The following is a 68,691-nucleotide window of genomic DNA, read 5'->3' on the forward strand; positions in this document are numbered from 1 at the left end:
CTCTTTGTCATCAACCCCACAAGCTAATTAAACAAAAAGGCAATTAGCCAGTTTCCTAGGTAGGCCAGTATGTTAATCAGGCTCCTCAGTGTTTCCTTTCAGTCTGGCAAAAGCAAGAATCAGTGCTAAAAATTCAAACGATCGCTATGGAAACCCCAACAGCTGATAACTCATCCTGTCACACTGGGAGAGTGGGGAGCCAAAGGCATTCCGGGTGTAGCTCCACCACTGTCCTGCCGGTCCCTGCCTGGGACTGGTGCAGGGGACAAGGTAGGGATGTGCTGGGAATTTGGCAGCAACCATAGCAGCTGGGTGAGGTGGCGTGGAGATGGAGCAGATTGCAGGCAGCTTTCTCATGCTGCAGCTGATGAAGGTGAAGTGACAGCCTCCCACGACGCCGAAGAGAAGGAAAAAGCAGCAAAATATTTATGCTGTGGAGATGGGGAGTTACATCCCTCCTGTCTGCAGCCCCTCTTTCCCTACCTGTGCATGTAACCTCCCTTTAACCTGCTCCTAACCTGTATGGCAAGGCTGTGTCCCGGTGAGGGTAGGGCCGAAGCACACGGAGCCGCCTCGGTGCCGGGGCTCAGCCTCCCGCCCCGCACAGCTCGGGGCGAGGCCGGGGCAGGGTGCGGGGCCGCGTGGGGCCGTCCCCGGATGCCGCGCTCCTCCCCTCCCGCAGGGGGCGCTGCAGCGCCGGTGCCCTCCCGCCGGCGGCCGGGCCGGGCCGCGCATGCGCAGCGCCGGGAGCCTGCGGGGCTGGGCCGGGCGGGGGGCGCCGGGACGCGGCTGCGCTGGCGAGGACGGGCCGGGGCCGGGCCCTGCCCCACCGCCTCTTCCCGGGAGCGAGGCAGGGGGCTCGCCTGCCGCTCTGCCGGGGCCGGCGGAGGAGGCTCTCACCGCAAATTACCGCCCGTAGTGGCCGTAGCCACTGCGACCCCTCGGGCCGCTTCCCATCCCCGTTACCAGCACCACACAGGGAGGAGCTTCCAGCCCCTGCGGCCCGGGGCAGGAGTAGCCGGTCCCGGTTCCCCCGGAGGCCCCGGGGGGCGGCCACGTGGTCCCGCCCCGGCGGAACAGCGCGCCCCGGCTACGGAGCGCAGTGCGGGGCTGAGCGGGGCCGTGCAGGGCTGAGCGGGGCCGTGCGGCCGCCGGCGCATGCGCCTTGCGAGCCGCGTGCGCGGGACCCGCCCCCCGCCCGGCACCGTCGTATAAGAAGGGGGCGGTTGACGTCAGCGTTCTCTTCCGCCCGCTCTGCGCTCGCCAGCGAGACAGGGCTGTTGCCGCCGCCATTGCTGTAACCCCCCCGCCCCGGAGAATCCACCGCCATCCGCCACCATGGTGAGTCCCCGTGTCCTGCCGCCGCCCTCAGAGGCCGAGCGGCCGCCGCACTCACGGCGTCGGTGGGGATGGCTGCCTCGGGAGCGCCCGCGGGCCTGCGCTGGCACGCACGGGCCTGTGGTGCCGGGCTGGGCCGCTGCTGAGGGGAGGGGTGGGGCTGGAAAGCGTGAGGGAGGGGGAGGGGACTGTCCCCCGGGGACTCGGGGCCCTGGGCTGGCGGGAGGGGGTCGGCGGCCCTGGGGGTCCCTGCCGGCCTCCATAGGGCCGCCTTCCTCCGGTGCTGGGGAGGTCGTGCCGTTGGAGCCCGATGGTGCGCCGTGCGAGAGGCGGAGAGCGGTGATGTGGCACCGGGGCGGCGTTGACGGGCAGAGACGGGCCTTTGCGGTGGCCGCCGGTTGCCTTATGTAACGCTGCGGCCCGGGTGGGGACCATGGAACCGGTGCACTGGGCTGTCAGCTGTTTATTCTGGAGAAGTCACCGACCCAGGGTTCGGTTTTAGTGGGAGTTTACCTCATGGACCTACAGTTTGTCAGATACTGTGCTGGAGAAGGAGCAAACCAGGCGTTTGTGCTGCGGGACGAGTCCCTCTGCTTGCACTGCCGGTGTCTGCAGTGCCCTTGCTGCAAATTGTTCTGTACCATGGGCTGCACAGGCAGGATTGCTGTTGGTGTGACTGTGGCAGGTATTTGTGGTGTTGGCTGAGCTCTCTAGAATTGCTGAAGCTGTTTCTACAAACCCTATGTTTTTCTCTTCCCCCCTTTCTCTTTGTCCCTCAAGGTGAACTTCACAGTAGACCAGATACGGGCCATCATGGACAAAAAGGCCAACATCAGAAACATGTCTGTGATTGCCCACGTTGATCACGGCAAATCAACCTTGACTGATTCTCTGGTATGCAAAGCTGGTATCATCGCCTCTGCCCGCGCGGGGGAGACTCGTTTCACTGACACAAGGAAAGACGAGCAGGAGCGGTGCATCACCATCAAATCAACGTGAGTTCTCAACCTCCAGGCACCTCAGTGCTCCTGCTGAATGGTCTGAGCTATGTGGGGACTTTCAGCCTTCCACTGATATGATCATGAGGTGAAAGAAGACAGCGTCAGGCTTCCTCTAGTCTAGTTCAGGAACTCTTCTCTTTCTTGTGAAGATTATTGAAATGAAAGAACAAGTTTTGATTGTTTTATGGTGAATCATAGAGCGCTGCCTTGGTCACTGTGAAACTGATGTGCAGTGAGAGCTTCAGCCTTCCATTTACCATTGGGACTGTTGAATGTAGCTGATATCCACTGGAGTCCCACAGATGTGGTGCACAGACTGTCTTGGGAGCATCTGTGGTGACATACTTGGTGGCTCTGTCACCATGGGCAGTTTGAGGACTCTTGAGGGGCATGAGAAGGGATCAAAAAGGCAGTTGGGCCTAGTAGAAGAAGTACCCTCTTTCAGCACTTGAGATTGGACAGTGAGGAGGGGTTATGATTTCAGGAGGGCATAGGAAGAGCAGATTTTAGCCTGCCCTCCTGGTTAGCTCCCACACTGTCCCAGGAACATGCATCAGGAAATCTCTAAGCTCAGGTGCAGCAGCCTGTTCTGGATAAAAGGCTGTTTGTAAGAACTGGGGAGAGGTAATGTGTAGGTAATGATTTTAATTTTTATTTCAGAGCTATTTCCCTCTTTTATGAGCTCTCTGAAAACGATCTGGCCTTCATCAAGCAGAGCAAGGATGGTTCTGGTTTCTTGATCAACCTGATTGACTCTCCTGGGCACGTAGACTTCTCTTCAGAGGTCACTGCTGCTCTTCGTGTCACCGATGGTGCCCTGGTTGTTGTAGACTGTGTCTCTGGTAAGGTTTTCTGCAGCTGTGTGTGACTGGAGTGTATGCTGGGTGAGTCTGAAGATGAGGATAACTAACTCCCCTGTGTTTGGCAGGTGTGTGTGTGCAGACAGAGACTGTGCTGCGTCAGGCCATTGCCGAGAGGATCAAGCCTGTCCTGATGATGAACAAGATGGACCGAGCACTGCTGGAGCTGCAGCTGGAGCCAGAGGAGCTGTACCAGACCTTCCAGCGCATCGTGGAAAACGTGAACGTCATTATCTCCACGTATGGAGAGGGAGAAAGTGGCCCCATGGGAAATATCATGGTAAGTGGAAGACTGGAAGTGCTGTGAACTCTTTCCCCTTGCTAGAGGGGATGATCTCTTTAGTCATTCTGAAGTGAGAACAGAATAACCAAGGTGTCCCTACTAGCCAGGCTTGCACTGGTTTGGAGCTCTTGCTCTTTTTCTTTCAGCAACTGTTCAAGACTTGAGCAAATAGAAAGCTATAAATACCAGAAAGTATTTTCTCTCTTTACTGAGGGCACCCTTGTTTTGTAAGATACTTTCTCTCTCACATCACATCTGTGATGTGAGATCTTTGGCTGCCTTTTGACACGGAAGGCCAGTAGCTGTGGGTCAGTCCCTGTGCTCCTCATGCTACTCCCTGCTGGGTTCCAGGGGACCAAGCAGGGCTGTCACTTCTGAGAAAACCTTTGTACTCTGTTCCCACTGAGGACTATGCTGCAGGTTGTCATGTGTTGCTGAGCCTCCCTGTGAAGGAAAAGAATCTTCCCTGCATGGAAATCCATGCAGCTGCCGAGCTCTCTCAGTACATAGTTGGTCAAATTAAGGAAAAGCAGATCTAGTTCTGCATCACAAAGCCAAAATGTTGGATGTGTGGCCAGGCTGTTCCCAGATATGAGAGCTGGCTTCTGTCACGGAACTATTTGACGGTCCCATAGTCCTGAAGCTTCATCTTCAAACTTTTTGTACCTCAATGGTGTTTGGGATGGAGTAGGTAGGTGGCTGTAACACTGTGGCTGTAAGAGCTGTGGCTGCTCCTCTGTGACCCAGCTCTCCTGTTTCTTTTCAGATTGATCCAGTGCTTGGTACCGTTGGCTTTGGGTCTGGCCTGCACGGTTGGGCTTTCACTCTGAAACAGTTTGCTGAAATGTATGTTGCAAAGTTCGCTGCCAAGGGAGAAGCCCAGCTGAATCCATCTGAGCGTGCCAAGAAAGTAGAGGACATGATGAAGAAGCTTTGGGGAGACAGGTGAGGAATTGTGGCTATTGGTTTGAATTTCAGACCAGCTCACTGGGGCTGTAGCCTGATGCTATAGAATATAGATAAGGAGGAGGAGGATGTAGTCGTCTTGCCTGTTTACCACCTTGTCTCAGTGACTTGGTCCATGTCTTAGTACAAGGACCATTAGTCGGAAAGACCCAGATAAATGAGGAGGAGGTGGTGAGTTGTCACCATGAGTTAAATGTGTTTTGGTGAGCCTAGGAAGCCTGAGGGTGATAGAGGAAGGTAGAAGGATGGTTCTTCTCTCTTCTCAGCAGCTCTTTCCCCTCACCTGAGCAAGCAGAACAAGCCACACATCTGTAGCTGAGCTGAGCAACGATACATGTCTTTCTTGATTCTTTCTCCAGGTATTTTGATCCTGCTACTGGCAAGTTCAGCAAATCTGCTACCAGCCCTGATGGAAAGAAACTGCCCAGGACCTTCTGCCAGCTCATCCTTGACCCCATCTTCAAGGTGAGTTCCTCAGTGTTCAGCCCTTGCTGGTGCCTTGTGCTCTCCAGTTCAGTGATTGTGCGTGATGATGGAAAATTTCTTCACTTTGACCTGACTTTGTTTGATTGAAGAAATTTAACATATCTGACACAAACCTAGCTCGTTACTCAGTGTGGGCAGGGAAGCTGGTGGTAGATGTTGTGCAGGCAAGTATGTGTCTGAGCCCTCCAAATGGACTTGGGTGGGGGATGAGCAAGAAGAGAGATTCTCTTCAGAGACTGCTGCTGCTTCAAACTGGGTCACTGGCAGCATTTGTGATTGCTGCTGTTGTTCCAGGTTTTCACTGCAATCATGAACTTCAAGAAAGACGAGGCGGCAAAACTGATTGAGAAACTGGACATCAAGCTTGACAGTGAAGATAAGGACAAGGAGGGCAAACCACTGCTGAAGGTGAGATTGGCCTGAAGGTGTCTATGGGGAAGAGATGAGTAGTTGTGCTGCTCCAGCTATGTCAACTTATAAAGCAGCTACAAACCTTGCTTGGGAAAGTGAAGGGAGGTGAAACTGCCAGGCTACGAGTAAGCTACCTGGGTCTTACTTCTCTGATCTCTGCTCAGGCTGTGATGAGGCGGTGGCTGCCTGCTGGAGATGCCCTGCTGCAGATGATCACCATTCACCTGCCTTCTCCTGTCACAGCCCAGAAGTACCGCTGTGAGCTGCTCTACGAGGGACCCCCTGATGATGAGGCTGCCATAGGTATGACGAGCTGCAGCTCTGCTGCCAGGCATCTCTTCACATGAGTGCTTGGTGCTCCAGCATGCCCATAGCCATCTTGATTCTCCAAGCCCAGTAAGCCCAGTAGCTACTGTAGTTCTTTGAGTGTAGCTTTTCTAGTATGAGTCAAACAAGCTTACTAGCTTTCCTTTGGAGGACTCGGCTAGTAACTGAATAACTAAGTGACTAGAGAGTAGCCAGGGCGTGTGCCAAAGGCTCAGGCTGAGCCTGTTTGTTTAAAACATCTCTTGGTGATGTCATCTTTCTCTCTGGTTGAACTGGGCCAATGATGGGTACAGGTCTTGTGTTGAGGTTTAGGGGGGACAAGGTATGTATGCCAGATGCTAGAAGTAACACTGAGCTAAGTTGATCTCTCTTCTTTTTCTCAGGTATTAAGAACTGTGACCCCAAAGGCCCCCTGATGATGTACATCTCTAAAATGGTGCCAACCTCTGACAAGGGTCGTTTCTACGCTTTCGGACGTGTCTTCTCTGGTCTCGTGTCAACTGGCTTGAAAGTCAGAATCATGGGACCAAACTACACCCCTGGCAAGAAGGAGGATTTGTACCTGAAGCCAATTCAAAGGTCGGTCTTGGCTGGGGTGTGGTCTGTGCTTAAGGTTTTTTGCCGTAATGCTATCTGGGATCTCTTATCTCTGAGGCTGGGCAAGGTGCTTGGCTGTAGACTTGAGATCTGCTGCTGAACTCGGGGATACTGGTGGGACCTCATTAAACCAACTGTGCCTTTCACCAGGACCATTCTCATGATGGGCCGCTACGTTGAACCCATCGAGGACGTGCCTTGTGGAAACATTGTTGGTCTGGTTGGTGTCGACCAGTTCCTTGTCAAGACTGGAACCATCACCACCTTCGAGCACGCTCACAACATGAGAGTCATGAAGTTCAGCGTCAGCCCCGTCGTGCGTGTGGCTGTGGAAGCCAAGAACCCAGCTGACCTGCCCAAGCTGGTGGAGGGCCTGAAACGTCTTGCCAAGTCTGACCCTATGGTGCAGGTGAATGTCCCAAGCTCTTGTGGGAACAGGAGAAATCCTGGTCCAGCTGGCACAGGAGGCTCTGACCTTTAATTGGGGTTGTACTGGAGATGCTGGTAGAAAAATCTTAAGAATTGGTCCCAGCCCTGCTGCAGTGAGAAATACTGTGTTTCACCTTGGAGTTGGTGCTGAGTCATCCCCAGATCACTGGAAAGCGCAGCTAAAAGTAGCTCTGAGTCAAAGACAAGAATCAGAGACGGTTGCTGGTGTCTTAACGTGTGTGAGCTTTTGTTGCATTGCAGCTGAAGCCTCACCTGCTGTGTAAATGTGGGGTTTTTTTTTAGTGCATCATTGAGGAGTCTGGGGAGCACATCATTGCTGGTGCAGGGGAGCTGCACTTGGAGATCTGCCTGAAGGATCTGGAAGAGGACCACGCGTGCATTCCTATTAAGGTACAGAGCCTGCAGTGGCAGAACTGTTGCTGAGCTCTGAGGGGAATCTGGTGAGCTGTGGTTTGCTTGGTGGCTCATCCCTGATCTTTTACTGCAGAAATCAGATCCTGTGGTGTCCTACCGTGAGACAGTGGGCGAGGAATCCAGCGTGATGTGCCTTTCCAAGTCCCCCAACAAACACAACAGGCTGTACATGAAGGCCCGGCCCTTCCCAGATGGCTTGGCTGAGGACATCGACAAGGGGGAGGTCTCTGCTCGCCAGGAGCTGAAGCAGCGAGCTCGTTACCTGGCTGAGAAGTACGAGTGGGATGTCACTGAAGCCAGGAAAATCTGGTGCTTTGGTCCTGATGGCACTGGCCCCAACATCCTGACTGACATCACCAAGGGTGTGCAGTACCTGAATGAGATCAAGGACAGCGTGGTGGCCGGTTTCCAGTGGGCAACAAAGGAGGTAAGGGGCAGTGCCTGGCTTTGAAGGAGCTGTGGCGGGGACTTGGAGGCAGGAGGAGGGTGGTTGTTGGGTCCTAGGCAGGGAAGATGACTTGCTGAATGGCTTCTCACTATGCCAAGCAGCCTTTTGTGCCTCCTGCTTCTGAGGAACACGTGTAAGCTGAGGGGCTGGAGCCTCCTGGTGTAGGGATTGCCAGCCATCTCCTGACAAGGTGTTTGTTGGCTGACCCCCTGCTCTGCCTTCCCAGGGTGTCCTGTGTGAGGAGAACATGCGTGCTGTGCGTTTTGATGTCCATGATGTCACCCTGCACGCTGACGCCATCCACCGTGGTGGTGGGCAGATCATTCCCACTGCCAGGAGGTGCCTCTATGCCTGCGTGCTCACTGCTCAGCCCAGGCTCATGGAGCCCATCTACCTTGTGGAAATCCAGGTGAGGAACTTCTCTACTCAGCCCAGAAGACTCTGGGTAAACAAACAGTGAGTGGGCAGTTTGTGATCCTGACCCTCTGTCTTGCAGTGCCCAGAGCAGGTGGTTGGTGGCATCTATGGTGTGCTCAACAGGAAGCGTGGACACGTCTTTGAGGAGACCCAGGTGGCTGGAACCCCCATGTTTGTGGTCAAGGCCTACCTGCCTGTCAACGAGTCCTTTGGTGAGTGGGCTGGTCCTGGGCATCCCCTGGTCCAACTTAGGGCTGTTTCTTCTTGTCCTGTTGCTTCTAACTTGGGAGAAGAGACAGAATGTTCCAGAAGGGTTTGAGGACCTTTTAGAGGTCATCTCATCCACCTGCCTGCAGTAAGCAGGGACGGACATCTTCAACGTGTGAGCAGGTTACTCAGAGCCCTGTCCAGCCTGAGCTGGAATGTTTCCAGGGATGGGACACTGACCAGCTCTGGGCAACCTGGGCCAATGTTACAGAAAGAAATCTCACCTCTTTTAATTTAAAACTGTGATGCCTTGGCCTATCACTGCATGCCCTGCCGAGGTCTGTCCCCATCTTCTAAGCCCATGTGAGGTACTGAGGGACTGCACTGATGTTTCCCAGCTGTGGTGCTCTGTTGCCACCTCTGTAGGCTCCTGGGTGCTGCTGTGGGTTCCTCTGTAACCACGCTGCTTGTGACCCAGAGGGTGGGTGCTCCTAGAGATGACATTGAGCCGTGCCTGTTCCCCTTCCTACCTCACTTCTCTTCTTCCTTACAGGTTTCACAGCAGATTTGAGGTCCAACACAGGTGGTCAGGCCTTCCCCCAGTGTGTCTTCGACCACTGGCAGGTCCTGCCTGGGGATCCCTTCGACAGCACTAGCCGGCCCTTCCAGGTGGTAGCCGAGACCCGTAAACGCAAAGGGCTGAAGGAAGGCATCCCTGCCCTTGACAACTTCCTTGACAAACTTTAATTAGACTCCTTGGACTGTGAAAGGGAGGGGAAAATAAATACTTAATTAGCGTTAAGACCCATGCAAAGGGGTTAGACGCCCGTCAGCGCCGTCTCTGCATTGTTAATTGGTTTCATAGCGATTCGAGACTTTAAATGAAGAAACAAAACAAAACAGCCTTATAGGTTTCTGTGTTTGCACATGACTCATCTTTTTGCCATTGTAACTAAATCATTTCCACTAGATTTGCCCGATTCTGTATTTATTTGACTCGGAAAAGAGGAAACAAAACAAAACAAAAGAGTTTTCTTGCAGAAGGTTGGGGGGGGGTTAAAATGGAATATTGCAAGTGAAGGGGGAGATGCCCACCTGCAGTGTGACTGTCCCGTCGTGACCATCGCCGCCTGTATTAGTGCCACTGGAATTAAATAATAAAAATTGGATAAAGATGATGGAAATGGTGATTTTTGTGAGAATGAAGAACGCCCCCTGGTGGCTTGGAGGACCTGGATGGGGGGGAAGGCACACGCTGGAGGGGAGGGGGCGGGGCTTAGCGGGAAGGCCTCTTCCTATTGGCTCCGCCCATCCGCCGCGCAGCGACCCGCCCCGCCTATTGGCGGGGCGGGTCGCCGCGCGGCGGGTGGGCGGAGCCATCGTCAGTGTTGGAATGCGGCGGCGGCGACGCGGGCGGCTTCGGCTCAGGTGGGGCCTGAGGGGCCTGTGAGTGAGGGGCTGTGGGATGGGGGTTGATACTGTGAGGATGGGGGTTTGAGGGGCTTGGGAAGGGGTGAGAGAATGGGGGCCGGCGTGAGTTGGGAAGGAGTTGAGGGATGAGTTTATGAGGTGGGGTTTTGCGGCCTGTGGGGTGGGGTGTGAGGGGGGGTGGAGCTGTGGGGAGGGAAAGGGGTGTGGGGCTGGGGGTAGAGGGGGGATGTGGGGTCTGTAGAGGAAGAAAGGCCTGTGAGGGGTTGGGTGTGGGGCTGTAGAGCTGAATAGGATGGGGTGGTGGGGTTTATGGGATAAGATGGGGCTGGGGGGGATTGGGGTGGAGGGGATGTGGGGCAGAAAGGGGCAATGGGTGTGGGGTCTGTGGGGAAAGGAGGCACCTGGGTGCCATTAGCTGCGTTGAGGGGTCCTTTTGTTACAGCTGAGTGTCACTGTGTGCAGTGACAAGAGGTTTGGGCTTGAGCATGAGGCCCATACAGCCACTACCCAATTCCCTCCGTCTGCCCTGCTGGGGTGGGCAGGGGCTTCCCATGGGGTGTGATGAGAAGGGAAAATGTCCCTGAGTCTTGCGCTTTGGCCTCAGCCACCCCACCCCCAGCACAGCACAGCATGGGGCTGCTCTGCTTCAGGGCTCAGCCCCAGCTGCCCCATGGCACGGCACAGGGCTGGCACTGCATTGGGGCTCCCTGCGCTCTGCCTCCCTGGGGGTACAGGGTCCTTGTGCTGCAGGCCTGTCATTGAGGTACCATAGCAGCTCTGTTACTGGCATTGGCTTGTGTCTCCTGCGACATAAACCTCCTTTTTCTGTTGCTGCAGGTGCTGATCCCTGGCTGCTCCCCAGCATCCTCCTCCACTCACAGGGTCAGAGGGACTTTGGCCCGGTGAGGGCCCCGCAGCCATGTCCACCTTCCGGCAGGAGAGTGTGGAGGACTTTTATGAGATGGGAGAAGAGCTGGGCAGGTGAGTGACATCCAGCTATGCTCAAGGAGGTAGAGCTTCTACGGCTGCACCCCCTGTCCCAGCACCAGCCCTCGTGGTGTCCCTTGTGCCAGTGGCCCTCTCTGGCACCTCTGTGCTCTCGGTAGGCAGTGGGGCTGGGGGCTGTGCTGAAAGCCAGTCACCTCTAGCAACTATATGTTACCAAAAAAAGGTGTTAATTAACACTAAACTTGCTCCTCTATCTGGGACGAGCTAGCAGCAGCCTGCAGAGCTGCCGCTGCTGCCCGGCTGTGGCCAGGGCTGCTGGGCTGGTGCCGGCGGCTTCCGGCCGGCCCTTCTTGGTCGCTGCCGCCCTGCTCTGCGCCTGCGGGACAGATCTGGGAGTGAATCACCGCATGCAAATACCGTTTAATCATCCGGGATGCAAAGGCGGTCGCGGCGGGGTGGGGGCGGCAGTGGGCTCGGTTTGGATCCAGCGCTGCCTCAGCCGCGCCAGCACCGGGGGTGTTTCTGCCGCAACCACGGCTGCCTGGGCACAGGGCACTCTGCTCGGGCACTGGGGAATAATTGTGCGGCAGAAACATTTTGGATGGCTTTAGCGTTGTTTTTTATTTAAAGGGCCGGGAGTTTGCAGGAGTTTGCTCTGGGTTCCCTTCCCCTTCGCGCCTGCGCAGTAGCTGCGCTCTGATCTGAGCCGTGGGGACAGATGTGGTGCCTAAGGGCTGGATGGCAGCCTGGAGATGAGGGACCCCTGTGCAGCCTGGCAGAGAGACCACAGGGGCCTTGGCTGGGGTGGAGGATACAAGAGCGAGGATCCTGCCATGGCAGCAATGCCAGTGTCAGCAGGAGGCAGCTCATTGAAATGCCTGTTGATGCCCAGAGCTCTGCCTCCCCAGCCCCTGACCCAGGCATGCTTTGAACTGTTGGTTATTCTGACTTCAGGCATTCCTCCCCTCTACTCACTCTCCCCAAGGGACCTTTATGGTTTCCTGGGACTGCTGGGTTCCAGGGCTCACTCCTAGTAGCAGCCCTGGGCCTCCTGGTTGGAAATAAGGACTGATGGGCATCTCTCATGCCGAATAATCACAGCAGCACCTGAACGGACCAGGGAGGGTCAGCAGCTGCTGCATCCCTGATAGGAATTTCCTTCCTCCATCCTGGGCAGTGCAGGGATTTGCATGCCTGCTAGGGCAGTGCCAGGGTGTGTAAACCTGGGAGCATGCTGGGAGCAAGTGGGCATCATTGCCTGTGTGTGGGAGGACCCCAATTCCCAATAGACCCAAATGAAACTGAGAGGTCGTTTTCACTGAGAGGGTTGCTAAGCATTGGAATGGGCTGCCCAGGGAGCTGGGGGAGTGCCCAGGCCTGGAGGGATCCCAAAGCCATGGAGCTGAGGTGCTGGGGGCCATGGGTTGGTGGTGGGCTGGGCAGGGTGAGGGGAGGGCTGGGACTGCAGCAGTGTCAAGGGCTTTGCCAACCCAAATGATTCTGTGGTTCTATGAAATGATGTGTCCTCCCACACATGCTCGTACCAGTGCTGCCCCTGCTGCTGACTCCTCCCTGTATCCCACAGCGGCCAGTTTGCCATTGTCCGAAAGTGCCGGGAGAGGAAAACGGGGCTGGAGTACGCGGCCAAATTCATCAAGAAGCGTCGCCTGTCGTCCAGCCGCCGGGGCGTGAGCCGGGAGGAGATCGAGCGGGAGGTGGACATCCTGCGCGAGATCCAGCACCCCAACATCATCACGCTGCACGACATCTTCGAGAACAAGACCGACGTGGTGCTGATCCTGGAGCTGGTCTCGGGCGGTGAGCTCTTTGATTTCCTGGCTGAGAAGGAGTCCCTGACGGAGGAGGAGGCCACGCAGTTCCTCAAGCAGATCCTAGATGGAGTTCACTACCTGCACTCCAAGCGCATCGCCCACTTCGACTTGAAGGTGAGGCCTGCGAGGTGCAAACGGCCTGTGCTCAGCAGTTGGGGAGCAGGGAAGCACACCCAGGCTCCTGTGGCACAGTGACTGGCTCTGAGATCTCCTCTCCTCAGAGGAGGAGAGCCCAGAGCAGTTTAAGGCTCACATGGGTGTGTGTGTGGGGCTCCTCTCTTCTCCACAGCCAGAGAACATCATGCTGCTGGACAAGAACGTGCCAAACCCTCGCATCAAACTCATCGACTTTGGGATTGCTCACAAGATTGAAGCTGGGAATGAGTTTAAGAATATCTTTGGGACACCAGAGTTTGTAGGTGAGACCTGCTGGTGGTGTTCATGTGAGGCTGCTCTGGGCTCTAAGCTTTGCCTTAATCCTAGAGAGATGCCCGAAGGCCTGGTGTGGCAGGCTGGGCAGCTGCTGGGATGTGTCCATGGGAACAGGCTTCTTTCCCCTAGATTAAGTCTCTTCTTCTCCCCTCTTTCTTTCTAAAGCCCCAGAAATTGTGAATTACGAACCCCTGGGGCTGGAGGCCGACATGTGGTGAGTGAATCCCCCCCAGGCACCTTCCAGTGGCATCAGTAACCAGTCCCTAGGACCAGGGTCGTGCTGGTGTGTCTTCCCTCGTGCTGAAAGCACAGGGAGGGTGGACCAACAGGACCTTCAGCCTCATCTTCCTCTCTCTTCCAGGAGCATTGGAGTCATCACTTACATCCTGTGAGTATATGGGGACCTTGGGGCAGATGGGTGCTGCAGGGCGAGTCCCCCACCTCGGGCTGTCACTTTTTTGGGGTGTCACAACTCACTCTCACTGCAGGCTGAGTGGAGCCTCCCCCTTCCTGGGGGAAACGAAGCAGGAGACCCTGACCAACATATCTGCTGTCAACTACGACTTCGACGAGGAGTATTTCAGCAACACTAGTGAGCTGGCCAAGGACTTCATCCGCCGCCTGCTCGTCAAGGACCCCAAGTGAGAGACAGGCAGCTGGGGATTGCCCTGGGAGAGGGGATGGTCCCTCCTGCCCAACCACCCACATACAGGCAGCTCCCACATCTCCAGCCCACGCTGGGGTTTCGCTCTACACCTGCCTTCTGCTGGTCCTGAGGCCTTTTCCCATCCATGTTGTTTAGAAATCCCATTTATCCCCATCTCCTTCCTGCTTCTTATAGGGTTTGATATTGCAAAACGTCTGGAAACCAAAGTCTCTCCCTGCTGTGTCAGACGTGGGGTGAATTCTGGGATTACAAGGGCTCACCTGAGCACCCAGGATCCTGAGCTGGAGTGGGAACTGTGGTGCTGCAAGATCAGACACAGGGTGGGAGGTTCCTACGGGCTCTTCTCTGTGTGTTTTCTCTTGGGAGGCTGGATGCAGCCCCTGTCTGGGGTGGCTGCTGAGTACCATGAGTTTGGGCTCATCCGTGCCCCAAAGGTGCTTTTCCAAGATCTTGACAGGGAAGGAGGCAGTGAAGCCTCTGCCCCTTGATGGCAGCCTTGCTGTCATTACAGGAAGCGGATGACCATCGCTCAAAGCCTGGAACACCCTTGGATTAAGGTGAGAAGTTAAAGAATGGGCACTTTTTGCTTTTCAAACATCCAAGAGGTCGGGGGTGAATGTTTATGTGCCTGCAGCTCTCCATTGCTCTTCCAGCCCTCACTTGGGGCCGGTTTGGTGCTGCTGGGGGACTCTGGGTGGGTGCCAAAGCCACCTGGCTCCTGCTGTCCCTCCTGCACCCCACACCTGCATCTGTCCCTCTCCACAGGTGATCAAGAGGAGGAACGTCCGCAATGAAGACAGCTGCAAGAAGCCTGAGCGCCGCCGGCTGAAGACCACGCGCTTGAAGGAGTACACCATCAAATCCCACTCCAGCATGCCACCAAACAACACCTACATCAACTTCGAGCGCTTCTCCAAGGTCATGGAGGAAGTGGCTGCAGCCGAGGAGAGCCTCCGAGAGCTGGAGAGGAACAAGAAGTCCTTCCAGGAAGACATCGAGGCCCTGCTGTCAATCTATGAGGAGAAGGAGTCATGGTACAAAGAGGAGAATGAGAGCATCAGCCAGGACCTCCGCCAGATCCGGCAGGAGATGCAGAAGACGGAGGCTCTGAAGAAGCAGGCGCAGGAGGAGACCAAGAACGTGGTGCAGGCAGCCAACGGCCTCAAGAGGCGTTACCGAAAGCTGGAGAACCACTACGAAGCGCTGGCCAAGCAGGTGGCATCCGAGATGAAGTTTGTCCAGGAGCTGGTGTGGTCCATTGAGCGGGAGAAGCTGCAGAGCGGTGAGGGGGACGGCAGCATCCGCTAACTGGGCCGGTGTGGGGGTGAGCTGCCCTCAGGCTGTGCTTGGGGGGTCCTGGGGTCCCCCTGCTTGACCCACGGCACCGAAGGGACCTCAGTGGCTCTGCCCCTCACTGACCTGAGGTGCTGGGCCACCGACACGCCTTCGGTGAATGGCCCTGGGCTCTGCTGGGCTCACGGTGGTGTGCTGGGGGTTTGCACCTCCCTGGACCCCCTGTGCCTCAGGGGCTGCAGTTGTGCTCACCTGGGTTTTGCCGTCCCGCGTGCGGCTCTCGCTTGCCTTGCTGGCTGCGTGCTTCCCCCGGCTGCTCCCCGCACGGGCTCGGGGACTGCTTCTCCCTGTCCCAGCCAGAGCCTGGCTGTGGGAGCGCTGCCTGGTGCCCTGCCTGGGGAGTGGGGCTTGCTGGGGAGAGCCCCCTCTGACCCTGGCAGCAGCTCAGTGTCTTGTCACGCGCGAGCCATGACCGAGGGCTGATTCCTGCGCCACAGCCCCACGGGTGACCCCAGCCGGGCCCCATTCCCTCTGGGGCATCGCATCCCCGTCCCCCCACCTCAGCCCTCGGTCCCACTTACAACAAAATAAACATTTCTGTGCACCAGAGTGGCCGCCTTGGCTCCTGCCCTGGGACGATGGGTGGTGGGAAGGGGATGAAGACATGCCAGGGGGTGACAGCTCCTCTCTGCTCTGCTCCCAAATGGGTTTTCTTGTTCCTATCCTTAATTTGAAAGGTGAAATGCTCTTATTTTTTTGCCCTATCATCCTCAGTGCTGGCAGGAGAGTTCCCAGCTCTGGGGCTGAGTTGCAGGATGCGCCCAGTCTCGAGGAGCCCAGAGCCTGTCTTGCCTTGGACCCCAGGGAAGGCCTGGGGGCCTCAGAAAAGGTTGAGGCCTGCTCTTGGGAATTTGAGGTCTGTGGGGTTTGGGAGGCCCCTGAGGCTCAGGGAAGGCCTTTGAGTATGGGAGGGGTCCCAGAGTTTCTGAAGGGTCTCTATCCTTTCCCGAGGGATCTCCCTTTTGCAGAGACCAGTCAGATCCTGTTGGATGAGAACAGAGTGGACAAGGAATTAACCTCAATATTATCGTGGCTAGGAAGGGCTGCTGGGCTCTGGCATCACCAGGAGATGTGGGAAGTGTGGGAGAGCAGCTGGTGGCCTGGGCCAGGGGTTCCTGGATGAGGTTGTGATTCACCACTTTCCACAGAGCATGTGTGAGAGCCCTGTGGCCAGGGTTCTGCCGGGAGCACCGGGGGGTTTCCGGCTGCCCACGGCCCCGGGTGGATGGAGCCAAGATGAATTTGATCTGTGGGAACCACCAGCCAAACCCCAGCACATGGCAGGTGTCCCTCTGGCTCTCCAGCACCGACACTGAGGGGAGGTCAGCGGCCGGTTTTCCTCTGGCTGAGCTCAGCCCTGAGGGGATCCGCTCAGTGTGGGCCTTATTTATCACTCCACTGCTTCTCCCCACCAGCTGCCCGGGGTCTGGGGTGGGGGTGAGGCAGGCACAGCCGGGTGCAGGGTTTGCTGTGTGCCCCCCGGTCTGTGCCAGCTGCCGGGCAGCTCGTGTGCCGGCGGCTGCCTGCTGACGTCTCCTGGGGTGTCGGTTTCATCCCAACCCTCGGGGCACGCAGGCCTCAGGTTAATTTTAGCCTGGCCCATTTTTCCAGGCCGACTTGGCGTTTGGCATTCGGGGGTGACAGTGTGACCGCCGGGCTGCTGGCGGCGGCCCAGGGCAGGCAGGATGCGTGCTGCGGCCCTGGTGTGCTTGGAGGGAGGGGTCTGGCTGTGGTGGGGGATGTTGGAGCTTGGTTGGGGGGGTTTGGAGCCATCGTCCTCCCCCCAGGCTCTGTGTCCTGGGAGCTGGGGTTTGTGGTGCAGATTCAACTGGTGTCCTGGGCATTTGATCCACTCTCACACAGCTGATTCATCACCAGAGCCAGCGTGTGAAAGGATGTATGGAAATCCTATAGCGGCAGTTGCTACCGAGCTGTGCAAAGTTCACATAGCACTGAGGTGTCCCAGATGCTGCTCATGCCCTGGGTTTCTGTTTCAAGGCCCTTGGAAGTCGTTGGCCATTCACCCCACCTGGCACGGCCGTCTCCTGCCCGTCCACCCCGCAGGTACACTGCTCTGGAGGGAGTGGTAGCAGGAGATCTCAGATGCACAAGGGAACATCAAAATGTTTTTTAAAAAGCAGAATTTGGGGTGTTTTTTGTTGTTGCTGCTGCACTCAGGGTGACCTGCTTGAGAGGGTGTTAAATTGCAGAGTACTGGCAAGTGTACGCAGGCTGCACCACATACCTGTGTGGCTGCAAGAAGGGGAGAAGAAAAGCCTACTGCTCCCTGAGGAGGATTTACTGGGGAGAAAGTGGCCAGGAGGGAAATCCTGTAGGAACTCAACTAATACAGAATGCTGGAGGAACAAGGGGAGTGCTGAGAAATGAGGGGGTGTGCTGGTCCCCAGGAGGTTTCAGCGATGTCACATTCGGAGATGTTCTGCCTCGGTTCCTCTCTCTGCAACCAGAGCCAACACTGCTCTGGGGTGTTTTATATTCTCTGGGGGCACAGAGTATCAAAGTGCCTTTTTTAGGCTTCAATTTTTGCTTCCTAGAGCCTGGCTCACAGCGAGCGCCTCGTCTCTTCCCTTATATGTCTTCATGAAAGCAAAAAGGGTTTGTGTGTCTTATGTGAGGGTTAAACCTGCCTGTTAACACAGGGGAACCCCCACTGGAAATCCTCCTATGCCAGATCCCTCTGTGGAGCTGGGGCTGATGGGTTGTTTGTGTTGCCAGTGAGCAGAGCTGCAGCTAATCTGCAGGAAACGCTCCATGTAACGATGTCAAATGGACTTACAAGGTATCGGTGACAAGTGGCAGCGCACTGTCCCTGGCCAGGGCGTTCCTCAGCTTTGCCACTGACGAGCACTCGGCCGTGTAACAGTGCAATTATAGTTTTGTGGGTCTCTCCAGGCACGCACGGGGTTGCACACAAGGAAATATGCCTTTTTATAGCTTGTGGAAGTGTGGGTGATGCCATTAGTATTCCTGTCTCGTTTCTGGCTGCAGCATCCTCCTTCCAGCCAGACAATTGGAAAATATATTGGTGTAACACGAGGCCAAGGTGGTGGATCTGACTCACTGCTGGTCTCACTTCTGGCTGCTTCTCCAGGCTGTTTAAAACACCCCTTAACATAGGCTTAGTGGCTTTCTGGGGTGATTTCTTGCTAATCTGTGGCAGCTGCTTTTCTGGAGCAATGTTTCTAATTAAGGCATGGCCAAAAATCTGAAGTGAGCCGTGCTGACACCACAGCTGAGTTATTTTAGTGCCCAAAAGAGCACCAGAGTCACGCCACGTGAAAGGTTTTCTGTGTTAGCATGGTGAACCTCTCAGGCCTGGTGCATGTGCTTGAGTACATCAGTTTAATGGCACTTCCTATCTTTAGCCAGTGTATTTCGATAGTGGGTTGACAGATCTCACCTATCTCACCACAGGATTTAAGCTCAATTAGGTACCAGGCACAGAGTGCTGTGGAGAGGTTATTATTAGCCTGGAGCTATCCATGAGCTGAGGACAACCAATATCATTGTGTGCAGAGCTCTGGTGCTGGGCCCCACCGTTTGAGAAGGACATGAAGGTCCAAAGAGGCCCAGGTGGTGAGAGGGCTGGGATATCCTCTGAGGAGTGGCTGAGCACTCTGGGTTTGCCTCTTTTGGAGCCAGGGAAGCTGCTCCAAAAGAGATTATAAGGCCATGTAGCAACGGGACAAGGGGTAACAGGTTTAAACTAGGAGAGAGGAGGTTGACTAAAAGGGGAAAGAATGTGTCATGATGGGGGTAATGAGGCACTGCCATAGGTTGCCCAGGGAACTCAGTGCAGGGGAGTGCACAAGATGGGCTCTAAAGGTCCCTTCCACCTCAAATCCTTCTGTGAGTCCATGTTCCTGTCCTACAGTCTCAGTGAGATGCTGGTACCCCAGCCATGGCTGTTGGCAGCACAGGCCTGTTGAGCAACTGTGGCAGAGCAGAACTTTCCTCTTATGAGCAAAAGCTGCAAGTCCTGGGGCTGTTGAGCCTGGAGAATGCTGAGGGGAAAAGCTCATCAATGCTGAGAAATAACTAAAGAGTTGGGTGTCTAGAGGATGAGGTCAATGCTTGTTTTGTGGTGGCCAGTGACAGGACAAGGGCTAACTTTGCTGTTCAGGCTTTGCTGGCCCAGGCAGGGTGTGGAGGCTCCTTCTCAGGAGGTTTCCAACCCCAGCTGGACACGTTCCTGTGCCCCCTGAGCCAGGGGAACCTGCTTGAGCAGGGGCTTGGGCAGCTCTGCAGGGCCCTTCCCACCCCACCATTCAGGCATTCTGTGAAATGGAGGCATCTATCCAAGTGTCTCACCTCAGCAGCACTGAACTGTTGTGTGAGACAGGCCCCAGTATCTTTATATACTAATCTATTTGAGCATAAAGCAAAGGACACCATGATGCTGAGCCTGACATAAAACTGGTTTCATACCAGCACTTAAAATATCTGGAGGGCTGCCTCCTTCCCAGAGTCCCTGCTGGCTGCCAGGCCAAGGTTGTCACCTACACCAAAGCAGTAGCAAACAAGGTTTGAGGCCGCCCAGGAATGACATTTCAAAGGCCAAATGAAAGAGCAGGGGCTGGTGGTGTGGTTGGAGGAGTTTGGAAGCTTATTTCTACTAGAGCAAAGGTGACTGGTGTGATAAAACAAGGTCTCAGAGAGGTTTTAAAACTGAGTTTTACTGAGCTGAAGAGATGACATTGCAAACAAGCCATTACATAAAGACAGAGTATCTGCAGCAGCACAAAAGCAGAAGAGTCAGCTGTTTTCCCCAGGCAGCTCTACTTGTTCTGTTATAAAAATGCATTTTCAACTCAAGTTCAAGCCAGTGGAATATAAAATGGTTAAAAAAACACCAACAAAACAACCCAAAACAATCCTGTCCATCACAGACTTGTAAATAAGTTATCTTCATTCTTCAATTATATACAAAAGATACTTTCCAAAGGGCAGAGTAAGAAGAGTTTACACAAATAAACCCTCATTCTGATTTCTAAGTACTATTTACATCATCCTGTACACTGGGCTTTCAGGTGAGCCAGAAGGGAGCCTGTGGCTGTCCAGGCACAAGGCAGGTTGCCCCAGCAGCCAGTCCCTCACATTTGACCCCTCAGAAGCAGGGAGGGGTTTACTCGTCAGCAGTTTAAAAGCTTGTTGTGAATATCTTCAAAGACTTGATTGTAAAGCTCATCTCTGGACTTCAGTCCATCTAAATAAACTGAAAGGAGAAAACTGAGTCAGGCTCTGTAGGTTTCCAAATCAGAACAAAATTGCTGTAGATGAGTTTTAAAACCTTTTGTATCCCGTTGACCCAAATGACAACTTGTTTGCCAGCTGGCAAAACAGAACCACCCTGAGGAGACCAACAGCCTGCAAAATGGTTTATTGCATTATAAGTGCTTGTAATAGGAACTTAAGCACTTATAATAAACTATATATAATAAATATAGAATGTAAGATATACTATATAAAGCATTTACTCTGCCCCAGGAAGTGCTTATAATAGGAAACAAAGGGCAGAAGCTTTTAGCTATGGAACTGCACGTATTTATCAGGACAGAGAGCAGGTCAGGACTGCAGCTCAGTAGTAAAAATTGTGCCTTGCATCACAGTTAAATGAAGTTTCCATGAATCAAATTGGTGACTTCCTAACAACCCAGAGTGCAATGCCAAAGGCAGGGTGTTAGGGGCTGCTTACCAACATCCACACCACCATCCTCCATCTCCTTCCTGTGCTTCAAGTACATGGGCCAGACGTGTCCATCAAAGAGCCCAGGAGGGTCAGGAACAGTGTAGTTGCGTGTACTGCAAACACCCAAAGGCACAAAGACCATCAGGACTGGGCTGCTGGTGCCTGAAGTTCATCTGACAGCTGCTCAGTTCATTTATGTAAAGGCTGATTGTCACAGTCCAGTTTCTCACCAATATCTGTTTTCCAACAGGTTTACTGATTTCCCCCAAATAACTACAGAAGCCAGAGTGGCTGAGGAAGGTGAAGCAAGCAGATTCTGAGGGCTTACTGCTGCTCACAGAGGAAGCATGTAACAGCCCTGCTCCTTTTGCACCACTGTGCTGATCCTCATGAGATCCCCCCACACAGGGCATGGCCAGAGCTACAGTTGCAGAAAATGCCACGTGACAGTCTCTTCCTCCACTTAAGAGTCAAATTTTCAAGTGCAATTCCAATTTGAGACACCAACATATCCCTTGATAGCAACATAAAGGTGGCACAAAGGCTTGCATCTACAGGACATTCTTTATTGGAAGGATTAGACTTACCTCCTCCTCCTCTTGCATTCATCGTATGGAACTGCCAGGTAGTAGCGGATGTCAAATAGGTCAATCAGTGGTCTAGGGGAAGGTAGAAAGGAGCAATAAGTTTAGTTAATGTTTTCTGACAGAGAAAAGTGTTGTCACCCTTGAAAGCCACAGAAGTCTTTCTGCCTCTCAAATTTGTGTCTATTGTAGACAACAGAAGGGTGTTTGCATTGAGACACAAGCTAAGGCATGGGGAGATCAGGAGCTATAAAACATGGACAACACTGTATTCTGAAAGGCTTTTTACTTTCCCCACCCAAATACCTGCTGCTAGTTACTGTGGAGGATCAGACACTGTGCTGGGCAGACCTGAGGTATGGGCTGTGGCTTTTTCTAGAGTGTTTCATATTCCACTTGCAGTAGGTTCATCAGTCTGATACAAACTGACTTATCAAACTGTCTGGCCTGCTGTGCTGAAGTGAGCTGTCAAAATCTGCACAGGCACATGGATTTGATACAAGGCAACTCATGTTCTTTTCCAGAACTACAAGGAGTTTGCTCTACCAGCAAGGAGTTTGCTTCCTGCACTGCACTCCTCTTAGGCTGAAGTAAACACAGAAAAATCCTTAAAGCAAATCTAGTTTGAACCTGGTGGGACTGTCAGACTCCCAAAAGCCCACTGACGGTTGCACAAAAGCTTAATATAGTATGAACTGAGCAAGCTCCAGGTTTGTGGATGAAATACTCTCTCTGGGCTAAGAAAAGGCTCCAGTTAACAAGGGGAAGGGCTTCAGAGGTATTTGTAACCTTCAGGAGTGATACCAAGCACCAGCTCCCCAGGGACAGGCCAGGAACACCGGCAGTTTGCCAGTTGGCCATTCTTGGTATGACTAGTCTCAGACTGCCATTGTGCATTTTCCACTCAGTTTGGGAAGCTGGAATGGTGCTGCTGGTTTTACAGCACAGCTTATAAACAGCTCTGGTTTTGCCAAGTGTCACGCACAGCTTGTTCTCTTGAAAGAGTTTTGTAAACAAAAGTGTACTTTAGAGACAAGGTTCTTTTGCTTACTGCAGCTTTCTGAAGTTTAGATCTTTAGCTATTGGAAGTTCTCTCTCTTCATGGCTAGTTTAGTCTCCTCACCTTCCTGCTAAGCATTTTCCTCCCATATTAAAACAAGGCTGATCTCTGCACCAGTGTAATTACTAAGCTCAATTTAGCTCATGTTAAACAAGTACGTGCATTGCATGCAAGAACTGCTCCTAAATTCCAGGAGAGATTCCAAGGAGGAAACAAACTGGATTATCTCCTTTTTCTCATCAATGACCCTTTCAGGTCTGTGTCTAGGCACTGTGGTGGGAGGCCAGGAGGGAAGCCTGCACCTTCACTGCCCATGCAGCTTTTACAAGCTCTGGTCTAAAGCTCCCTGTACCCTGGAGTTCAAGAACTTCTGATGCTACCTTGAGAAAGTCACTTCACTTGTTCCAGCTTTTACTGGTAGAATTTGTGTTTTACCCAAGAAAAATTCATCACAATACCTCAGCACAAGACAGGAAGGGTATATTAGTACAGAGGAGGTTTTGGCCCTGGCTCTATGGATCAATTGTTCTTCCCAGGCAAATTGTTAATAGTTCCCCCAAACCTTACTTGTAATTATAAAGCAGGAAGCCTTCAATGACCAATATATGGGTATCTTTGGAGGCTGGCTCTTTAGAGCCAGGCGTAACATTCACCCCATGGGAACGGGCAAACTTCACTGGGTTCTCAATCCACGCACGCACTGTGCTCACCATTGCCTCCATATCCAAGGAGTCCAACACTAGTTAGAAGAAAGGGGGTGGGTGGGGAAAAAGGTAGACAATCAAATACCACAAACCACACAGGCTTGAGAGTATAATATAGAATGAACGTGTAAAAATGGAAATTACTCAAGTTTACTGTTAAATCTTTATAGTAAGTAAAAAGAAATACTTAGGAAAAAGATACATTACTGCATCCTATAGCGAACACTGCTCTTACCATCCCATTGCTTAAAGCCGTCTTCCCCGACTTCTATTTGATCTTGTGGCTGAAATATAGTGAGCAATAAAACATTGCTGCAAACTCAGCGTGATCAGCTACCTAAGATCCGATCACAACCTGGACACTACTGCAATACACAACAAAGCAAGTGTTCACTTAACAAAGCAATCACAGACCTTCATTGGACTACATTGCAATTTAAGTCCCCCATCTTTCACCAACCCCAAGAACTCTGACAAGGTTTTTCTTGGCTCAGTCAGGCCACAAGAGTTCTAGATTAATAATTTGATATAGTGTTATAAGGCAAACTACTACAGGCCCCTGTTTATAAGCCAGCATATAATAACAACTTAAAATGCAAATACAGTTTTAAGCAACTGCTAAAATTCATGTTTGAGAACAGCTACTCTAACTCTTAGTACCTCTAATAAAAATGCAGGTCAGCATAGCATGACTTTTGGTTATCTTTGCTAGCATTTGCCAGCTAAACACACTAGTGAGATATTCTAGATAGATCTCTATTGGCAAGTCAAACAGAATCCCTTCTCTACTTTAATAGCTCATATCTGACCAAACTTGTGCATGAGGCTTATGGCAAAGCAGCTCTTCCAAAAGAATGTCTCATTCTGTTTTACATGGCATGCTTGTCTTGCAAAGACCATGGCTGCTGGAGCACATCAGGGGATGCCATACAGCTACTTCAAGCATGCTGCCACATCTCTTGGGCTTCCATGTATGGTGGAAGCCAGCACTGTGGCAATTCCTGGGAAATGGCTGCAGCCTCAGGATTTGGTAACGTGGTGCTGACATGGCCACTCCACTGCCATGTGCCTGGGCTCCATGTACCTAAGTTAGCACAGGTCTTCTGCATTCATCTTTAGTGACCTTTTAATTTGGCTTCTGATACAGAGCCATCATAGCTCCCCAATACAACCGTCTGTCTGTCCTTAAAACAGTACAGGGGTGCTTAAATACTAGAGTACTATTTAGATGCAACATTATTTAAACATAATAACCAAAACCCAAGGTAAAGTTATTTATGCAGAGTACAGTAAATAATCTCTAACTTAAACCAGTGCTTTGACCTAGATCTGCTGTTAAAGCATTTGCTGCAACCATTTTGTGCTTGGCTGTGCCAAGTTCCACTTCTGTGGAAGCTGGCAGAGACCAACGTTTGCCAAGGTGGGTATCTCACCCTGTCTAAAGGCATTAAAACATTAAATACATATACATAACAGCAGAAATGAGAGTGTGTTTCTCCTAAGCTGCCGACACTCACTTGGAGAGCATGCACAGGTATATCACACTTAAAGAGGAACCTAATACAACTATCACTATGTGTATAGAGCCTAAACAACATCAACTACGTTTATATTCTAAGCAAGGGGAGGAGCTCGGCTTACCTTGAAGAAGTCATCCTGATGGACCACGCAGCAGTTCGGCAGCGCCTTGATGATTCTGTTGGTCAAGGTGGTTTTGCCACCGTTGGTGACGCTGCACGGAGAGAGGGAACAGGCCGTGGAAGGCGGAAAGTCGCGTTAGACGCGCTGGGACCCCGCCGAGCCTCAGCGGGACCCTCGAGGTGCAACAAACCCCCAGCGCGCGCCCCGTTTGAATTTCCCGCCACGCCGGCGCCCGGGCGCGCGCTGGATGCCGATTGGCTGCGGACGCCCCGCGCGCGCGCGGGCGGGCTCTGTGGCGCCTCGCGCCGCTCCTAACGGCCGCGCTGAGGGAGCGCGGGGCCGCGCCGCCATGTCTGCGCCCCTCCGCAGGGGCTCCGCGGCTCCCCCGCCTTTGCCTCCCCGCGCCGAGGAAAAGCCCGGCGGTACGGCTCCTGAACATGGAGGAGGCTGCGCGGTTCCAGCCGCTGAGCTGCCGTCCCTCCGGGCGCCCGGTCAGCCCCTGTGACCGCCGGCTCCTCTCCCCGCCGGGGCCCGGCCCCCGCGGAGGGTCCTGGCAGCTTCCAAGGTAGGTTTAAAACGAGCCATTGCCGGCATTCGTTGCCTTAAGACGCCTTTGTTGGTTAGGAGGCATAGGCTCATCATCCTAAGAAGCTGCCACGTTAAAGGCTTGTGAAAAGCGCTTTAAAAAATGCCTTGAAAGAATTTGGAAGAAGTTTGCGGTTTCCTGAGTGTGACTCAAGTATTCCTTATACGTGCAGAGCCCATTTTAGTATAAAAGGCCTGAAGAATCTTTCCGTAGTCCAGATGTACTCATTCCATTTTATTTTTTTAAATTCAAAGGCTATAAAAATCTCACACTGACTTCAGACCACGTTTTAAATAAAGCTCTTGCCAGGTCTCCTGTTTTGCAAACCCTTCTGCGGTCGGTGCGTATGTGCTGATCAATCACCCTGTCCAAGCACACACACAGGCGAGCTTGCCTCTAAATCCTACTTTGTTATGGAAAATAAAAGGCTTTTCCACCACTCTCTTTTTACCTGAAATAGGATTTTTGCCTCTTTAAGAGAATCTCTTAAAAGCCAAAGTTGACGTTGGAAACGTCCTTTCCCATGGTTGAGCCGCAGCCCTCAAGTCAATCAGACCGATACATTTAATTGAAATGGTTTTTTCTACTCCAGCACACCTCCCGTTAATCCTACACGAGTTGGGTATAAGGCACCCTGCTGATGCTCTGCATTTAAGCGGCATGAATGAAGAGTCAGCAACTTGCATCACTTCCAAGAATCCTGTAATATTATTTTATAGCCAGATATATAATCCCCAAGCCTCAGCTCATCTTACATACAACAATTAAAGAGGAAGGAGAAGCAATATAGATATTCAATATTAACAGGAACTTACCCTCCGATGCCTATGATGTATTTCATCTCTGAGGACTTGCCTCCTTAGCAGGAATGTGGTGAGCAAAAAGAAACTTAGAAGCACTAAAATGACTTGCAGCGGAACAAAACCGCGCCTGAGCCTTTTTGCCGCCCCCTCTTTTTCCCCTCACTGCCTCGCCTCACTCTTTCATTGAGGAAAAGGCGGCTTTGCCTCTAATTTATAGGCTTGTGCGCAGTGCCCTTCCCTCCCTCCCCGCCGGTCCCCGCCCCGCCTGCGTATGGGAAGCCCTGTGACTATCATGAGCCCAAGATGTCATATTTTCGAGCTGGGATTAGCCAGCCCTCACCTCATGGGCCGGGGTCATGCGCGTTGCGGCTGCACCTGTCTCTGCCCCCCGCGCAGACCCCGCTCCGCTCCTCTCGCTGCCTTGGCTAGAAATAGCTTTTTGGCAGGCTCTTTCTTTGCCTAAATTAGTAATGGGGTAGGTGGAAATGTCACCCCCTTTTACAATTCGTTTGGGCTTTCTGGGGAAGGCACAGAGGTGTGTGAGGATATAATTAAATGTTGAGCTTCTTTTGGCCTTGAAGACTTAAAAGCTTTCTCTTTATCATCCTCTTCATTTTTCCCAATTCTCTGATTATTTTAGCAGCATCCAGCAATATTATGAGAAGGAATGAAGTTTTATTTCCCTTTGCTTTTGATAGGGAATTTTTCTTTTACTCCTTACAGTGAAGCCATTCAGAGAAAGCAATATGCAGAAGCTGATGAGTGAATCATTTGGACCATGATCTTTTGAACCTTGAGGAGGAACTTTTTGAACAGCTTATTGTTTATACATAAACACAAAATCATAAGATGATGTTAGCTTTCCAGAAGGCCTCCTTCTCCACATTTTACTCATGTGAGGTAGTACTTTTTTAAGGTAAATCAACTCCAAATGGAATACTTCCTCAAGTAAGCACCTCTCCCTGTGTGTACCCCTTGTGGAACCTGTGCTTTAATTTTGTCTTGGATGTCAGGGGCTGTCTTGAGGGATATTAAATGGGTTCTGCCTCATTTTTAAGATGAGCATGGTATGAGGTATATAACACACATTTAAAAATAACGTCTAACAGAGCTTAAATCATCCAAACCATTGTGTCCTTTTGTTCTTCCATTTTATAAGAGCAGTCTATGGAAGTTTTAAAGGGCATACTTAAAAATTTCTTGTCTTGCAACAGTTTGTAAAGTAATTGTAAAAACCCATAGCAACACAGACATCTGGGGCTGTGGTGTCCTGATCATTTTCTGTACAGCTTTGCAGCTCTCGGAGTTGATCTTTGTGTCCTGATCCTGTGCTGATAGATGTGTGTGCAGCGTATGAGTGTTGTGTGGTGCTGCTGAGGGTGAGTACAGGGGCAGTTGTTACAGTTGGGGCATTTTCACTGAGCCCAAAGGAGCAGATATGTGCTGTTTCTGTTGCTGGATATAAAGCATCGTCCCTTGAGCTTTCCAGCCATTACAGTGTAAAAGCCACATCTCCAGAATTTAACCATCAGGAATCTGAGGAAAGCACTTTTAAAAGGCTCTTCCTTAAAATCATTCCTGAGGGCAGAGGGAATGCAGCTCCAACGTCACAGGCAGGCACTAATCCAGGCTGTGGAGATACACCTCAGGGCTCACAGCTGCCCACATGTGCATGGGCTGGAGCTGTATAGGCAGGATGTTCACTAACTAATTCAGAGCCTATGGGACATTTTAGTTTTGGCAGTCTAAGGCATCTCTTTTGGCCCACATAGTATCCTATAACTTAATAATCTCACACCTTATTAATATCCCCAGTATTTTTGAAGCCTTTCCCTCAAACTGGGTGTTTGTTTGACATAATTAAGTTTTATTTAGAACAACTACTCCTAAGTTGTATTTAACTTGAGTTTTTCTGCTTCTATTTCAGGCCTGAAGAAGGGGTTTTTGACCTAAAATCTTGTTTGCCTCACCTCAGCTATGTCTGTTGATCTAATAAAAGATGTAACATTTCCCTACAAAGCTTTTTTATGCTCACCAGCCATAAGGTCAAGGTCCAATGCTCTAATAAAATGAGGTCAATCATGAACAGAATGTTATTAACCATCAGAAGTGTAAGAGTCTGGAAGTCTTGCAGTGAAGATATTACAGGCAAGAAAATAAATTGGTTTTAAGATAAAGCCTGGTAAAATTATGAATGAGATTATAGCAAATGGCCTTTTCCACTCTATTGTGTTGTCTTAATTCTGTGTTTAACAAATAGACCTCGGTTAGCATTGCTATTATTATTTATGGTCAACATCAGTACATTATTTGATTGTTCTTGGAGACATCATGTAAATTATACTTTGATTTCTAAGGCAGCTACGTAAAATGATCTCTCCAGAGAAATTTGGAGCTTGAATTCTTGAATATGAACGAGACATGACTCTCAGGGAAGTTTCATTTCCAGCAGCTGCCCATCACTTGAAGCACAGCATTTGCAGAGGAGAGTCACTGCCTCAGCCTCTCAGCTGGTGTAAATTGTCATGGTGCTCTGAAGTGAAGCAGTGCTAATTGACACCAACTGAAAATCTACCTGAGATTAACTCTCTGCTCAAATTTTTCATGCCTTTCTTCGTGTTTTTCTTCTGCCCCTGAGCTTGGAAGGTTTTGGTTAAGAAAGCCAATGGTATGTTGCTTCAGTTTTTGTTTTTCCACATTTGACCTCATGTAATAGACAAAAACTGGGAGACTTGGAAGTTGTGTTAAAGATAGGAGGGGAGATTGATCTCTGCTATCTCTGATCCAGTTCTCTTTATCCTGGAGTCATGCTGATCCAAATAGTTTTGGAATGTGCCATCCTCAAGGTGAGTGAAATTTGTATTCTGCCCTGCTGGGTTTACTAATGTGTGTGTGCTTCAGAAATAGAGATCTGGGTTTCGCATTGGAAAAAATGAGTATTTGGCCTGAGATGTATCAAAAGAAACAAAACGTTTCCAATATAGAGAGCAAATGAAAAATATTTGTGGCAGCAGCAGTTCCAAATGTTGAAGTATTTGGCTGAGTTGTTTAGGATCAGTGCATTCCAAAACAGTGAAGTCCTGCTATCTCTATAAAGAATGTTAAAACATTGTTTCTGCTCAAAACCTGAGGAATGAAGGACAGAAAACTCCTTGGTTTGTTATTGTTGTTGTTTTTTTTTTAAGTTCCCAGTTGCAAGTCTTGTTTTTGTAACTCTTAAGTGTAAAAGCTGCTTTTTAAAACCCTTTCTTCTCAGTCCCTTAGTTCTCCTGTGGATGTGTTTGGTTTTCCCAAGTCTGTTTTTAAGCTACTTGATGTGGTTTTTCCTATCACCCATATTCATACTCACACACTAAACATCCAGTGAAATTGTATTCATCCCCATAGCTCAAATTCTCAGATTCCTCAGTGGCCCCAGCCTTGTTCCTTTGGGTGCTGGCATGTGCCTGCCTGTATTTGGAGATCGCTGACATTTCAGCTGTCTGCACTGAGAGAACAAAAAAGACCTCAACAAAAAACTGTCTGAAATGAATAGTGACAGTTACACTTACCAGCTACAACAAACTTTCCTCAACCTGTAAAAATATGTCTATGCAAATGCCAAGTGTTCATAAATGCTTTTTTTAGCACATTATGTTAGCAACATTTCTCACTGAGTTATGTGTTGGTCATCTGAAACTTCCTTTTTTTGGGGCTTGTTTATCCTGCAGATATGTTATCTACTTGACACTTTGCTAATACGAATACCATTCAGCAGTGAGCTTCAGGCAAAGACAGAGAATGTTCCTGCTCTTGACGTTATTTTTAGAATACTAATGTTTACTAAAACTTTAATGTTAATCAATTTTTCTTCAAACTAAGATGAATTGGGCTGAAGCCAGTTTAATACTCAGGGAACCATCATGATATCATTTCCCTGGGATAGTTTAGTTTCTGTCTACTGACCTTTCTGTTGCAGAATATGACTCATTTATTCTAGAGCTTTAATTCACAATATAAATCCTTCACGAATCATAAGACATTGTTTATGGTATGAGCAAGGTTATGCCAAGGTTCCTTCTGCCAGAGACCTGGAGGACACAGCATACTGGCTTGTAAAAGAACAGGCAAAGAGTGGGGTGTTTTTTTTTTTCACTTGGGAATTTTTAAATGTGTGTTTTTATTCTTTCCAGAACACTCTATTAGTTGAGTGGCTACAAGAGCACCTCTGCAAGGTTTTGGAGGCTGCTCAACAAAGCAGAAACTGTCATACCCCCCCTGGAGGAAGCTAAGCTTTTATTTTTAAACAAAAAAATGAGGGAGAGAGCATTGACAGAACAGTACTTCAGTGAGAACTGCCATGAACTAGAAGAGCTAAAAATTAGGCTAGTAGTATAACAAACTTAAATAGTATCCTGCTTAGCTAACTGGCATCTCATCCCAGCAATCTGCAGAGCTGCTCTCAGGCAGGAGCTGCCAGTGGAGATATTCTTCTGCAGCAGCTGATCCCAGAGGGTAGTTTGGAAAATGAAGAAGGATGGAGGATGAATAAGGCATGAAATAAGCATTCAAGCTTTCTGCAGGAAACACGCAGCGAAGAAGCTGAGCTCTAAGGTGTGTTGTTCATGTGTGATGATTCATCAAATGAGGCTCCAAAATATTCTGACATTTTTTCAGGTTTGTTTGACAGACTCTGCAAAATCAGTCTGAATGAGTAATCTACAGACAAGAAAGGGAAGTTTCCCTTTGGTTAATCTTTACCCATGTGCCTTCACTCTGAGGCTGGTAGGGCTAAGCCAGCTCTTGGCTTTGCAGCTTTCCTATGCTCTATCCTTTGCTACACTGGTGTCTATGAAGTTCCCAGGCTTCAGTCCTCCCACTCCAATCCTCCATGCTCCACCTGCCTGTTGGAGAAACAACTCTGTTGTTTGAGGCAGGGTAGGAGACAACATCTTTACATTCAGGCCCTGTTAACCTTTAGCTCCTGCGTCCTAACTGTTAGTTTCTCTCAAAGCTATGTTCTGAAAGCCATACTGTCCAATCCCTCCATGTAATTTCTCTTTTCATTCCAGGTATTAAATCTTATTTTTACAACTCTCATTTAGGCATAAGTAGCTTTTATCTGGGGGCTGAGTTTTCCCTTGTGGCTCCTCTCTGATGGACTAAAAAATATGCAACCCATCTAACATGAATTTTATCTGGAATGTAGTGGCTTTTCTCTTCTGAAAACTCAACTCTTCTGCTAGCTTGCCCTTGTTAATCCCCAGTCTGATGTTGCTCAGGGGAACTGACTGCTTTTGATCATATTAGGTTGTTAAACAAAAGGTCAAATACACAAAACATCTTTAGCATCCTGAGAAGTTAACCCAAAGTGACAAGTCGGATGATCAAAGTGCTAAACTCCCATGTGCTAAAAAAGGAAGGAATGTTCTGTTGTTTTCTGTCTTTTTCACTTGCATTATCACTTCATTTTCCTCCCCTAGGTTGTGATTCATTTGACTGGCAGTGTAAGATAGTGTAAAGCTAGATATTTAGTTCCATCTCATATCAGTGGAGAGAGAGAGGCCTCACCACAGAATGATTCATCCCCTCCCAAGGCAGGTGAAATCTTCTCTTTTCATCCACTGGAACCTACAACTAATTGAGACTATCAAATTTTTAGATTGATAAAATGAGGTTAGATGAATCTCATCCCAGTGTTGAGGTTAATTGTTTGGAGAAGACTCTAATGGTTTTAAGCTGGGAACCTTGGTTTCTATCTGTGGTTCATCACAATTAGAAATGATGGTAAACACCTCATAAATGCAAATGGAGTAATTAGCATGTTCCTGAATATTGCTTCATTCAGGAGCCTCAGCCACTTTAAAGGGAAGAACAGTCACATAATACAGATGTGGGAGAAGAGATTTCTACTTGGCTGACAGTTTAGTTCACAACTCTTGTGACAGAAGAAGTTACAGTACTGAGAAGGGGTGGCAAAATCCTGACTTTTCATTCAAACTGCTGAAGTGAGTGGAAGGTGATTTGACATTTTGGAGGAAAGACAAGTCTTAAAAAATACCTTGAAAATCACTCAATGTGGTGATGTTAGAATGCGTTTTGGTTGGGTTTTTGGTTGGCTTTTTTCCATCTTAGAGCTGATGGTGGAGGAAATGTGAGATTCGTAAAGGCAGCGTGCAGTTTAGGTGGGTTTCAGGCACTTAATTCAGTGAAAATGAGTCATAAAAGCTGTGTGGTTGATGGAGAGTTTATCAAGGCTAAACTTTCATCAGAAAAATTTCCAGAAAATGTAGCTGATGTTTTGCTGTGGATCTTAATCACAGGTGCCATCGTCTTGGTTAGGAGGAATATACATATACCTGGATCACAGGTCCAATGAGGAAGAATTATACAAGTGTCTCAGCTGTTATATCTGCTGAAAAGCTGTACCTAGTACTTGCAGAGCAGACCTGACCCATAAATCACACCCAGCACCAAGAGGTTTACAGGTATGCACTGAAAAAAAATGTACCTCAGATAAACTAAGTGGTGCCAGGAGCAATGAACGGTTCATCTTTAACTTTTCTCTCCCCTTCTGTCAAAATCTCTCAAATGAACACTGTAATCTTAAAATGTCTTAAAGATCCTGGGCTTTTATGAGCACCTCTCTGTCTTTTAAACAGCCAGTTTGCTGCAGAAGTCTTTTCAAATGTCTCATCTAATGAATATTGTTAGGAATATTGTGGGCTAATGGAAAATTACAGTACAGAATGATTAAAGGGTTTATTTTCTTTTGTGGAAGGACATCTCGTCTTCTGCTTGGGAAACTGTTGCTTTGGTAGGGTAGCAGCTAATCCTATTTCTGGTGGCATGGTGTAATCATAACAGGATGAGCTTTTGAACTTTGCTGTACTGCTTGCATTCTTTGTGCTCAGAGCTGGGTTTTGGTGTAACTCAACTAAGACACTCCCCCCCCCTTTTTCTTTTTTCAGCATTGATCAAATGCCTTCATGACACACCACTGATGCTGGTGGCCTCTGGCTGCAAGGCCACTTGGAATATTTTAGAAAGGTTTCATTCATAACCTAAAAACCTGTACCTACATTCTGCACAGGTTGATAGAAACCCAAGGGAAGCAATTCTTCTGTGACCATCTTCTAAAGCATAACACTGAGGGGAAACTTGGAGAGGTCACATACCATGTAGGATGGTAATTATTTGGGCACAAGTATTCATTTTGCAATATTTTAATTGCCAGGGAATGCTTTGATTCACTTTACTCAAGGGAACAGCATCCAAACAAAAATTTTCCCCCTATTTTCCCTATGGAGCCAAAGTCTAAATAAAAGATACTGACAAAAAGAGGGGTGTGCATTTTTGCTCGAGGATTAGTCTCCTTTTAATTGCTTATCCACAGATTCTTATGGAATAATACAAAGCAAAAATAATAGTACATACTGAACAGCAATCTATGTCTTCTAGCATAAACCACCTAAGTACAAACACTTTAGAAAAATGACAGTTCACACACTTTGACATGTAAGTTTGGGTTAAAAGGACCCACTACAAAGGAAAAAAAACAAACTGAGATTATGTTATATTGTCATGGTGACTTTTTAAAATTCACTTTACCAGTAGCATGCTGTATTTTTGACTGCCAGTAGATATGGAAATACAAAAGAGAAACCATGTGCTTTTGTATTTATAGCAATTTTTTGCCTGTACTTGTCACCTGCCAGGCAAGTCTGAGCTTATTGCCACCAGCATGTCATGAACTCTTTTGCTTTTTCATCTCTAGATATGTAAAATAGAAGATGTGTTGTTTTTAAAACCTGTACCACTCAGGTTTTCTCATACATGTGTGTGCACATCTGTAAGCAAATCATCTTTGGAAAAAATAGATGGAAAAAATGCCATGAGGTATGCTCTAAACATCCACTCACATTTACATGTACTGTACAGAAGAAATTGTATTCATTATCCAACTTGAATATACAGCAGCATCTCAGTTTTGTTTCCTGTGTCTTCTCTGTGAGTCAAAATGAAAATTACTGGGCAGTCTTAAATCTGGGTGATTCCTGTATGTGCCAAATAAAGTAGTTTAACTGTGTAAGTCTGAGGGTTGCTGTAGAAGGCAGTGGCAGGTGCCTGTGTTGCCAAAGGCGAGATCAAGTCTGGAGACTACCTTAAGGAGACCGGGAAGGTATTTCCTTGTCTGTCATCAGTGGTACAGGAAGGGATCTGACTTTTCTGGTTATAGGCTAATGCTGGGTGCATGCTGTGGGGTTTGTGAATATGCTATCACAGGTGTCAAATAATTTTTTCTGCATCTCAAATGTTGGCTCTACCTGGATTCACCATTAGAAAAATCTCCTGAAAGATAGAATCCAAGACCAGAAAAATGTGGTTGACAACACCTGCTGTTTGATATAATGCAATGCATTCAGAAGTCAAGATATTTATCCTCTGGAGATGTTTTTGAGGCAGAAACAAGGCCTGGTGTACATTTGGATCATTGACCAGTATAGCAGTATTGCTAAAAGGATATAGTTTATTTCATATTATTGTTTTTAAACACATGACTGGCAAAAGTCCTTAATGTAAATGCACTTTTTTTTTTTGCTGGTATAGCATATTTCTTTTACAAACTGCATCTCTGGTGGAAATGTAGAGCTGGGCTGGGAAACCCTGTCAGAAATAGGCTTTGAGATCCATTCTCTCTTTAAGGAACTGGCAAAGGAATTTAAATGGCTTCAGCCATCTCAGATTTCTATTTGATGTCTTGTCACTTGGCTTTTGGGTTGAAGCCACTGGTTGACTGCTCCCCAGTCATATCATCTGTCTGCAGCCCCAGAGACTTTCACCACTGTCCTTGAGAGTTGCTGTCAATCTCTCGCCTCCGCTGTGAGGTGCATCTGAATTTGTAAGGATCTTCTAGAGATGAATGCAGCAGAGTTGGTGGGATGTTTATTACAGCATGGAGATCTGGTTTTGATGGAAGCCTGTGCAGGTCTGTCAACATCAAACTGAGATGTTTTGCTCTGCATTTGATAAAGGGACACTGCCAACTTGATTGGTTTTGTGTTTCTATCAAAGAACTTGTAGCTACTTTGGTTTCAAGTAGCATCTACAAGAAGCTCATGACACCCTAAATTTTTGTTGCTATAAAAATGCAGTTTAGCTGTAGTTTATCAATTGTGGGTTGCAGGTTCTTTTCTGTATTGAAAAGACATATAGACATCCATCCACCCTGGAACATAACATTTATACACTCATAAAACTCTGGTAACAATTAAAATATAGTGCATACTACTTAGAGTGCTCTATCACAAAGTGCACTGTTTGAAAAATTGTTTCAAAGAAGATACAAATTGACTTTTTTTTGTCAAATGACTTCCTTTCCATCTTGAAATGAAACTGGGGCTCTGTCCTTTTCACAGCTGAACTCATAACCTTGCCCTGAAGGAATGACTCAAAAATATGAAGTTCCATCTTCAGATCTGCTCATTCCATATTTCTCTTTTTTTGCTGAAAATGTAGACACAGTGTCTTTTCTTTAAGAAAAAGATCAAACCAAGCAAACCCCACATTCTTCTGGTGTGGTTCCTGCTGAGACTCAAGAAGCAGTCTGTTTCTTCAGGTCCCAGCACTAAACGTGACTGAGGTTTCTACTCTTCCATGTGTTCTGTAACAGCAGTATGAGGCTGTGAGTGTTTTTCACTGAAGAGTTTAGTAACTACAGATCAATAAAAGGTTTCTGGAGTTGGACTCTTAAAGCATTGTTAAAATTTCTATTGATTTTGTTCATGAAATAATCATAAACTTCCCTTCCAGTGTCCAGGTGTTTGCATCCTTTTGTGGGAAGCATAGCAGGCAACTTCTCTTTTTCAGTCTAAATATGTAAAAACAGTCTCAAAAAGAAAGAAGGAGAATCAACGTTTTAAATACTGTCAGTGGGAGATAGTGGATTCACATAGTCTGGTACTAGAAGGAGATTTGTGATTGTTTCTAGCCTGAGATAAATTTAATTTGGCCAGAAGAGTCCTTTCTTAATTTCAGTGGGTTCGTTCAGTCCGTCTGACAGACCATGTGTGAAAAATGATATCCAGCTTTGCAGATCACATTAACACGTTCATGGTTGAAAACTTCTGCTGCTTCTGTCTTGAAACAGATGTCTGCTGACTGTTTGGAAAGCTTCACACAGAATGCCTTTTTGTGGGGAGGTGTTATTGTCATAAACCCTGAACTTCAAAAAAACCCTGAAGGGCTGTTTTTCCCCTTAGATAAAGTGAATTCTGTGCTACAATAACTGCCTCATAATGAATTTTCTAGGAAGCTGTGGAGGTCAATGCTTGCTTGGTGCTTATTATTAACATGCCAGTGAGGCAGAATGTGGAGTTTTTACCATCTTCAGCTTCTAGGGTTAATGCTGTGGATGCAGTGCTCTGTTTTTCATGCAAAGGTCTGCTTAGTAAATATATCTGTGATGGATGTGCGTGAGGAAAACCTGTGTTGAATGAGAAATAAGGTTAGAAAGCATATTTGGTGCTCCTTTGTAGTATTCAGGAAAATAAAGATCTCATCTGTAGCAGTTTTATTCACTGAAAAGAAAAAAGAGAAGCTTTATCTGTACAGAAGAGACATCCCTGTCTTGAGGAGAATCTTGCTTTGGAAGAATTGTCCTCCAGGGGATTTCAGAGCAGAGTGAAGTGGTGGTAATTTCCAGTAGCCGTGAGTTGGGGTTGCCAGGCTTGAAATGTTCCCTAAGTGGTGAAATACACAAGTAATTCTTCACCTGCAGTTCTCTGTGAGGGTTTTTAACTGATGCATTTGAGACAGTAAGATGGCTCTGCTGAAATCTGAGGGTTCCAAATTATATTAGCCAAAAAAAGAAGAAGTTGTCTTAAATTTTCTTCTCTCCTTTGCTCACAGAATCCTCATGAGTCCAAAACACAAATCTCAAGAGTCTCAATATCATTTCTCCCTCTCTTGGCTAACTGAGAAGCTGAACCTAGATACAGCAGCCTGCCTCCACATCTGCAGCATTCTCCACCTGCCTTTTTCCCAGGCAGAGTATAGATGAGGCCCTCATTGCTCAGGGATGGCAAGTAGGAAATCTGAAACATTTAGCAGCTTATCTCCACACCAGGAGGTATTTATAGTGAATGATTGTCCAGTGTCATGAAATCAATACAAAGACAAGGCGTGAAAAACTTTCCATAAGGCTCCTTCTTTAAACCAGACCTTTTTGGTGTGTGTGTGCGTTGATGTAGGAGTCTCGTAAGAAGGTTCTGTGGAGGCTGCCGTGCCATATAGGACTCTCTTTCAAAGTTAGTGCCTTACAAACTGAGACAGAACAAATTGGAGAGGGGAAAAACCAGGGCATTTACTCATACGAATGGCTCTGTGTGAGTTAATAAGAGGAACTGGCAATGAATTAACTGAGGTGGTCAAGGCTGGAAGAGGTGCCTAGACCAGTGGGCACTTGCTATTTTCAGGAAGAAGCATATACTGGCTATAGAAAGGAGGAAAATGCACTCTTTTCATTGCCTGTATTAGTTATTCCCTGGGGCAGCAGCTGTTGCAATGTCTATATAGAGGAAACTGGGTGTAGAGTTTAAAGCAAAATGTCTGAGTGCTGGCCAGCAGCAAGTTAGGGGAAGGGATTATAATTTAAACAAAAAATATATCTCTTTCTGGGCTGATGACTAATGGACTACAGGATGCTCTTAACTTACTAAGAGGAAATATGGCATCTATTTGCTCTGTTTAATAGCTCTGCACAGACCATTACTGAAACACACTGGAACCTGTCCTGAAAAGTGCTATTCTTGGCTTGGCTTGCTTTGTGGTTGGGTTGGGGTGGGTTTTTTTGTTGGTTTTTCTTTTCTCAAGTAAAATGTTTTCAAAAAGTTTTAAAGGACTTTGCATGTTGGAGACAGGGGAGGCAGGCTCCATGATCTTACAGAACTCAGAATCACATGGTAACAGGTCTTATACCAAAAGGTCATTTACATGGGTGACTGCCAGGCTGCGTCATTCTTCTGCTCCATTCATTCCACTCCACCTCGATTCATGACATACTGGGAAGGAAGAGAAAGACAAGAGGTTTTTTTTAGATAGCAAATATTTTGTTATTTCCACTATGTCAAAAAAATATGAGTGTTTGGGTGTAATCCTGCACAAAAGTGTATCAGGGCCAAAGATATTGTCATTTGTAGCTTTAATGGGCTTTCTTTCTCTAAGGACTTTTCCTGAGTGCACAGGGCTGTGAAATAGTTACTGCAGGGTAAAGGCAGCTCTGCAATAAATGCCCACATGTACGCTTTTACTGTGGGCAAAGGCCAGGTGATTTATTGAGGAGCAGCTTTTCTCAGGTGTCCCATAGCAGCTGCAGTGGTGGCCAATCTGTACTTGGAGACAAGCTGCAGCAGTTGTGCCTGCAGCCTCACCTCAGTGGGGTGACCATGTCAACAGGCTTTGTAGCTGCAAAGTGGCTGATGCCTGTTTTGTGCTCAGTGAGCAGCACAAGGCTAAAGAGAACCTGGATCTAACCAGGTCTTGCCTTTCCTGTTAGTGAATCACAAACACAATGAAATCCATCACACAGAGACAAACAAGAGAGTGAGGTATGACTCAAACCTGGTTTCTTGATCCTCTGGTGGGGGCACAGGCCTGCTTGGAAAAGAAACAGCAAAACAGTAAGTGAATCTCCACCACAAACCAATCACCCTCTCTTCGCCCTGAGGCCCCATAAGTTTCTCAGAACAATTCAGACTCAGCCAATGGACCCTGGCAATTTTGAGCAAAGCTGCATTTTCTCTGGGAAGAGAGTAGCAGAATATACACTGTTCCCCCTCAGGAGCTACTTAGATACAATGAAAAAGAGAGGTTATATCACTCAGAAGCAGAGCCAAAACAAGGCAAAATTATCCTGGCTTAGGATTTTGAGACTGTCTTCAAAACCTCCCTGGAATTTGTTTTCCCTTCTAACATTACAGCTTCATCTCTTGCCTTTACACACACCCCAGAGGTGCCTGGCAGCAGTGTTTGGCCCTCTGCATTGCACCATCATGCAATGCTACAGCTCAATATCAGGAGAATGTTCTCTGGTGCCTCTGGCTCTGGTCCATAACCAAACCAGGTTCACAAAGGTAAAAAACAGCTTCAGCAAACTTTAGAAATGTCCTGTTGAGTCCAAATATCTCCTGAGAAGGCAGAGCCTGGCTTCCTGGGGGGTGCTACCAAGCAATGGGGCCCTTCTCACCAAAGACTGCTTAAGCTCTTTTACAAGTGAAGGATAAACAAAAAAGAGTAGTTACCTTTCCTTCTCAGCCATGTCTTGTTTCTCTTCTGCCCTGTAAACACAAATCACATTTGAAATCCAAAGGTGAATACTATGAAGGAGCATCTAAAGTATTTCTAGGGAAGAGAGCTGGCCCTTAGAGGTCTCACAGGTCTGCTCAGAAATGACCATTGGCTTCTTGTCCCTGTGATATAGAGCATCAATAATCCTGATGCTCTCAGGAGGCCTCTGCTGGCCCTAGAGGATGGCAGCTGGGCTGCATGATTTGCTTTTCATCAGTTTATGAACCAAATCCTCCCAAAGTGGCATCTCCCACTTGGTTCACGAGCACCAAGAGATGTTGCTAGAGCACATCTGTCTTGTGCTTTTCTCTCTCCACCACTGTGTATGGACCAGCACTTCTAACCTAAATCACTGGTGGTAGAACCAGTTGAGAAAATGAAACAAAACAAACCCTAAACTAATAGCTCCCCTTGTGCCACTCAGAATGAAGTGGCTTTTAAAATAAGCACTGGCTCTCACTTTAAGTTCGGTTTGTGTGATCATATGGGGAAAAATGTGCCATTTTTATACACAGAGTGATTTCTGATGATCTTTGCTGGCATGTATGATGCATGGTCAGCATGTGTGCACTGGGGGTGTTAAGAGGAACAGTGCTGTGGATAAATAACTTTTTAATCCAGCTGCTTCTCCCCTGCTGCAGCTTTTGCTTATTTGAGAAAAGCAGTAGAAAATAAGTGTAGGCAGTGTGGGATATCAGAGTAGGAGGAAGACAGGATTGGCTGAGAGGAAGCAACAACATCCCATGAAAACTAACCCACCTTCCCCCCACCCCCCAGAATTAATTTTACCTTTCTTTTCTGGCCTTGATCCTCTCTTCTTCATATCTGCAACAAACAGGAAACATTCTTTAAATGTCACCCAGTCAGGGCTGTTTGCTTTTACTACAAATGCAATGTTTGCTCTGAAGGTGACAGAAACTGCAAGCTCAGCCCAGTGTGCAGGCCCTTGCTTGGCAGCTGTGTGTCAGTAAGATAAAGTTTGCCTCAGGCTCTGCATTGCCAGAACATGGCTTTGGACTCTGTATCCTGCAATGCAGGATTTCTGTCCTGTGGCTCCTCAGAGCAATGTGTGCCCCAGGGTCCCTCTGATACTCACTGTAAGACACAGTCTGGAATCTGTACATGTTCCATTGGGATAAGTTGCTCCAGTTCCTCCAGGCTGTGAACGTACTGGATCTTGTTGATAAACTTCACACTGTCACAGAGAGAGAACAAGAGCATGTGCTTGAGGTCTTGCCTTTATGCTCTCTCCATAGGAAGTCTGTTTTTTTCCTGGTGGAAACAGGGAGTTCTGCATCTCTGCACCCTCTGTAGTCTGGGTGTACCCATCTCCTCCCAGTGCCAAAATGCTGATGACTAAAAATTGTGGTGAGATCCCTCACTAATGCATCTCATTTTGTTCCCCACCTCAATATCTTCAAGGGGGAAAAAGACCCACCTGGCCTGCACTTCCTAGTGAATCTTTATTCACTACCCACTGGGACAAGCTTTGATCTGGACCCAGACCAGCACAGTGTCTCCTAAAACCACCTCTGGAGTTGTCCTTGGAACCATCAGAGACATGTAGGACAAATAACATAGTCTCACCTCGGTCACTGCTAGCTACTGTAGAGCTTGAGATCTGATTGAGGAGTTTTAAATTTCAGCTCCCAAAGCAGCCAAGTTTGGGAACATGAGATTTACCTGATGAAGGGTCTGGATATAGCCAGCACTGTCCGGATGAACCACGAGGGATGCACGATTATCAGTGCTTTGAGGTTTTTACGCAGCCTGTGGAAAAGCCATGGGACAGAAAGTCAGATTTAAAGTACCTTTTATTAAACTCATCTGTAATGTGTCATGGCACTAATAACTGTTACTGGCCTTGGCTGGATGTCTCCAGACCAAAGCTTTGCTCATAGCCTCAGGAGCCTGGTTTAAGCTTGGACTCAGCAGGCTATTGGAGCACTGCTTTTCTTGGGTGCTGTATTAGCCTAGTGCCTGCGAAGGTGCTTATGAGGGAAGGAGGAAGAATGGATGGTGAAGAGAGCCTACAATAAGTCAGCAAGCTGTAACAGAGCAAGGAATTACAGTACACGGGGAGTAAAGAAAGAGGGCTGTCTGGGAAAGTTGTGCGGAAGCAGTGGAAGGGATGTGGAAAGAGGACAGGAAAGAATGAGGAGGTAACACTAACAGGATTCTCACCTTCTGTCTATCATCTGATAGCATTTCTTCAGCCAGCCAAGGCCTGGCATCCTCCTCCGGGGTGTTGCTCCATTTAGGTACACAATCATGTAGTCCTCAGCCACCAGCAGTTCCAGGCTACTGATCACATATCTGTTGGGTGGTGATCAAAAGCAATGGGGACATGAGACTAAAAAGCCCCTTGAGGTGTCTTCACATCATTTCTTTGTAGACCTTTGAATAGGTTTCAGGTTCTCCTGGCACCTTTGCAAGGTTTTTTTCAGCCATCACTGGTAGATGTTAACACAGTGCATACACTGATGGACACCCCTGTATCATTCTTCATAGCAGTAGCATTTACCAGCTGTTCAGCATTGTATATGTATGTTCTAGCCTGGCTGTGAGTCCATCACTAACGTAATTAACACTGAATGTTTGAATGCTTTGACTTATTTGACTTGGATGCAAATGCTGTGGAGAGTGTCTCACCCAGTGGTGCTTGCTCCAGTCTGCAGCTGCACACTGGGTACATTTGGCCAGGATTCAAACTCTTTCCATCTGATGCAATGCATACATGGAAACTCCCCAGAGCCCTCCTCTCCCTCACTGACCTTGACCAGCCACTTACAGAAAGAGGTTCTCCATGATGTAGTGGTAATCAGCCAGGTTACTGTCTGGGAGATAGCAGGCAGCAAAGACAATGATGGCATTGAGACCTTCTCCATAGTATCCTGGGAAAGAAAGACACAGGCAGCATTAGTGTTGTGTCCAGAGGGAGACACAAAAGTTGGAGGAAAAATAACAGCAAGGGTGTATTGCCAGATTTGGGGCTGCGTTGGTGTTTGTGCCTCTCTTCAGCTCTAGGTAAGTGTTTGTCCCTCTCATGGACCTCTTCCTTCCATGATCAGGTTTGCCTCTGATCCTGGGTTTGGCTAGAACATGCATGTGAGGTTCAGGGAAGGAATTTGTGTGTGTTGAAATACAGAGCTTTGCCCTGGGCCACTGCTTGGCTTTGCCCAGCTTTCAGATGTGGCCACTGTGGATGTACTGGCCTTTAGCTGTGCCTCCTGAGACAGCTCAGGCTCTGAGGGATTAAGCATCTATAGTCTCTTCATCCCTGGCCATGCTGCCCACACCCAGGGCTGAGGGTCAGGGTACACTCAGCTTTATCACTGCTTTGGTTTACTGAAAGGCTGCTACAGTGGCTCTGTGTTTTTAGCATGGGCTGGATGCTTTTGTAGTCTTCTATCACCCCGTGGTACAAAAAGAAGAGCAATCTAACCCTAGACTGTCAAAACAGTCATGGCATACCCTCCAGCATGCCAAAGATGGACTGAAAGACATCCACCAAGCCAGGATTAGGCCTCCCTGTCCCTCACCTCCATGTGTCACCACTCTCATGTAGGGTTTGATCATCTGGAGATCGATGCGGTGCTCCTGCTCCCCGATGATGACAGTCCTCCAGAGCCGCCCGTTGGTAGCGCTCCCGTCTTCAGTCCCACCATCCCCAAACAGATCTGCACTGTCCCCAGGCATGTTCTTGGCTGTGGCTACTGGAGTGTCGTCTGGAAAAGGGACAAACATATCTGCCTTTAATACAATGTGTGAAGAGGTTCTGTGCAAGAGCTTTGGCGTGCAGTGAGAGGCAATGACAACCACAGACTGAGGATGACCCATTTCATCTGTGGCTTTGGTCTGTGTCAGTTTGTGATTCTTAATAATCTTGTTCCATTGCCAAATCATAATAGAAATAAACTTAAAATCTCATGCTGCTTATGGTACCTGCAGTCACAGGTCAGGACCTATTGCTGGATCCTCCTTCAGATCTATACTGGCTGCAGAGGGCACTGCCAGTGCCTCTTGTCTTTTGATCTGCTGGCAGAGCTGCTTGTGTGAGTCCTTCTGAACCTGATTTAGTCCAAATCAGCCAGGTTAGCCAAGATCACATTATTTGAGAGGTGTGAACATACACGTGGCAGCTCTACTGGCAGAGCTGAGCAGATGGCACAGTCCTGCCTGGGGTGGTTGGCCCAGCTGCAGCTGGAAGGGCACGTGTGCCCACAGCCTTATGTCTTATCCTGAATTGTGGCTAGGCTGGTGTTTGCAAGTCCCTGCACTACTTCTATCCCTAGATGGAAGTGCTGAGATAGCAGTTCTGAGGCACTTGGGCTATAACTGGGGTCAGGGTGGGGTATATGCTGTGTGGAAAATGAGGCTTGGTTGTCTATGCTGTGCTTCACTGATGGTGAAGTCAATCCTCAGCTGCTCATGTAAGCAATGTCAAAAGTGGTTGAAATGAAGATAAAAAGAGCCCCAGCTCCTGCAGACATTCCCCCCAAACCAGCCTTTTACCTTCCCATTCCAGTTCATTCCCATTGCCCAAGAATTCGAGGGAATCTGTCTCATCAGGAGTTTCAATATCATCCACATTAATGTCCAGGTCATCTGGTGTGTCCAAGAAGTCATCAGAGAGAATGGAGCCTTCACTCTGGTCCAGGGAAATGTTGATTTCAGGTGCAACAAGTGTCTTCCGCTTACGACGCGCCCCGTTAAAGTTTAAAGTATTTGGGGGAGCTGAAGTTAAAAGGAAAAGAACTGACAGGTTGTCCTTATCCTGGATGCTTAGTGCAAGACATGGTGTTTCATTAGGCATATTTCAGGCTAGGGTCTTAGAAGCTAAGGGTGGTGGATCATAGCTGGGAGGTATGGGCACCTGCAGGTATGGCTGGATAAAAGTGCCCACGGTTCTGAGATCTCTGTTTCCTCCCCCAGCTTCTTGTGGAAGATTAAACAAATTCAAATCTCTGCTGGTTTCCTCTCCCACATGGGAATTTTGGCAGATACTCCAAGGGAAGGGGCTTTTGACCTAAGCTGCCATTCCCATGGGCTTGTTTTCCTTCAAGGTCTTGATAAGGCAGGTGGGTACTTACAGGATGTGTTCTCATCTTCTGTAGGGCTGCCCAGTGACTCCATCCCTGTCTCTTCTGGGAGAGGTCTGCCAGCAAGCCAAGATGCAGAGGTAAAAAGACAGGAGATAACAGGAGATGCTTAGGAGAAAGTCACTGCCTGGCAGGTAGTGGAGAGAACTGGGGACATCAGGGCAAAACATGATCCCCACATGTGCTCTGCCTTTCCCTTTTGCCTGTGAAGGCAGCCTGAGGGATGCTCTCAGGTGATCTGCCCAAGAGCAATCCACCAGCTGTACTTTCTTACTGGAGTACTGTGTAATCTCTAGTAACCTCCAAACTATCCCTCAGTTACCCCCCCAAACAGATCCTTCATGTTGCCATTCAGCCAAAAGGCTGCAAAATCCAGACAGGGCCATAGGAACAAATCCTGTTCCCAAAAGAGCCTGATAACATCCTTACTCTCTCCATATTATCCCCATTTTTATCTCTAGAAGTTTGAGAGACAGGATCAGGCTCCTCATCAGGAGTACCAGGGAACATCTTCTGCATTTGGTACTTTGCTGTGTGTATTCCTGTTCCCTGCACAGTGAAGACAATGCAGAGGGCTGTCCAGACAGCCTGAATTTGGCTGTTCCTGAGCCCAGAAGGCTTTGATGCCAGCAGCAGCTGAGCTAGCAGTGGATGCTTAGCACAAGAGCACTCTGCACTCTCTGCCAATGGTTTTGTGCAGTGCATCCTGCTTTCTACCACAGGCCCCACCTGCAGCAGAGAAAAACTTCATCCAAAGTGCCTGCCACAACCACTTCTCCCAGGAGGCAGAGAGTGGCTTTGCTCTAAGGCAGCCAGTGTTCAAGGCAAGGATCAAACCTTAGGTGTGATCCCAGAACAGCCACCCTATCCTCACCTCAGCCCCCATTTGACAAAAGCTGATCATGATAGCCAAACCCTGCTGCAGTTTGGACGTGGGTTAATTCCCAAGCACTCAAACCAGTATTTCAGAGCCAAAAGCTGACCCACTGCTCCCTTCTGCTCCATGGCAGAGGTCAGGATTTGCAGCTCCCGGAGAGTGGCTGCTGCACCCCCTTGGTATGAATCACCACGCCTCCAGCCAGAAGGCAGGGGCATCAGTTCCTTTAGAAGTTGTTTCTCCTGTACAGATGCTAATGCAAGTCTCATTAGTGGCTGTGTCACCCTGTGCAAGTTGCTGGACTTGCTCCTGATGCACAGTGGGGGAAGCAAAGTGCAGATTTGGTCCTAGCACTGCTGTGAGGAGCCCTAGTTGGTGGCTGACCAGCACTGTGCCCACCCTGAGCTGGACATGCCTTAGGGACACTTTTCTCCTGATTTTGAGATGAGACTTCTGCCTCTCCTCTGCAACTTCCACAGCACAAACCCCACCAACCCCACGACAAGTTAATGTTGCTGAAGGTCTGTTTAGAAGACACCTCCTGAACCATCCTCATTTCACCTGCCCCTTGCTGGAAGCTCCCCTGCAACAGGGGAAGAGCTCACACCTCCAGGTGCTGGCACAGCCTTGGGGTGGAACATGGGGGGAAAAACCCCCAATTTTAAGGCAGTACTGTAAGAATGGGGATGGGACTGGTGCCCAGGGCAGGTGCCCAGCAGCTGCAGGAGGCTACAGCCTAGCTTTGCCCTACAAAGGCTCCTCTTCATGCTGCCGTGACACCAGAGCCACCAGCCAAATTAAAGCCTATAAATATTTAGATTAAGGGATAATCCTCTCCTAGATGGTTGCTGGATATTTATGAGAGTTGGAGACCTGATCAAAGGCATTTGTTCCTTTCTTGCTTGTGTAGCACCTGGACCCTGTGGGCTGCCATAATGTGTTTCTGAGCAAGAACCCTCTGCCCCCCTCCAGCTTCTCATCCTCCCTTTTACTTTTTCCTCACATGGGGCCCAGCTGGTTGTTTATGTGACCGTGAGCTGGTGCCTGGCACAACTTGGTGATACAGCATCAAAGGAGTGTGTGGGGGGAGGCCCAGCTGAGCCTGGGGACGTGCTGTGGTCAGACACTCTGCTCTCTCCTGCTGGGATTCATTTCAGAAAAGCATTTCCAAAGTCAAAGATGAAGAAAAGAGCTTCCTTACCTTCCCCAAAGGGTGCTCGACTTGCTACCTCCCAATCTCTCCTGTAAATCTTCCTTCCTAAATGCAGCCAGCCCCTGGTGCCAAATTTTCTGAACAAAGCAGGTTTTCTAAGGGTTAGGTGCCACCATTTTGCTCTCTGCTGATAAAGTCCTGCCCGGTTTCCCCTCTGTAAGCACCTTCTTTCAGGTCCCAACCAGCCCCAGCCTTCCCCCAGCGTGATCCGGATGGATGGGTGCTGGAGTGAGCATGCTCCTGCATCCGCCCCTTACAGCATCCCTGCAGGACAGCCCTTGCACAGACAGCTGAGACACACTGTCAGCTGGAGGCTAAACCTTCAGGGAGCAGCAGGAGAGACAACCCTTTCCTCTCCTTGACCTGTGCCACCAGCAAGGCAGGCGCTTGTTTTGCAGATCAGCTTCTCTGGGAGGGATGAGACTGGTGCCTTGTGTCCTTAATGAGCAGCTGAATTCAGTTTCCTCAGCCCAGATCTTTGTCTAGGATATGGGGCTTTTTTTTTTTGTGGCAAGATTGGTTAATCACAGCTAAGCAAAAATAGCTATGCAGCAAATCATCTGCTAGAGAGCTACTGTCCCACATGCAGCAGCTTCTGCCCTATTATTTTTGTGCTTCTGGGGGGGAAGTGTCTTGAAAAATATGATTTATTTCTTTGTACTGGCAGTGTAGCAGAGCCAGCATTCAGTCCTTTGCTGTTTGGGCTCTATTTCTCTTCTATCTTTCCTGATTTGATTGCTCTGCAGCAGTCTATCAGCAGGCTGGGGAGCTTGTCTGTGGGGCTCTGGCCTCATCTCTACCACTGGTTTGTCATGCAGCCACAGTCACATCCCTTTGCCTCTCCCTGTGCTTTGTCTGTGAGGTAGGAGTGATAACCTCTCTGTTAGGAGGTGCTGAGGGTCCTGCAGAAGAAATGCCCCTTAAGGGCTTGGCTATGCCTGGGTTTGCTGCTTGCATGGCAAGTGTGAAACACCCTGACAGCTCCAGCTCCGACATGATGGTTGTACATAGGTGTCCAGGAGCTAGTCCAGCTTTTCCCCCAGATTCTCTAGGGAGCTGTGCATCGGGATTATTCAGTCTGAAGAGCAGGGTGAGGGGAGACCTGATCACTCCCTGCAACTACCTGCCAGGAGGCTGGAGTGAGGTGGGGAGCAGTCTCTTCTTCCCAGTAATAAATGACAGGACAAGAGGCTCAAGTTGCCCTGGGGGAGGTGGAGATTGGAGCTGAGGCAGAACTGTTTCCCTGAGAGGGGTGTCAGCCCCTGTGCCAGGCTGCCCAGGGATCTGGGGGAGTCTCCAGCCCTGGAGGGATCCCAAAGCCCTGGAGCTGAGGTGCTGAGGGCTGTGGGTTAGTGGCTGGGCAGGGTGAGGGAAGGGCTGGGACCCCAGGAGCTTCAGGGGCTTTGCCACCTGAAACGATTCTATGATTCCTTTCTATACCTCACTTTCCTTTTACTCAATTAAAAGCTTGTCAGCACAGTGCTCTGGAAGAGCCTTAGTTTGGCGCAGGTCCATCAGCCCAGAGCTCTTTGTTCCTTAATAATCCATCCTAGAGACCCAAGGGCTTGGCAGAGTCCACCTCTGGGGCCAGCGGAAGGACAAGCCAAGTCCTGTGAGGTGGGTGCTGGGCCAGCAGACAGAGGTGCTTAGATCAGTGATGCAGCTGGACCCAGGGTAAACAGAGCTAAGCTCATTCACTGATGCTGAGGGAAACAGGAGCCCCTTTCTAGCACAGCAGGGGCTGTGCACACCCACCCCCACAGCACACTGTGCCACTGTCTGTGAATACAGGGGCTCTGTGGGCTGCCTGGGGGAATTCAGCTGCAGCTGGGACAGGGTGAGACAGCCCTTGAAAAGCCCCTCAGCAGCCCAGACCCCAGCTGCAGCAAGGCTGTGTGGTGCCCATGCTGTGTATGCCCCAGTGAGTGCTTTGGTGCTGGATATGTGGGGCAATGCTGGGCTGGGGGTAAGGGTGGGAACAGCCTTTGGGTAGCTGCAGGGAATTCAGGGCACACTCAGCTCATGAGGATTATTTTTAGGGGCACTCTGTGGGGTTAATAAAGTATCTGTGAAGGTGAAACTGCCACTGGCACCTTCTCTTACCCACAGATCACAGAATCCCTGAATGGTGGGGGTTGGAAGGACTCTCCAGAGCCTGTCATTGGGGACCACAGAGTGAAGACTGGCCTCATCCTCTCCACACCTACTCTTTAGGTACTTGTAAGTGTTAATGAGGTCACCTCAGCCTTCTCTTCTCAAGGCTGAATAGCCCCAGGGCTCACAGCCTTTCCTGATAACAAAGATGTTCCACTTCCCTTTCTTACAAGGTTTGTAGCCATTCAGATTCTGCCCGCCAGCACCAGTGCTCATCACATCCCAATGACTCCACTTCCTGTGGCAAATTCCTGGCAAAGCAGCTTTGCTCTGTTTGGGGAGACAGTCCTTAATTCAGAGACTGGGAAGGAGTCTGTCCATCCATCCCTGTTAATCTCCCTGTCATCTGCATCCAGCTCTTTACTCTGTCCATTCTCACAAACAGTTGCCAGAAGCCTCCCCCAAAGTTTTTAAACATTCAGGGCAGCCTTGTTACCAAACCTCTGTTCTCTGGCCAGAACTGCCGTGTTGGGGCAACTCCTGTTGCCTCTGGGGCTTGTGGGAGGGAGCTGCATGCTCTCTACCCTGCTGCTTTCTTTCAGGAAGAACTAAATTTCTGGCATTTTTGCAGGGAACAAACCTGGGGAAGTCCTCATCTTGCCACTCTTCCTTCACATCCACGTTTTCCATCCTCAGAGTGGCTTCTGTGGTTCCCATTGTGCTCAGAGAAGGGCTGGCTGCACAGTGGTTCCCTCGAGGAAGCGCTCAGGCTGCAAAGTGGAAGGCAGAGAGGTTGGCATTGAGCAGCAGGACCTGGGAGCATTTATTCTGAATTGTTCAGAGCAGGTATGCTGATGCCCTGCTCCACTGAGCAGCAAGTGTGGTTTCTGCTTATTTACAAAAGCAATGAGGCAATGGAGTATTGTGGCTACGTGACATGCTTTGGACAAGAAAGAGGAGGTGAAGCTGGGCCTATAGCAAAGCAATAGGTATATCTCAGCTCTGTTGTGACCTTAGCACTTCTCCCTGAGGATGAGCACTGTCTAGGCTGATGTCCTTCTGTTTTTCTCTTCTTAATTCTCTTCCAATACTAATCTCAACATAAATGAGCACTTCTGCTACGAGAAATGAAATGTGGCTGAAAGGGAGAAGAGCGAGCTCCTCCCAGGCTGCTTTCAGGTTGCTTTGGCAGTGGCACCAGTTTCCATTTTGCTGCACTGGGCAGAAGTTAATGGCTTTGCTTTTGCAGAGAAATTCCTGACTGCTGCTGCCTGGCCTGGGCTCCAGCCCCATGCTTGTCCCTGCACCCAGAGAGAGACAGAGCAGGGCAAGGAGGCCTTCACGGGAGCACTGGACATTCTTTCACGTCCCTGAGGAATTCACATCTCTGCCATGCTCCCAGGTAAACCAAAGCACAAAAAACTAGAGCACCCCAAATGGAGGCGAGTTTGCTATTCCCAGTCTGGCCTTTCTTCTGCACTGATATGGACAGGAGAAGTTCAAATCCAGCGAGCCTTGTTTGCACTCATTCTAACGCCCCAGCAGTGGGATGGGCCCTTAAGACCATAGATATTGTTTGCCTTCACTAGAAGGTTCCTACACTGACAATCACCAAAAATCAGACCTTTGTACCAGGGACTGCACCTGCAACTCCTGACAAAGTCTGGGGGAGGGATGAGGACCAGACCTTGCAAGACCAGCTCTGGTCAGAGAGCAGATACACTGCTCTCAGCTCGATGCTGCTACAGCTCAGCTTGGTAGCACCTGAGCCTAGAGGGGACAAGGTCAGGCCTTATCTAGAACATGTTCAAGTGAAATCAGCTCCTGTGTTGGGCACCTGCACTAACCCACCCACTGCAGGACAGCTTGGGATGTTCCTCCTGAGCTCAGCCTTTACACTGTAAATGTAGCCTGGCACTGACTGGACAGCAGCCTATGGTTTTTTAAGGATAAAGGGACCTAGGTTGAATTCCCAAGTGGATGGAGCTACTCTGTGTGTCCCCTGGTGTCAGGAAAATCAGCATCTTCTAGAGAGCTGGTCCTTTTTCTGCTTCCTTTGGAGGCTTGTGTTTGCCAAGGGAGCTGCTGGTGATCGGGAGGGAGATAAATCTGCGTCTATCTGCTTTAAGGGAATGAAGCTACGTAGAGGCCTGAGTAAATCCAGCATCTGTCTTTATCACAGGCACTGACAGAGACAGGAATCAGAGCAAAGAGCTGTCTGTGAGCCTTGCAGGGCTCTCTCCCTGCCTGGTGTCTCCCAGGGCACACATCCTGCGCTCACCCCCACGCCTGGCTGCGTGCAGTGCCCATGGCACACATGGCTCCATTTTTGATTTCCCTATGTGCAGGCAAAGGAAACACCTCAGGGCTCAGAGAGACCCCACCTTCCCTCCCTCCTCCCCACTGCTGCCAGCTGCTCTCTGCTAACCCTAAAGGCATCATGGAGGGAGGAGGAAAAAAAAGATGCTGAAGCAAATGCCAGGCTGGAGCCTGTTCTGGCTCTGCAGCGTTGCCCGGCAGCACGGACACCCAGACGATGCTGTACTCACCGATGCTTGCGGCTAGCGAGGAACAAAGAAGATGCTGCCTGGATCCCAGCCAGGCATTCCTCCCACGGAGAGGGGCTGCTCAGGAGGTCCAGCACCTGGATCCAGCCGTGGATGTGTGTGGCTTTCTGAGCTGAGGAGCGTGGGGCTGCATCTAGGGCAGCCTCTTGCACAGCAGCCCTTGCTCTGCCAGTCGGATTTTCTTGGAGGAGGACGAGCAGGAATCGAGGACAGCTATTTGTGTTCTTCCATGGCTGCTGCTTCCTCTGCTGCCTCCCTCCCTTCCAAGGTATTTGATTATTATTTTCTGCTTGCAGCAGGCAAAGCCTCAGCTCTCTTAAGTCAGCTAATTGCACCGCTTTTGTGTGTGAGGAGGATGGCGGTGGCGGTGCTGACGGTGACAGGGAGGGGGGTGTTATGGAGGATGGGTGGAGAGAGGAGCTGAAAGCACCCCCCTTCCACTGTCACCTCTCCTCCAATTGGCTGTGAGGTACCAAATATCTCCCTACACTCTTCCTCCAGATGAATGATGCTGGCAGGGGCTGAGCACACCGTCCCCTTGCTGCTTTCAGTGGGAGCGAGGGCTGCCCATCATCCAGCAGGATCTGATCCTAGAGGAGACGTGGGAGCTGGGGAGGGCTTTTTAACACAGTGCATCATTCACTGAGAAAGTAAAAGGTGGCCTGGGCATGTGGTAGGATGCAGGATTTAATAGTCCATCTTGCCTTGCACATGCAAAACTGATTTGTGCCTAAACCTGAGGCACTGGTCTGGCTTCTGGTGCCAGGGGCTGTACAGACAGAGCTGACAGACAGTCCTCCTTGTTCTGGAGGATCAGGTCCTGTTCCTTGCTTCCAGGATGTCTGTAACTGCAGCAGAGCCTGAGACCTTTGCTGATTCCTATGCAAACTGAAACATGAATGAAGCAGCAGTGATTGTCACCTGCTCCAGGCTTGGGTTCACATCTCTGCCTTTTACTTCCCGGCCTTCAGCAAACATCCTTCCCTCTGGCTCTGGTCAAAGCCACAGCCCAGCTGCTGGCAGAGGCAGGGTTATTTTGACGATGTCTGCTCTCAAAAGCTCCCCCCTCATGTTTGCATCATGCAGCTAGCATGCTTGGTGCTGTACAGAGATGAAGGTAGCTCTAGCTTTAGGAGTGACCCCCTCCAGTGAAGGAACAGTAAGGGTTTGTCTTTTGTGTCTTAGCAGAAATGGTCTGAGAGAGGACATCTCTCTTTTCTTCTATCAGCTGCTAGAGCAGGACTGTGATGTCTGCCTGTGCCTACTGCCCTGGGATTTTCCTGTCACCATCTTCTAACCATGCATTTGAGTTTTTTTCAGAGCTATTCAGTGGACAGAGGAACTGGGGTGATCTGGACATCAGGTTGTGGTGGGGAGATGGAAGAAGTGCTGTGTGGTGGAAGCAGAAGTTTACTTATTGCATCTCTTTTTCTGTGACAATAAGAAGAGGCAGCTTGTCTTGGTGCTGGCTCTCACACAGCCCTCTCCTGCCACCTCAGCATGGTGCTGGGGCTCTCCAGTGGCACCAGCCAAGGTCTGCAGGCTCTGGAGAAGGCTCACAAGGCCCTGCTCTGGCACATTCCCTGGCTGTCCCCATGCTGTGCCTCGCTTCACCCCTTCTGTCCTTCCCCTGTACCCACGTGCTCTGCTGGGTGCTCACACATCCCACGTGCTGGAAGCAGGAACCTTTGGTACCTCAGCAGGGAGGTGGCTGGTTTCCAGCCCTTACAAACACATGTCGATGTTATTATTTTAGGATGAGTGGCTCCTGCAAGATGAGCTGCTGAGGACAGTATTTCCTCAGTCCAGTGTATATCACCATAAGGAAAGCAAATACACATCTGTGCTGGCCAAATGCTGGCAGCTCCTAGCCATGCACATGGGCAGCCTGATAGTCCCTGGGTCACAGAATCACAGACTCTCAGGGGCTGGAAGGGACCTCGAAAGCTCATCCAGTCCAACCCCCCTGCCAGAGCAGGACCACAGGAACTCATCCAGGAGGGATGGTAGGGAATCCCCTCACTCACATCTCACGTTTTGGTCATCCCTATGGTCCAAGATACACAAGATACTCAGGGATGCTTTAGGGATGCATTGTATTTCTTTATGTTATATATTTCCACATTAGAAGCAGACAGATGATCCACAGGGACAAAAAGAGGTGCCAGGAAGCCCCTAACACTTGATAACTCCACAGTTAATTGTCAAAGTCCTCAGCATCATCTCCAGCTAAAGTGAATTTTTGCCTTTTACTTTCATTTTAATCTGAAAAATGTTTCTCTCATGTTTTCCAAGGCAGCTGGAGCCTGATGGCACATGACAGCATGTGCATGCATATGATAGAATATGAATGCCATCTACTGGCTGCAGTCCCAGGACCTGGAGCAAGTGTACTTCTTCCAAACTCTGATCACAGAGGTATTTCATTGAGCACATACCCAAGGGCTGACTTAGCCCATCTCTGCTTGCCAGGCCAAATGGGTTTGTTGGGACTCCATTTAGGGGATGCTGGGACACAGAAAATGAACCAGGCTGATTTTCCAGTACTGCAGTTCCTCTGGGAATTCTGTGCTGAGCTCAACTCCTGCAGAGTCTTGCTGAAATGGAGGAGGCAATAGCAAGGAAATGGGTTGTGCAGGATCAGGTCCTTCCTGGTGCTGGGTATTATCCAAAGCAGCTTTTTTTTTTTTACCCTGTTTTCAGTCTCTATTGTATCTCCACATGCTCCTCTCACTTGGAATAGTGTGTTTTTATGTAACTTGATAGCCTACTTTTTCCATCTGTGAGCCAAACAGTCCCGTGAGGGAGAGAAAAGGACGGTATGTCACTTTGGAAAGACACTGGCTGTCATGTGAGCATCTTCCTTTTATTCCCCTGAAGATCATCTTCAGGCAGTGAGAGCTTGTGCTGATGGGGACTTTCTGCAACCCTGCAGCTCACCAACACCCCGGAGGCTCTAGATTCCTTTCCTACCTGTGTGAACCTGTGATAGAAATTATTGACCTGTTGAAAAGTGCTGATGTTATTACTAAAGCAAATCCCGCAGTTTCCTGGACACTGGTGAAAGTCTAAGACTTTCTGTTTTGGAGTCTGCCACGGGAGGGCGATGAATCCCTCCCAGCCTGCGGGAAATAACGCTCCTGGCTGCAAGGGAAGCTGCACGGAACGGGCTATAGAGGTCCCTTGGCACCAGGAGATGGCTGGAGCCGCGAGGTGGAAGCATCCCGGTGACTTTCTCTAAGAAGAAAGCAGAAGAAGTAAGTTTGGCCCCAGACTAAGCCTGACGGCTCTTTAAAGATGGAATGAGATGCGTTTTCCAACAGCCAGTATTGAAAAAGTCCCGTTGCTGGCTCAAGGACCTTTGTGAAGGAAAAGGATAAGAGATGCTCACTGGGCAAGTTGTGGATGTGCGACTTTACTGGCAGCCAAACTCTGCACGGGACAGGCTGCTGGATGGAGCTGAGAGCTCCCTGTGCACTGCAGGGCTGCAGCTCCCTGGTGTGTGTGCACATTTGCAATGTCTAGGTGGGTTCTAGGAGTCTGGTTGGAATTTTAAGGCATTTTAGTTGTCTTTCTTAATGGCCAGGACATTGAAGTGTTTGTATCTGGCACAGCATCCCAGAGAGAGAGGTCTGGGGAATGGATGGGGTCTGGGATTTCTATACTCTCCTCTTTCTCCAGTCACCTCTCTGTTTCCTGACCTCACCAGAGGTCTTTAGGTGAAGAGGACAACAGACTCACATATTGTTTAATCCTCTTTCCACCCATTTTTTACACAAGCTTGTGTATCCCAGGAAATCCCCAGGAAGGAGGCTGCAGGCCTTTTTCAGTTGGTGATAAAATCACACATCATGAGGCTGAAAAGCACCTCTGGAGATCATCAAATCCACCCCCCTGCTCAAAGCAGGAGCAGAGGGAGTTGCTCAGTGCTGTGTCTAGTTGGGTATTGATTATCTCCAAGGATGGAGACTCCACAGCCTGCTCCAGCATTTGACCACCCTTACAGTAACATATAAAATCAAACTTCTCTTTAAAGGGAATTGCCTGTATTTCAACTCCTGGCCCTTGTCTCATGTCCATTTACTGGGCACCACTGAGCAGAGTCTGGCTCCAATTGCTTGAAGCTGGCCTGACTGAAATTAAGATGAAACATTTGCTTGTAGGGAAAATAAAAGTTATTTTGGTTCCTTTGAAATTATTTACAACTTGAACTGAAGTTGGAAGTAAAAAAGAAACCCAAAAAGAGAGAGTATTTTGGGGCTGAAGAACTGCAGACTTTGTTTCAGATACGCTTGAAGTGAAATGCTTTAACTTTTTATTACACTGTGACATTCTCCATGTGAAATTTGCCTGCCTCTAATTAAAAAAGCAGGGGACCACAAGTGCCTTCAAACAGGCATTTGAAACAGAAAAAAACCCCATGTTTTATTTTGGGGAGAACAAAATGTTTTCATTGTCTTCACTTAAGGAAAAAAAACCCCAGTTTTGCTGTGACAAATAGAAGGTTTTATTCTGGGTTGACCTAAAGAGAAAAGATTTTCCTCTTCTCAGTTTTAAACCTTTGATCTTTAAAGGCCAAACCAGCTATTTGCAGAGGCTTCACCTCTAAGAATCCAAGAAGAGTTGCTGAGGGACAACATTGGTAGGTCTTTGAAAGGTGGGATTGGATCAGACTCATTCCTGTTAAGGACAGTAGTAGTTGTAGATCTGAATTGTCCTTTGCTTGGGTGTGGGAAGGGCTGGGGTGTCTGTTGGGCTGCTCAGTCCTGCCATAGGCATGGTCATACCCTGTGCTTGACACTGTCCAGCTCAGCTTGGTCTTGGCTGGAGACTGCAGGATAAACATGGAAACCTTTACATCCTCTCCAGCAACATCTTCCAGTTCTTGGGAGGTTTATCTTCTCCAGTTGAGGTTTTTATAGGACAACTGCTGCACTTTCTGGTCTGAGAGTGGCAGAGCTGAAAGCCTGTTTGGGCACTGGTGTAAAACAAGTGATGCACCTCCTGCTGCCCTGAGGATCTCTGCCCATTCCCATGGCATCAGGCCCTTTGCCTCATGGCTCTTCAGGTACTGCTAAGGGTTTAGTTCAAAGGGACAGGACCTGTGGTGGACCCTCTGCCTGTCCTCGTGACTGCTGCCTCCTGTGCTCTGGTTTTTGCAGGACATTGGTGCTGCTACGTGCTGACCAGCCTCTGGGGATGTGCAGGGGGAGAGCAGGGAGGCCAGTTCCTGTCTGGCCACAGGTTCCTCATCCAAAAGCAGAGTCTGTAGCAGAGCACAGCCCGGGCTGTGTGGGATGAGGGTCACGCACGTCGGCTCTGAGGAGGCTGCCAGGTTATGGGGCCCCAAGGAGTTGTCTGGAAGGATCCCCTGTGTGGGCAGAGGAGGCTGTCAGGAATGCATGGCCCAAACCCAACATCACAGCCATTGCTGATGGGCCTCATTGCTTTCTGTGGCTATTGAACCTCTCCAGAGAGACTCAGAGAGGCAAATCTGGCAGAGCCAGGGCTCCTCAGAGAAGTGGAAAGAGCTACATCAGATATTTGTGGTGTAGCATAAAGACAGGCCTGAGGGAGAGGCTGGTGTTTTCGTACCCAATTCCTGCTATATTTAAGGCACTTAAATGAGAAAACTGTGCTTTTCTTTCTCAGGAGATGGTTTGCATGGCTAAACCACAAAGGCAAGCATCCTGTGGTTGCTGACTGATCTGATGGGCAGTCCTGCTGAGAGCTGGGCTGGGAGGATGGCACATGGTCCCTGCACAGGAGCCAAGAGCCTCCCTGCTGGACCAAGCATCCCCTCCAGAGAAGCACCTGAGGTTCCTGCCACAGGCAGGATCCCTGTGTGAAGGAGGATAGCCCAAAGCACACGGGGCTGCTCCCTGCAGCAGGGCAGAGTTAGGACTGCAGCTCTTTGCAAACCTGCATGTGGCAAGGGAAAGGGCATGAGTGCCTGGACCTCAGTGCCTCAGCAATCCATGATGTCCACGGGGACAGACCCTCATTAGTCTGTATAAACACTTGTCATGTGTGACTGAGCTCTGTGAGACAAGTTGCTTTCTGATGGGGATGGAGCCTAGGAAATGGAGACTTTGACTGACAGGTTGAGTTAAACTCCCTGACAGGCTGAGGGCTTGTGACTACCTCCCAGTATGGTGGGAGCAGCCCCCAGCCCAGCCTTCCCTTCCCAGGCTCAGCATCAGGGTAAAGATGGCCCTGGTGTGTGGAGGAGAGCAATGGCCACCTCCTGTAGGAACTGTTCTCCAGCCTCTTGCAGCAGGGAAATAAGTTTTGGGGTAGAAAAGAGATGCTAGAGGAAGAAGGCAGCAGGTGGGGCTTGTTTCATCCCCCACTTTAGGTTTCAAGCCTTACATCAGGCCCATGGACAAAAGCATCTGGCAGAGATTATGGCCCTGACCTGAGTATTGGTGTTTATGCCAAATGAAGTGGCTCGTGATAAGAGGGCACTGCATGGCCTGACCTGCTCCACAGGGCTTGTTTACATCTCATAAACAGGAACATTTCATCCACACCCTCCTCCCTGGTGATCAGCAGCAAATGCTCCCTCCCCTGATTGCCTCTTTGACTTCCTTGGGTATAAAAACACACAGAAAGGCATAAACAGTGCTGTCCAGTGACCTGCCTTTTTTGGTCTTGGCTGGCCCTGGCTCGGGGAGCGGATTGTTTAGTGTCGAGGTAGCTGTGGTGAAAAGCATCCTGGGCCTTGGCTGCATCTACACCTGCTTGGCTGGGTGGGACTGGCTTTGTTCAAGTGCAGCAGGATACAGCTTTTGAAAGTGCTCTGGAGTTTTTTTTAGCTTCTCTAGGATGGGTCCAGCTCTTGTGGTCTTTGTTCATCTCCCAGCGCCTGGCTGGGGAGGGAGGCAGCATCTGATGGCCTGGGCAGCTGCTCAAAGGTTGCATGGTCTGAAGCACAGAGGATGTGATGCTGTCTGACCTTGCTGGCAGGCAGGGGAGGCCTCCAGAGCTGGAGGGAGCAATGTCAACAGACAGTGCTGGATCTTGTCCCATGAACTTGTTGCCAAATGAACCTGTAGATGGATTTAAGAGGAGACTGGGCAATTTCCTCCAAGAGAAACTGCTGAGGGGTTACTGAGTACCTCTGGCTCAAGAGATCCTCTGAGTTGGAAAAAGATGGAGACCAGGAGAGGACTTGGAGTAGCATCATATACATTTTTTGTTCTTACACATCTCTGGGCATCCTCTTATGGTCACTGCTAAAGAGAAGTTATGAGAGAAACTGAGCCCTTACCCTGACCTGGGGGGGTGGTCTGTGTGAGCACCTTGTCCCTTCACTCTTGTTTATGGATCATTTTCTGCTGCTTTGGCATCAGCTACTGCTCCAGGGAGCTGATGTTGGACTCTGCTGCTGGCTGAGCTGTGAACCAGTGAGGATCTTTTTTAGCTGCTCTATAAATGAACTGAATGCCTAAACTGTTTCCCTCTCAACACTGAATAGGAAGAGAAGAAAGGCCTGATCCTGCTCAGGTGCAGGGGGAGAAAAGGGAGCTGAATGGCTGAGACTAACCCACTTCCTCTTCCTAACTCAGATTCTTGTTCTCATTAATTTATCTCCAAATCCCCTCTTGCACTCAAACTCTGATCTCCTTTTCCTACAGTGCCCTTACTCTTCTGCTTCTCTCTTTCCTTTGGTCCCCCACATCCTGCTCTCAGCCTCCTTTTGTCTCATTCTCATCCTCTGTATGAAACAGCTCCCAGCCTGCCAGAAAAAAAATAGTCTCTAGTTTGCCAGTTCCTGGAGTTGTCAAGGAGGGAAAATGGAAGCAAACAAGCAAATGGGCCATGAAAACCAACATCAGCCAAGAAGGCAGCTTTCTGTAGCTGGTGACGGGCTGCTATCTACAGCAACAGATCCAGGAAGGTTTTTCTGCTCTGCTTTAAAATAGAAGGTTGTTTGGGATTTCTGCATGAAGCTCCACAATCAGAATTGCTCAGCAGCTGAGGGACATAAGGGGCAGCAGCAGAGAAAACATCTCTCACACCTTTTGGGGAGGGAGGGAGATGATTCAAATGGATTGGCCAGTGGGATTCATGCAGAGGTTTATGATCTTAGAAATATCCCCCACCCCAAAGAAACTGCAAGTGATGGATTTGCAGGGTGAGCTCTGGGGCACTTTGTCTGCTGAGGAATGCTTTGCACCTGCTCAGCTCTTGGCTTGTCTCCACTTCAAAGCAGGTTGAGCTCTCCATCTCCAGACATTCACAACAAGAAGGGCTGGCAGAAGGGGGCAGAGGTTGTCTTTCTTTTCATCTTGATGTAGTTCATCAACGTCCCCACCTGGGGTTTGTATGGGTTAGCTAAGATAAACTCCACAGTGCCTCATCTTGGGTGTCTTGCTGGGAGTGCCAATGTTTGTCCTTAGCTTCATTGATTTTTGTACCCCCTTCCTGGGAAGGAACTGGTGAGAGTGAAGCCATTTGGGTAAGGGGGTACTGGGGAGTTCATGGGGATGTGGCCTCGTCCTGACCCTCCCAGGACAGTGGCTTTGGAGCAGTCATTGATGCTAGATACTTTTTGGAGGCTTGAGACTGGGACTATCTGGCTTGATTGTCTACCTTGGGAGATGGATCAGTGTTGGAGAAGAGCTGGAATGGGAGAAGCTGTGGGTGTTTCCCAGGTCTGTGCTTGATCACTCCTCAAGGGCTTGGATTTTTGATCTTGATGGGGAGCTGTTGATGATGTGAACTGCTTGAAAGCACCTGGTGCAAAGTGAATCCTTTCCCTTAAAGAGATGCTTAAAACTCCTCTGATTTTAGACAGAGCCCCTACAGAAGGTGGTTTGCTCTCCTGTTTTATTATCTAGTAATAAACATTTATTGTTGCTGCTACTCACAAGCAAGTGCCTCAGCACAGCAAGTGGTGATAGGGGGATGATAAATTTTGCTACCAGTTCAAGCCCTGATCAGTGGAGGACATTTCTTGTTGTGGGATTCCCAGACTGTTGACAGCTGACATTTAGGTACAGGCTGCCCCAGCGAAACACCCTGTGACCTTGACATTGATGTGTGAAGGGTTAATAAGGGCTTTGCTCTGCCTCTGTGTTCACATCTGCTGATTAATTCCAGCCAGGTGTCTATGGTTCAGGTCTTAAAACAACAGTTGCTGAAGTGTCTGGGAACACTTAGTTAAGGCTTCACTCTGTAATTCCAAGTATGGATAAATATTTGCACCTCTGTGGCTGTAAGACACCTTTGAGATATGAAGGCAATTACTGTAGGAGTTCTTTACAAGAGAAAAAGGCTGATTTCCTGGGGAGCAGTGGTGGTTCAGAGGCAGGCAGGGCTTGTGGGCTCTTGTTGCAGCTCTTTCTGGGTGGTCTGAGGGAAGGTCACGGGGCAGCTGGTTCTGGGTGCTGGAGGAGTTGTTGTCCTACAGAACCTCACAGGGAATTCAAACATATTCCCACTCATTTTTGGCTTCACAGTTTCTGGGCCATGGTTGCCTCCAGTGATCCATTTTACATGGGAAAATGAGGAGGAGAAATGCAGAATCCAGGAGCATGTGCAAAGCCCCTCTCTTGGAATATCCTGAGGAAAGGCTCAGAGAATGGCTCAGTGATCTCAGAAAACACATTTCATTTTGGTGAGTTCCAGTTTCTAGATGTAGTTTAATGGCTTCTTTCCATTAAAGAATCCAGTGGCTTTCAGCTATATCTTTGGGGGGAAACAGCCCTGCAACTCTTAATTTCTGTCCTTCAGCAGCATGCCATCCTGTGATATATGCAAGCACAACAGACAAAAGGGTCTGCCTTCTCCTGATAAGGGCAATTGGGTTTATCTGTGCCTCTCTGCATGCCTGAAGACTCCAAGTAAGTTACCTGCTCGTCAGTATGCCTCAGTGGTGACCCTGCTCCTGCACCTCTGACCACTTTTTATGTCTTTTTTTCCTGGGTTTGGGTCTGAAAATTGTATGGAGAGACTTGTGAACCTAAGCCACATCTCACTCTGGGCTGTGATACACATAACCCTCTAGAGCTGGAGTCCTAAAAACTCACCTAAAACCAGCAGCATAAAACTCACCCCAGACATTGTCATTGACTTGATTCAGGGACATATATGGGCTACAGGATCCTTATTATTTAGCCAAATAAACGACCTCTCAAGAGAGCTCTTCCCTCCAGCCTGTGATGAAGTTGCTTTATACCTCACTATCCCTTACCACTGGGGAGTCTGTGGTGTATTAAAACTATTGTAATAACTTCACAGGCATTTCCACATTCAAGTGATCATAATAATGCTCAGAAAGTACACTGCAGCATGAAGTATTTATGAATTATTTGACTTAAGGTGGGGAAAAAAAGAAAAGGGGGAAAAAAAGAAAGAAGAAAGGATCTGGGTTGAATTAATAGGTCTGGAGGAACCATAAATTTGGAGGAATCATATTGCAGAGGGTTATTTTGTGTGTGCAATAAAGGGAACATTTATGGCTTTGGTGTGTAAATTTGGTTTGGGGTTTTTTTTTTGAAGCAAAGACCTTTGAAATAACTTATAACTTTTCTCCTTTCATTTTATTATTACCTTAAATAGAAACACCAGGCTCTGCACAGAGGCAAGGGAGGACCAAGGTGGGAGTGCAGTTAACTGGGCTCCTTGTCCTTGACCGTGGTCTGAAACAGGTGAGAAGAGTGAGCAAGGGGATGCTCCTGGGGCCTGGAGGGAGATGCTCAGCCCTGGGATGAGTTCCTCTGAGTCCACACTGGAGTTTGGTGGCCACATGTCTCCCATTCACTTCTGTGGCAATAAATAGACGTGATCCTAAATCCCTTGTTAGTAATTGTCTTGTCTGGAGGCGTTTCTGGATGCTGTTCACACGCTGCAATGAGGCAGACGGCTGTGAGATTTGTCTTCCCTCATTTCCCAACCTGAGGGTGATGTTTTTACAGGGAGATGAAGGGGATGGAGCCAAGGAGCAGGCGTCCCAGCTGCACAGCAGGGTTAATGCCAGGCCTGTGTTTACTCTGGATTGGAAAGAAGGCAGAATCTGCCCTTTAGCAAACTGGGAAGAAACCATTCACCACACCCTGAAGTCATTCAGAAGTGATGGGAAAGCATTTACACCCTTGATCACCTCCTGCCTGAGGAAGATGGTGGGTGAGTGGAACTGGTTTAGGATGTGGTGCTCTCGGGTGCCGTGGGCAGTCCTTGGTGCAGGATGTCAGAGATGACCTGCACCAGTGCATCCTGCCCACTCCTGCACCTTCCTTGATTCCCTGGAGCCAGGAGGGACCAGAGCTGCCAGGAGAGCTGCCTGATGCAAGCAGCAGAAACACAGACACCATTGCTTCTTGGAAATGATGATATTTATGTTCTGATCAGACAGAGCAACCTGAAGCAAAGCCCCAGCTCGTAAATCCTCACTGCTGCCAGGACCCAGAGGGTTTTCTTCCTTCTGTCAAACTGAGTAATCAAATCCCTTCAAACACGTTTTTAATTGAGTAAGTGAAGGCTGTAATGTTCCCTCTGGGACATGTGCAGTGTGCTTGCACAGGCAGTGGGGAGACACTGCATCCCATTCCCTGGTGTCAGTGACGCCAAACTGCAGCCAGGGCTCCTCCAGCCTGGAAGCACTTAGGGCTGGGGGTGGCTGCTGGAGCCCTGGCACCCGCCTGGGAGCAATCTGGGGAGATGCCTGTGAAGCACTGTGCTCCTGGCTGGGCTCCCTCAGGGACAGAGCCAGCGAGGTTGGTGGCTGCATGGCAGCTGTGGGGTGGTGGGGGATGCAGCTCCCCTTTCCCTGCTAAAGCATCATGAGTGTGGAGCAAGTAATGGCTCAACAGTTGTGAGATTGTGCTAGAAGTTATGGAGTTTCCAATGAGGCCACCAAAAATTACCTGGGCATGGAGGCACGTTTGTCTCTTTAAACTTTTGAGTTTCCCAGGCCATAAAGTCCAAGGGAAAGGCACCCAACGTGGGTATTCTCTTGTCCCATCCCATCTTTCCTGGCTCAAGCAACCCCCTGCTCTCTTCTCCCCACTGCAGCTTCTCATCTGGGGCAGAGCCAGAGTCCCAGCAGGACTTTCTCTGAAGGTCATGTGCACAGAGAGGGAGGAGATGCTCTTGTCAGATGGATATTGCTGGAGTCCTGCAGCACTTGCTTTCTGTCTTGGCCAAGGTAGTTATCATTAATTGTACTAACTTGAGCTGTTCCTGACATCCACAGAAATGTCTAATCCTGTTTTGGAGCCAGCTACCCTCCTGGCCTCTCCAGATCCTCCTTTCCCTGGGAATTTTTCCCTTAAGATGACCAGACTGTGCTAGAAATGGATATTGCAGTCAAAAACCTGCAGAGAGGTTCTGCTGAGCAGAAGGTGTTGCAGTGGGAGCTCATGGTTGTTGTGCTGGGGCAGGGTGGATGCTATGGCTCTGTGCTGGATGGGAACCTGCCTTGCCCAGGGTGCTGCCCCTGTTCCTCAGCCACTGGCTGAGCCCAGTGGTGGTGTGTGCCCATCTTGCTGTAGATATTGGCCCTCCAGGTAGGGGTAAAATGATGCTGGATTTACAGGTATCTGACTTGGGTCGTTGGGGAAGTCAGAACAAATTGAGGAACCAGTTAGAGGTGGATGTGGTTTGAATGGAAAGGTTGTTCCCCCTTCATGGGCTCTGTTGGGAAAATGACAAGATGGTTGTCTCCATCCCTGGGTCTTGGAGAGAGGATGCTGGAGAGAGCAGCTCTTCTCTGCAAGCCTGACATCTTCAGCAGTCAGTGTCTCTAAGGGAAGAAAATCAACCCTAATCACTAAATTAATGGATTGGAAGATCCATGTTCATTCCCATTTCACTAACAGAAGACATCTGAGTGCCCACTCACCCCCAGCCAGGCTGTGGCTGTTTAGTGTGCAGGACCTGCAGGTTCCTGTGCAAGCCTGGGAAGTTTTCGTGCTGTAACACTGACTCTTGATGGATTTCCCTGCTGGGAGGCAGAAAAACCTTAAAGAAATCACTGGCAGAGCTAATTGCAAAGGGTGCCTCACCTCAGCTCCTGGGAGGCTGCTGTGTGCACGTGGCTTTGGGATTGTTTTCCATTGCAGGGCACTTCTTTTTCCACAGGCAATATGCACTTCCAAAGTTTTTTCTCTTGCATCGAGGAGGGAGAGGAAACCAAAGGGCAGCTGATAAGTAGAGGACCATCCTCTGACTGACACTGGCTGGAATCAGATCTGGGCCCTTGGCTGGTTTCAGAGAGGTATTGAACCCGCTGCTCTCTGCTCAGTCAGTCCCTCACCTCGGTGAGCCTCTGCCTGGGTAGAAAGTTCATTCCTCAGACCCGTAAATTTAAACAGCTCAGGAGGCAGCTGGGGCCTAATCCAAAACAGTAGGATGGCGTGAAATCTGCTCCCAGAGGGTTTTCCTGCCGTGCTGGATGCAGATCTGAGGAGCTGTGTGCAGGGCAGGCTGTCAGCAGTGAATGGGGCCCCAGGATCTGTGTCTCAGGGGATGGGGGTGTTGTCTGTAGGGCTCTGCTCAGGTGGGGAGCGGTTCCCTTCTGCCACTGCCACAGAGGACAATGGGCACCAGAGGGGCTTATGGCTCCCTGCAGCCCTGGGTGACTCCTTTGCTGGGAAGGCTGTGCTGCCTGGATGAGATTTTGGGAAGGAATGTTAAGAAATGACTGGCAAAACCTTGTTTGCTCCCTGTGGCTGTTGTTATATCCCTTTGGTCCATTTGCCTCCAGGTCCCTGAGCAAGCCAGGCACTGGGGTCAGCATGAGCCCTCTCTGCAACTCCCTGACAGGAGGCTGCAGTGAGGTGAGGGTCAGTCTCTGCTCCCAAGTAACAAGTGACAGGACAAGAGGAGATGGGCTCAGGTTGCACATGAGGATGTTGGTCCCTGGGGGCTGCAAAAAGCTGCTTGTGCAGAGAAGTGCAGGTTACAGAAGTCAAAAGCCTACACAGCCCCAGGTGTGCTCTGTGTGCCCCAGCACAGGGGGCTGGCTCCTGCTCCCCTTCACACTCATTGCTGCCAGGACATCTCAAGGTGTTCCCTGTGGTAATCCCAGACAAGATTTCCAGCCCTGGCTGGATTTTCAGGCCTAAAGCAGGGTTTGCATTTCAGGGAGCAGGACCTGTGTGGGGATGGGGCTCCTGAGCACACCTCTGGGGTGGGAGGGTATCGATGGAAACTGTCTCTCAGTAGCATAGCTATATATTCTCTTAGCTAACATGCTTATCCATTGATCTGGCCTCCCAGAGACCTTTCCACTTCAGGTTTTAAAGGACAGATGGGTTTTGATGGAATTAACCTGTTGTCCAAACCTTGAACTGAAGAAGGGAGGCTGGGATAAAGGGAGGCTGTGATCCTGTGGGCTTCACTGATGGGAGGAACCAGAATTAACACTGGGCAGGTCGATTTTTCATTACTGCTGCTGGATGAAGTTTCGTTTGGAGGACTTTTTAACCTTAAACCAGACGTCTTCAGGTCTGGGCTAAATTAGACCTCCACAGGCTGTCATTATAGCATAAAAGGAGCAGGTAATTTTAACATTTTTGAACAATTGCCCAGATTAAGTTTGCTAAAGAAGAAACCTCTGTGAGCATTCATGGACACGAGAGAGGAAACGAGGGCTGGAATGCTTTGATTTACGAGTGGGGCCAGGGATGCCCTGGAATGAGGGGGTCCTTGGACAGCTTACACACAAGAGCAAGAGGCTTAAAAGACCTGCTGAAATGCTTTGTGGTCTGAGGATTTCTCTGCTGAACTGATTCATCTCCGATTATCAAACAGAGCGCAAATTCCTTCCTGATGACATGAGGGTGAGTGTGTTACCCGAGAAGCCAGCTGACGAATTCAGGGTGAGAGGGATGTGGCAGAATGTCCTTTGGTTTTTGGGGGAGGATTTGATGCCTTTGGTTGCTGATGTGACTCACAGAGGTTTCTGCAGCCTGCAGAGCTCACGGTGCTGTTTTGTGTGGCCATTGAACCAAAAGGCATTTTTAAGAGGGAAAACAGCATCTTTGTCCATGGGCTGGTGATGCATTTCAGAAAATAGCCATGTCCCCCCAACTGCAGGAGAAATTCCCCAAACCAGCCTGTTGTGAAGTCAGGGCTGTTTATAACTACCCACTCTTTGACATTTTCAGGGCAGGGGAAAGGAGCCACATCATGTGCTGTCATCTGCTCTGACTTACCCAGAATTTATACCCCAGTAAAACTTGACTCCTCGAGGGCCTGAGTCTGCATAGCCCATACCCAGCAGTGGTGGATGCCAGCAGGAGAAGCATCTTGTCCTCATTTGGGGAGTGGAAATGGCAGCAGAAGCTGTGCAGAATCAGTCCCAGGCTGATGTTGGGACCTCACTCCAGTGCTGCTGACGTCAGGCGGGAGCACCCAGGGATGTCTGGAGCACAGTCATATCTCTCCCTTGCTGGTGTGAATTAGGTTCGAGCGTGGTCCTGGGAGGAAGGGGGGAATTCATTAAAATGCCACCACATGTGGAGTGAGGTTATAACAGATTCTGAGTGAGTGCAGCTGACAACCTCAAAATATATTTTCCCCTCCAAAGAGTTTTTTATTCTTTCAGCTCTGCCTTGCTGCAGCCTTCAAACACCACAGATGTACTTACAGGAGATGGTCTGGCATTAGCATGAGCTTTTCCCAGTTGCAGCACAGAGCAGACAGAGGTGTTATCCATTATAGGAGGCTATTTAAGGAAAGCTGCTGCTTTTCCATTGCCCAGGTCTTTCACAGTCAGTGAAAGTGGCATTTCCCAGCTTTTGCACTAATGATCTCTTTTCTTTGTTGCTTCATGCTGCTCTGCTGTCAGTTTATTCAGGAATAGCCTGAGCAAAAAGCACCCCAGCTCTCAGCAGGCAACGTGAACTCAGCTCCTGGAGCTGCAGGAACACCCTTTGGAGGTGCTCCTCAGGTGAAGGTGCACAGGGAAGCCCTCACAGTTTAACATCACACTGCTGAATGTAACACTGCACATTTGGCCCCTTTGGGTGATGGGGTTTGCCACAACCCCACTCTGAGCTCAGGAAAGCTGTTACTCTTGCTCAACTCACACAGAGGAACTCATGATGATGTCTGTGGGTGGCTGAGCACCCACCCAACACTGAGTTGCTCTTTGTTTGCTTTAATCCCAGCAAAGCCAGATGCCACAACTGCATCAAAACTGCTTTAAATCTGGGTGACAATGTCACCTCCCCCCTCACCCAGAGATTTCTTTGAGCCTGGGTACCACTGCACAGTCCTTCCCGAAGGAAAACCCCAGCTTGGAGCAGGATGTCCTTCCCACAGCATCCAGGACAGCCATGTCCTAAACTGGCTCTCCACTCTCCCACCCCTTCTGCCCTCTCTGCCAGAGAGTGGATCTTCCTCCTCAGGATGAAAGACAACTTTTAGTGGTGGCTGTTTGCTTTAATTTTCTTTTTAAGGATTATAAAATACTTCCACTGAAATCCACTTGGGAGGAGAGACACCAAAACAACCCAAACAAACTCATTCTGATGCCTCTCCCTCCTCTCCCTGGTGCTGGGGAAGGATTTCCCAGAGGATGGGCTCCTCTCACTGTGATTTAGGATCTGTCTTCCCAGGAAGCTCTCGCTGAGCCAAGCAAGAGCACAGAATCCTGCTCTCTCACTGTTATTCTGCAAAACAGCTGCTTATTTCTGCTTAATCCCTTTCCAAACAGATAGGCTTAAATCAGAGAAGTTTGAGTTTATGCCAGCCTGTGCAAGAAGCTGTCCTGAATCATATCTCTGGGCAGACGAACTCTTGTGGGGCTTGTAAAATACTGAGCACCTTCTTGGCAGGGTTGCAGTGAGTAAGAGTGAGTATAAGAAAAATTGGCTTGGCCTCCTGGGGAAGGAGAGGAGCTCCTGGCCCAGCTCATTCCCAGCAGTGCTGCAGCAGCCTCGTGGAAAAGGGCTCTTGCAGATGAATTGGAGGGGGGAGAAAAAAACCCTCCTTACTATTGGTGAAGTAAGGGAAAAATGCCTCTGTGAAGAGGATGGTCCCAAAGGCACTGGGAAATTACATGTAACTGCCTATCAAAGTGTCCAGGACCCAGACCCAGTGTGGGCTGACCTCTCCTCTCCTCTCCTCTCCTCTCCTCTCCTCTCCTCTCCTCTCCTCTCCTCTCCTCTCCTCTCCTCTCCTCTCCTCTCCTCTCCTCTCCTCTCCTCTCCTCTCCTCTCCTCTCCCAGTGTCCCTCAGCTACCAGGATAGCTCATTTCTCCAGAAATCACAGGGCTGCTGGGAGAGATGAACATCTGTGTGGCCAGTGCAGCCTGAGTAGGTAGGGACCTGTTGTGCTGAGCCCTCAGCTACAGCATCCTGGGGGACACTGGGGACCTCCCTGTTTCAGAGTTAAACCTTTGCTGCCAGCTTGGCCATGACAAACCTGGCCTGACCCAGTTTGTGGATGGGTGATGGTTCAAAACAACCACCTGGGTATTGCTTCATCCCTGGAGGGAGCACCCAGTTGTGGCAATTTGGACCCATGTGTGCAGGTGTAGTTTAAACTCTAACTACTGAGCCTGGCAGCAAGGTGACATTTTAATTAAATCTCTCTTT

The 68,691-nt window shown here is 49.3% G+C and overlaps 4 protein-coding genes across 4 annotated transcripts; 2 read left to right on the forward strand and 2 right to left on the reverse strand.

Annotated features, from left to right (window-relative positions):
* The first annotated feature begins 1,231 nt into the window (after positions 1-1,231).
* Positions 1,232-9,383, forward strand: EEF2 (eukaryotic translation elongation factor 2). Its single transcript, XM_062015178.1, has 15 exons — positions 1,232-1,341; positions 2,119-2,333; positions 3,000-3,181; positions 3,268-3,479; positions 4,249-4,427; positions 4,808-4,913; positions 5,229-5,342; positions 5,510-5,648; positions 6,056-6,251; positions 6,420-6,678; positions 7,002-7,109; positions 7,207-7,560; positions 7,808-7,990; positions 8,078-8,210; positions 8,759-9,383. The coding sequence occupies exons 1-15, from the start codon at positions 1,339-1,341 to the stop codon at positions 8,950-8,952; spliced, it is 2,577 nt and encodes an 858-aa protein (XP_061871162.1). The 5' UTR covers positions 1,232-1,338; the 3' UTR covers positions 8,953-9,383.
* A 185-nt stretch (positions 9,384-9,568) lies between these two features.
* On the forward strand, positions 9,569-15,417 carry DAPK3 (death associated protein kinase 3). The gene is made up of 9 exons (XM_062015185.1): positions 9,569-9,633; positions 10,474-10,617; positions 12,170-12,530; positions 12,706-12,835; positions 13,014-13,062; positions 13,210-13,236; positions 13,337-13,489; positions 14,027-14,072; positions 14,281-15,417. Exons 2-9 carry the CDS (start codon positions 10,556-10,558, stop codon positions 14,821-14,823), a joined length of 1,371 nt encoding a protein of 456 aa, XP_061871169.1. The 5' UTR covers positions 9,569-9,633; positions 10,474-10,555; the 3' UTR covers positions 14,824-15,417.
* Positions 15,418-19,545: 4,128 nt separating this feature from the next.
* On the reverse strand, positions 19,546-26,120 carry NMRK2 (nicotinamide riboside kinase 2). Its single transcript, XM_062015186.1, has 7 exons — positions 25,969-26,120; positions 24,568-24,658; positions 23,162-23,210; positions 22,790-22,961; positions 21,166-21,237; positions 20,585-20,691; positions 19,546-20,104 (listed from the first exon to the last, which is right to left on the reverse strand). Exons 1-7 carry the CDS (start codon positions 25,992-25,994, stop codon positions 20,022-20,024), a joined length of 600 nt encoding a protein of 199 aa, XP_061871170.1. The 5' UTR covers positions 25,995-26,120; the 3' UTR covers positions 19,546-20,021.
* An 11,813-nt stretch (positions 26,121-37,933) lies between these two features.
* Positions 37,934-51,162, reverse strand: ATCAY (ATCAY kinesin light chain interacting caytaxin). Its single transcript, XM_010196411.2, has 13 exons — positions 51,118-51,162; positions 49,209-49,338; positions 44,376-44,440; positions 43,798-44,019; positions 42,825-43,010; positions 42,074-42,176; positions 41,467-41,598; positions 40,966-41,052; positions 40,379-40,477; positions 40,072-40,107; positions 39,237-39,272; positions 38,557-38,592; positions 37,934-37,997 (listed from the first exon to the last, which is right to left on the reverse strand). Exons 2-13 carry the CDS (start codon positions 49,283-49,285, stop codon positions 37,988-37,990), a joined length of 1,089 nt encoding a protein of 362 aa, XP_010194713.2. The 5' UTR covers positions 49,286-49,338; positions 51,118-51,162; the 3' UTR covers positions 37,934-37,987.
* Positions 51,163-68,691: the final 17,529 nt, after the last annotated feature.

Source organism: Colius striatus, chromosome 25 (genome assembly GCF_028858725.1).
Source record: "Colius striatus isolate bColStr4 chromosome 25, bColStr4.1.hap1, whole genome shotgun sequence".
NCBI lineage: Eukaryota > Metazoa > Chordata > Aves > Coliiformes > Coliidae > Colius > Colius striatus.

Coding starts and splice junctions, on each gene's coding strand:
- EEF2 (XM_062015178.1), top strand. Junction 5,343..5,509: donor AGGGCAAACCACTGCTGAAG/GTGAGATTGGCC, acceptor ATCTCTGCTCAG/GCTGTGATGAGGCGGTGGCT. Junction 7,561..7,807: donor TCCAGTGGGCAACAAAGGAG/GTAAGGGGCAGT, acceptor CTGCCTTCCCAG/GGTGTCCTGTGTGAGGAGAA.
- DAPK3 (XM_062015185.1), top strand. CDS start 10,556: ATGTCCACCTTCCGGCAGGAGAGTGTGGAGGACTTTTATGAGATGGGA. Junction 12,531..12,705: donor TCGCCCACTTCGACTTGAAG/GTGAGGCCTGCG, acceptor TCTTCTCCACAG/CCAGAGAACATCATGCTGCT. Junction 12,836..13,013: donor TGGGACACCAGAGTTTGTAG/GTGAGACCTGCT, acceptor TTCTTTCTAAAG/CCCCAGAAATTGTGAATTAC.
- NMRK2 (XM_062015186.1), bottom strand. CDS start 25,994: ATGAAATACATCATAGGCATCGGAGG. Junction 20,692..21,165: donor GAATGCAAGAGGAGGAGGAG/GTAAGTCTAATC, acceptor GGGTGTTTGCAG/TACACGCAACTACACTGTTC. Junction 20,105..20,584: donor GGATGGTGGTGTGGATGTTG/GTAAGCAGCCCC, acceptor TTCTCCTTTCAG/TTTATTTAGATGGACTGAAG.
- ATCAY (XM_010196411.2), bottom strand. CDS start 49,285: ATGGGAACCACAGAAGCCACTCTGAGGATGGAAAACGTGGATGTGAAG. Junction 41,053..41,466: donor TATCAGATGATAGACAGAAG/GTGAGAATCCTG, acceptor GCTTTTCCACAG/GCTGCGTAAAAACCTCAAAG. Junction 38,593..39,236: donor GACATGGCTGAGAAGGAAAG/GTAACTACTCTT, acceptor TTCTTTTCCAAG/CAGGCCTGTGCCCCCACCAG.